The 51,342-nt window shown below is 39.9% G+C and overlaps 3 protein-coding genes across 3 annotated transcripts; all 3 read left to right on the forward strand.

The window, feature by feature from the left end:
- The first annotated feature begins 19,008 nt into the window (after positions 1-19,008).
- On the forward strand, positions 19,009-24,939 carry LOC121386262. Its single transcript, XM_041517105.1, has 2 exons — positions 19,009-19,143; positions 24,534-24,939. The coding sequence occupies exons 1-2, from the start codon at positions 19,085-19,087 to the stop codon at positions 24,799-24,801; spliced, it is 327 nt and encodes a 108-aa protein (XP_041373039.1). The 5' UTR covers positions 19,009-19,084; the 3' UTR covers positions 24,802-24,939.
- Positions 24,940-31,557: 6,618 nt separating this feature from the next.
- LOC121385881 (golgin subfamily A member 6-like protein 22) lies at positions 31,558-35,226 on the forward strand (the record flags this gene model as incomplete). The annotated part of the gene is given in 9 exon segments (XM_041516672.1): positions 31,558-31,608; positions 31,723-31,892; positions 32,142-32,244; positions 32,478-32,598; positions 33,919-34,037; positions 34,368-34,492; positions 34,686-34,776; positions 34,895-35,089; positions 35,122-35,226. Coding segments are annotated over 9 exon segments (1,080 nt in total), but the record flags the coding sequence as incomplete, so codon positions are not given.
- Positions 35,227-35,909: 683 nt separating this feature from the next.
- LOC121386827 lies at positions 35,910-42,497 on the forward strand. The gene is made up of 3 exons (XM_041517841.1): positions 35,910-36,036; positions 39,348-39,502; positions 42,225-42,497. The coding sequence occupies exons 1-3, from the start codon at positions 35,992-35,994 to the stop codon at positions 42,481-42,483; spliced, it is 459 nt and encodes a 152-aa protein (XP_041373775.1). The 5' UTR covers positions 35,910-35,991; the 3' UTR covers positions 42,484-42,497.
- Positions 42,498-51,342: the final 8,845 nt, after the last annotated feature.

Raw genomic sequence — 51,342 nt, forward strand, 5'->3', positions numbered from 1 at the left:
CCAAATCGACCGCGCATGAAGCGAGCGCTTTACCACTGGACTACGTCCCGCTCCGAACAGTTATGAGAGCGTTATCATATTTTTTTTAAAGTCAGATTAAATATCACAAGTATCGTACAACTGAACGGATCAGCAATATATTATCTGTCACTATAACGGAAACACAAACTGAAAACGGGGGAAGAAAAATAAAGATATATGTTAATGACGCACTTAACATATTTTTATTTACTGTTTTATTGCTCTAAGAAAGGGATCTTTTATATTCACCATCCCACATACAAGGTAGTACATACCACGACCTTTATTACACCAGTCGTGGACACTGACTGCAACGAGAAATAGCCTAATGTACCCACCAACAAGGATCGATCCTAGACCGACAGCGCATCAGGCGAGCGCGTTTTCACTGGGCTACGTCTCGCTCCCCGTATATAGTAATTAAATTCCCAGATAAAATCGTTATAATCAGATAAAATCGTTATAATCAGGCCAGTTTTTATTTCGGGACTTTAAAATGTCTTATAATGCTAATACGGAAACCTGACGATAGAACAATGAAAATCCGTCCTACGGGCCTGATAATACGGTAGTTTATAATATTACGACACTCCTTGTAGTAGTTGAGTTACTCGTGACTCACTGTAAAGTCACGTGACTATGTCCTGATTAAGTTTCATAGGTGTGTTTATTATAGACCAGTTTACACGACACGACAAAGAGCACGCGTCTTTAATTACAGTCAGTGACGTTTCTTTTCTTTTCTTTGTATCAAATATATCTACAGGCGTACAGGCTTCCGTGTGTGTGTGTGTGTGGGTTTGAATGAGGAGGGTGGGGTTGGATTTTACGCTGATTTTTGCCCACATCTGGATTAAAAAACCCAACAAAACAAAAACAAAACAAAACACGACTGGTATATTAAAGGATGTGGTATGTGTTATCCTGCCCAGTTTCGAATCTAAGGGAGCCTAAATTTTACGATAGTTATATTTTTATTTTTTATTTTTAACGTTGAAGAATCCGAGGAATACCTTCGGGAACATTTGTGGCCTTCAGCCACATGTCATTGCTGCCCCCTCCCCCCAGTGAATTTTATGGATCCGCCACTGCTGCCTATGGGATGGTACATATAAAAGATCCTTGCTACTAAAGGAAAAATGTTGTGGGTTACCGGCCTTGGTGGCGCAGTGGTTAGGCCATCGGACTATAGGCTGGTAGGTACAGGGTTCACAGCCCGGTACCGGCTCCAACCCAGAACGAGTTCTTAAGGGCTCATTAGGTAGGTGTAAGGACACTACACCCTCCACTACACCCTCCACTACACCCTCCACTACACCCTCTTCTCTCTCACCAACCACTAACCAAGTAACCCACTGTCCTGGACAGATAGCTGAAGTGTGTGTCCAGGACAGCGTGTTCGAACCTTAATTGGATATAAGCACGAAAATAAGTTGAAATGAATGTTCTGGGTTTCCTCTCTAAGACTATATGTCAAAATTACCACATGTTTCACCTCAAATAGCCGATGATTAATAAATCAACGTGCTTTAGTGATGTAACACAAAACAAACTTTAACTTTCCTATAGACATCCCTCGTTAACCGAGGTCACCATGTTTATGAGAAAGTTCAATAATACACGGTCGTTAGACAAAAGAAAGAAATGTTTTATTTAACGACGCACTCAACACACTTTATTTACGGTTATATGGCGTCAAACATATGGTTAAGGACCACACAGATTTTGAGAGGAAACCCGCTGTCGCCACTACATGGGCTACTCTTTCCGATTAGCAGCAAGGGATCTTTTATTTGCGCTTCCCACAGGCAGGGTAGCACAAACCATGGCCTTTGTTGAACCAGTTATGGATCACTGGTCGGTGTAAGTGGTTTACACCTACCCATTGAGCCTTGCGGAGCACTCACTCACGGTTTGGAGTAAAAATCCCATGTCTCGACTGGGATCCGAACCCAGTACCTACCAGCCTGTAGACCGATGGCCTACCACGACGCCACCGAGGCCGGTAGGTCGTTGGACAGGACCGCAGAGCATAGCGTTCCTTGCTAAGTGCACCCAGCACACAAACACACATCGGCTATTGGGTGTCACAAACACACATCGGCTATTGGGTGTCACAAACACACATCGGCTATTGGGTGTCACAAACACACATCGGCTATTGGGTGTCGAACAAAGGTAAGTATATGAACACGACTATTTATATAGTCTCCCCCTCAACAGCTGGAAGGGGAGGGTTGGGGAGGGGGTAATATTTAACTGGCCCCTTAAATTGGTGATATAATGACGCGAGGCGAGACGTATCCCAGTGGTAAAGCGCTGGTTCAATGCGCGGTCGGTTTGGGATCAATCCCCGTCGGTGGGCCGATGGAGCTAATTTTTGTTCCAGCCAGAACACCCAGACTAAATAGTATATCAAAGGCCGTGGTATGTGTTATTCTGTGGATGGTGCATAAAAAGACCCCTTTTTACTAAAACAAAAATGTAGCGTGTTTCGACTTTATGTAAAAATCAGGGCTCAAAACGGCCTGTGGCCAGGTCGCCAAATGCGACCAATGTCCTGTTTGGGCGACTTTAATATTTAAAAATAATGGCATTAGTCACCCAAATATTATTTGTCTGATCTTCTTTAGAGCGATAACATATGAGCCACTATTAATATTTGTATTGCATATATTTATTATTTTTTGGGCCACCATATGTTTTGGCGAGTTTCGAGCCCTGAAAAATATTATATATTTGACATCAAATAGCCCATGATTAATGAATCAATGTGCTCTAGTGGTGTCGGTAAACAAAGCCAATATTATTACTTACGACTCAGCCTTATAAAACGTTTGCAACACTGATTTAAGTAACACAAAAATGTGTCAAACTAAAACATTAGACGTACCAATCAAAACCAATTCCTAATATTAGAACTTGATAACGTGATCACGAAATCACATATAACAGACACATGCTAGGAGTGGTGCACAAGGACCTATACGCCCCTACATTGGGCTGTACCTATACGTAGGAGATATCGGATACAACCAATTTTAAATTTAAAAATGTATCTCACAGTTTGAAAATGGGCTATGGGCAATTTGGACTCCCATTATGTAACCCCATGGATCCTAAGAGCAAATTGATTATTCTCAGAAATAGGTAGTGCCAGTTAACTAACTAAATATACTACTCAAAAGAATTTAAGGGTCAAAAATTTATAACCAAATAAGTTTCAGAGTGTATTAGATTGATGATGTAAACTACACCAAAAATTTAATTTATTGTTCCATATTTACAAAACCCCACAAATAAACGTCACTGTATACAAGAAAGTCACATGACATGCTATCAAAGTTGAAGGTTGTCAAACATGGATTTTACACATTAGAACATTCGTTTAATAGTGTATGAATCCACCCCTGGTGCGAATACACTCGACACATCGTTGCCTCATGCTGTTGATCAGACGTCTGAAGAACTCTTGGGGAATGGCCTGCCACTCTGCCATAAGAAGTTGACCCAGATCATGAAGGTTGGCCGGAGGGGCATGGCTATCCCGAACTCTCCTGCCTAATTCGTCCCAGGCGGTCTTTATTGGGGCCAAGTCAGGCGAATATGCTGGCCAATCCATCCTGGCGATACCTTGTTGTCTGAGAAAGTCCGTTACCACCCTGGCGCGATGGGGTCTGGCATTGTCATCCTGCAGAACTGCCCCGCCGCCAATCTGCTGAAGGCCTGGGAGAACCAACGGCCAGATAATCTCATTCAGATAGCGGATTCCATTCAGATTGCCATCCACCACATAGAGGGGGGTCCTGTGGTGGATAGAGATGCCGCCCCACACCATGACGCTGCCACCACCGAACCGGTGACGTTGTCTAACGTTAACGTCAGCGAAGCGCTCCCCAGGACGTCTGTAGACACGAACCCGACCGTCGTTGAACTGGAGACTAAACCTGGACTCATCAGTGAACATCACTCGACCCCACTGAACACATTGCCACCGCAGATGAAGTGTGCACCAGTGACGTCTGGCCGTTCTGTGACGTGGTAGGAGTGGTGGTCGAACAGCCTGGCGACGGCAGCGTAGATTATTGGCTCTCAGACGATTGCGTATGGTTTGATCAGACACTCGAGTTCCAGTCGCAGTCCGCAGATTGTCACGTAATCGGCGTGCAGTGGTTGTGCGTTGACATAGAGCCATATTGGTGATGTAGCGGTCCTCTCTATTTGTTGTGCTTCGGGGTCTTCCCGAACGTGGACGATTTCGAACAGAATTCGTTGCTTGGTACCGTTGCCACAGTCGGCCAACGACACTCTGACTGACACCAAGTCTCAGAGCAACAGTTTTTTGCGTATTGCCATCCTGAAGCCAAGCAATAGCCCTTCCTCGATCTTCAATAGTCAGTTGACGTCGTACCATTGTCGAATTTGGAGTGTGCATCGTACACGAACGCAAGCTCCAATTATACGGAAATTCAGCATTGGGAACATGGAATACACATGCAAAGCGTGCAAATGAAGCGCTTTGTGAAAAAGCAAGTTATGGGCACTTAGCAGACCTTTCGCTTTCGCCCTAATTTACGAGCAAATGTAAGCATGTTTTCGCCATTAGAACTAGTCGACAGTGTCAATGACAGTGAATTTTAATTCATTTATGGGTTGCTTAGACCCACTTTCGTCAAAATGGAACAATACCATGCGTGACATTATGGTCTAGCTAATATAATTGACATTCAGAAAATAATGTCGAAAATATCGTCTGACCCTTAAATTCTTTTGAGTAGTATATATGTACTAGTACAACAGCGTTGACAACTGTCCAAATGTCCGTCTAACTCTCTTACTGTCAGAGTACGGTAGGTAGTAGGCCTACCATAGGCGGACGGGTTCCCATCTTCTTCTTTTTTCTCTCTTTTTTTTTGGGGGGGGGGGGGGGGGGGGGGGGGGGGGGGGGGGGCGGGTGGTTAGGCTGGGTTTTGCCCGAATTAAACGAAAATGCCCAAATCTGGAAAAAATAATTTAATCATATTAGCATTACTACCAAACAGCTATATACAGAGGCGGATCTAGTGGGAGGGGGCGGGGGCAGGGGCCTGCCCCCCAACATTTTGAAACAGTTATAAAAAAATGTTTACGATCCCCCTCCAAACCTCCCCCAAAGTTCCCTTGGCATTCCGCCTCATGTCATTAGCACCCCTAAGTGGATTTTTTGGATCCGCCACTGATAAAGGGTTGCAAACAAAGCACTACGCATTTTTACATGGATTGCAACTAATTTTGAAAGTAGAATGATAGAAAGACATGATTAAAAGGTCTCGAGTTGGCACATTTTGCTCGAATATCTCTATAATTTGTACCCAGATGTGAGGTTTTGCTCCCTGCCCCTGTCTCGTACGCTTATGGCTAGTACTAATATAGTGTACCAGTATCACACCAAAGTAATGAATGTTTAACAACGCCCCGGCACAGAACATTGTAGCTCGAGTACTCAGACTGTAAGAGAGCTAGACGGATATTTGGATGGTTGTTAGCCCTACCCGTCGAGCTCTTTTACAGTCAGAGTACTCGGGCTAAAAACATCACACCAAGTCAAATATGGCACATGACAGACAATTTGGACCCTCCTTTGACATCGTCGGCCCAATAAATAATCCCTGGGCCCCAAGAGCAAATTGGTTGTGCTCAAACATAGAGGGTGCCAGATAAAACAAGCTTTAAAGGACTAAGTACATCACACAGAGCAAGGCGGGACGTAGCCCAGTCGTAAAGCGCTCGCTTGATGCGCGATCAGTCTAGGATCGATCCCCGTCAGCGGGCTCATTAAGCTATTTCTAGTTCTAGCCATGGCTGGTATATCAAAGGACGTGGTATGTGCTATTCTGTTTGTGGAATTATGTATATAAAAGATGCCTTGCTACTGATAGAAAACTGTGGCCATCCGATGATTAATGTTCATTTCAACTAATTGTTGTGCTTATATCCAACTAAGGTTCAAGCATGACATCCTTGACACACACCTGAACTGTCTGGGCTGTCTGTCTTGGACAATGGGTTAGTTGTTAGTTGTTAGTGAGAAAGAAGAGGGTGTATGTAGTGGTCAATGAGTCATATAAACTCGTTCTGGGGGGGGGGGGGGGGACCGGTACCGGGCTGCGAACCCAGTATCCACCAGCCTTGTGTCCGATGGTTTAACCACGACACCACCGAAGCCGGTGATGATTAATAAATCAATGTGCACTAGTGGTGTCGTTAAACAAAACAAAGTTCTTCATAACACAGTCTGAACTGAACCATGACACAGTATGATTCCTGTGCTTGCTGTGTGCAACTCCTTCAGTGTGTACGGGTGGGAGGTAGCCTAGTAGTCTAACGCTCGGCTGATGCGCTGTCCGTTAGGATCGATCCCCGTCAGTGGGGTCAATGGGCTATTTCTCGTTCCAGTCAGTGTACCATGGTATGTGATATCTTGTCTGTGGTATGGTGCATATAAAAGATACATTTGCTTCTAATGGGAAAATTTAGCGGGTTTCCTCTCTAAACTTTATTTCTCACAAAACCACAAGCCCCAGAAAATGACACTTGTTTTATAGTTGCATCTACGAGCTGTCATCTCGAATGTAAATTTGTGTATTTTGTTTAGTGTATAATAATTTATATCTTATTTAAAGGGACATTCCCGAGTTTGCTGCATTGTAAGATGTTTCCGACTAATAAAATAGTTCTACGATTAAACTTACATATTAAATATATTTTCTTGTTTAAAATATCAGTGTCTGTATATTTAATGTGTTTCTGGTCGTCTTAATATTTGTAAGAAGCCCAAACTGGATTGACAAATTATATTAGGAAATAAAATGAAATTTAACCTAGTACAAATATTAAAACGATCAAAAACACGTTTAATATACAGCCACAAATATTTTATGCAGAAAAATATATTTGATATGTAATTACAATCGTTAAAAAGTCTCTGTTAGTCGATAACATCTTAAAAACTGCAGCGAACTCAGTAATGTCCCTTTAACAACGCAATTTTAATGGCTTACTACGAAAAATTAGTGGCTGAGTGTAAAATTAGGTTAGGGAACACACATATACTGCGACAGGAAACCCGCTGCCGCCACGCAATAAATGGGCTACTCCATCCGATTAGCAGCAACGGATCTTTATAAGCAGTCGACAGATAAATGGTACTTAGTTCGAGTCACCTCCAGCACTACCCCATATTAGTCCCCTACCGGTCTGTCCGTCCGTCTGTCTGTTCCTCTGTCCGTCCGTCCCACATATGTTTTCCGGATGTTTTTTGCAGAAGGCTTTGAGATACTGAGCTGAAAATGTGTATATAGCTTTACCATGTACTGTTACAGATCAAGTTTAACGTTTATGGCAATTCACCCATTTTTGACAGAGTTATGGCCCTTGAACTTAGGAGATATGAAAAAAATAAACAGACTTTTGTTTTGCAATACCTGAAAATATTAAGGTGAAATTTTGTATATAACTTTATCATGTACTGTTACGGATCAAGTTTAACTTTCATGGTGATTTACTAACTTTTCACAGAGGTTTGGCTCTTGAATTTAAGAGATACGAAAAATTGTTGGGTCAGGTAGGGGACGTGTATTGCTTCAGCAGTACTCTCAAAATGCTTGTTGATATTGATATCCCACATACCAATGTCAATAAGAGGGTTACCCCACATACCAATATTAATAAGGGTGTTACCCCACATATAAGTATCAATAAGGGGGTTACCCCACATATTAATAACAATAAGGGGTGGGGCTGAAGGTGACTCGAGCTAGATGGCACATATCACGGCATTTTGTTAAAGTCCTGGTGCACTGGCTGGAACTATAAAGGGGCCCACCAACGAGGTGGATCCTAGACCGACAGCGCATCAAGCGAACGCTTTACCACTGGGCTACGTTCTGCCCCATAACATCTCAAAAGCCTCGAATGCAGGGTGGTGGGGTGGGGTGGGGGGACTGCTCCCTGCAACTCGGAAACTGGAAAGATGTTAGCTCATAATTATTTTCCTAGTTTGTCGAGTTGAGTAAACACGTATACAAATTCTAAAGTCTGTGGGTTTGTGTGTGTGTGTGTGTGTGTGTGTGTGTGTGTGTGTGTGTGTGTGTGTTCGCGTGTGTGTGTGTGCACGCGCGTGCGTGCGACTATGAACGACAAAGAAAAAAAAAAGGTTTATGGTTGGCGAAATGTTTAATTCCCGTGAACTCACGTTAGGAAGGAATAACGTCGGTGGACCCATTTAAATACCATTGGGCTCTTTCCCGTTTCAGCCAGTGTACCACTACTGGTATAACAAAGGCCGTGGTATGTGCTATCCTGTCTGTTGGAATATGCTTGCAAAAGATCCCTTGCTACTAATGGAAAAATGTAGCAGGTTTCCTTTCTAGAACTACATTTCAGAATTTCCAAATGTATGACACCGAAGCGGATGATTAATAAATCAATGTGCCCTAGTGGTGTCAGTTAAACAAAACAATAAAACAGAATAAAACATTCTGAACCATATGTTACTAACAAGCGACACCGAAAAGTCACACTTTATCACATGTGACATTTTATCGATATTTAAAAAAAAAAAAGGCAAAGGAGAAAAAATCTTTACATGTGTTATTGCCCTTTTATCAAGGTTGGTGTCTGGCACATGTCAATATGTCGAGAATGTAAGTCTCATTTTAAAACAATAAAAGATGAAAGTTTTAGCTATATAGCCCCAATAGTCATGTACTGCTCCACTTTCGTCGTAATTCTGGTAGTCATCGCTGAAATGGTAAGACACAATATTATTAAAGATTCATTCATTCATTCGTTCGTTCGTTCGTTCGTTCGTTCATTCATTCACTCATTCCTCTTTTCTTCGCTCTATGTATTGTTTTTCTTCTTAGGTCCTTCACCATCACTGACGTAATCTTCAAGATCTTCCAATCCTTTTTTTATCATCTCATTTCACCCCGTCATCATTTTTCTTTGTCTTTCATCACCATCATCATCATCATCATCATCATAATCATCATCATCATCATCATCATCACCACCACCACCATCACCGCCACCATCAGCAGCAGCAGCACCATCATCATCATCATCATCATCATCACCATCATCACCACCATCATTACCATCATCACCACCACCATCATCATCATCATCATCATCACCGTCATCATCACCACCATCATCACCACCATCATCATCATCATCATTATCATCATCATCACCACCATCATCGCCACCATCATCATCATCATCACCACCGCCATCATCATCATAAACATCATCATCATCATTATCAGCATCATCAACATTCATTATCATCATCATCATCACAACAAAACCACCACCACCATCATCATCATCGTCATCATCTAACAAATATTTAAATATCTGGAGAATTGTTTCTAAAACCTGAAAAATGATCTATTGTTTTTGTTTATTAAGTGGCGGGCTTTAGCTCAGTGGGTTGAGTGCTCGTTTGAGGTGCTTGCATCGCAGAATAAAACCACCTCGGTGGATCCATTCAACTGAATGGGTGTTTTCACATTCCAACCAGTGCACTACAACTGGACAAAGGCCGTGGTATGTGTTTTCCTTTCTGCGGAAAAGTGCATATAAAAGATCCCTTACTGCATTATAAAAATGTAGCTGGTTTCCTCTGGTGACTGCGCGTCACAATTTCCAAATGTTTGACATCCAATAGCCAATGATTAATTAATCAATGTGCTCCAGTGGTGTCGTTAAACAAAACAAACTTTAACTTGAACTTTTGTTCATTAAATAATTTAAATATAGGCTATCTAGAAGATCACAAGAAAAATAAATATTATAGAGGCCATTTTCAGTTACGCTGATATTATTCAGCATAAGTGTACCCTTTGGTAGGCTGTCTCTTGAAACTATTCAATTAGATACCGTTCATGCAATTTGAGGTGATGTTCGGGAACATCTCATCATCTACTAATACAATGTACAAAAACTGGCTTCCTTCCTTTATCAGAAAGAAGAACTCGTCATAAACATTATTTTAGATACAAACTTTCCAATAGACATGTGGCATGTTACCTTACCTTCCCCACCAGTTGTCTTTCTTTCCAATAGACATGTAGCATATTACCTTCCCCGCCAGTTTTCTTTCTTTCCAATAGACATGTAGCATGTTACCTTCCCCGCCAATTGTCTTTCTTTCCAATATACATATAGCATGTTACCTTCCCCACCAGTTTTCTTTCTTTCCAATAGACATGTAGCATGTTACCTTCCCCGCCAGTTTTCTTTCTTTCCAATAGACATGTAGCATGTTACCTTCCCCGCCAGTTTTCTTTCTTTCCAATAGACATGTAGCATGTTACCTTCCCCGCCAGTTGTCTTTCTTTCCAATAGACATGTAGCATGTTACCTTCCCCGCCAGTTTTCTTTCTTTCCAATAGAAATGTAGCATGTTACCTTCCCCGCCAGTTTTCTTTCATTCCAATAGACATGTAGCATGTTACCTTCCCCGCCAGTTTTCTTTCTTTCCAATAGACATGTAGCATGTTACCTTCCCCGCCAGTTTTCTTTCTTTCCAATAGACATGTAGCATGTTACCTTCCCCGCCAGTTTTCTTTCTTTCCAATAGACATGTAGCATGTTACCTTCCCCGCCAGTTTTCTTTCTTTCCAATAGACATGTAGCATGTTACCTTCCCCGCCACTTTTCTTTCTTTCCAATAGACATGTAGCATGTTACCTTCCCCGCCACTTTTCTTTCTTTCCAATAGACATGTAGCATGTTACCTTCCCCGCCACTTTTCTTTCTTTCCAATAGACATGTAGCATGTTACCTTCCCCGCCAGTTTTCTATCTTTCCAATAGACATGTAGCATGTTACCTTCCCCGCCAGTTTTCTTTCTTTCCAATAGACATGTAGCATGTTACCTTCCCCGCCAGTTTTCTTTCTTTCCAATAGACATGTAGCATGTTACCTTCCCCGCCAGTTTTCTTTCTTTGCAATAGACATGTGACATGTAGCATGTTACCTTCCCCGCCACTTTTCTTTCTTTCCAATAGACATATAGCATGTTACCTTCCCCACCAGTTGTCTTTCTTTCCAATAGACATGTAGCATGTTACCTTCCCCACCAGTTGTCTTTCTTTCCAATAGACATGCAGCATGTTACCTTCCCCGCCAGTTGTATTTCTTTGCAATAGACATGTAGCATGTTACCTTCCCCACCAGTTTTCTATCTTTCCAATAGACATGTAGCATGTTACTTTCCCCGCCAGTTTTCTCTCTTTCCAATAGACATGTAGCATGCCAGTTTTCTTTCTTTCCAATAGACATGTAGCATGTTACCTTCCCCGCCAGTTGTGTTTCTTTCCAATAGACATGTAGCATGTTACCTTCCCCGCCAGTTGTGTTTCTTTCCAATAGACATGTAGCATGTTACCTTCCCCGCCAGTTGTGTTTCTTTCCAATAGACATGTAGCATGTTACCTTTCCCGCCAGTTGTGTTTCTTTCCAATAGACATGTAGCATGTTACCTTCCCCGCCAGTTTTCCTTCTTTCCAATAGACATGTAGCATGTTACCTTCCCCGCCATTTGTCTTTCTTTCCAATAGACATGTAGCATGTTACCTTTCCCGCCAGTTGTCTTTCTTTCCAATAGACTTGTAGCATGTTACCTTCCCCGCCAGTTGTCTTTCTTTCCAATAGACATGTAGCATGTTACCTTCCCCGCCAGTTGTCTTTCTTTCCAATAGACATGTAGCATGTTACCTTCCCCGCCAGTTTTCTTTCTTTCCAATAGACATGTAGCATGTTACCTTCCCCGCCAGTTTTCTTTCTTTCCAATAGACATGTAGCATGTTACCTTCCCCGCCAGTTTTCTTTCTTTCCAATAGACATGTAGCATGTTACCTTCCCCGCCAGTTGTCTTTCTTTCCAATAGACATGTAGCATGTTACCTTCCCCGCCAGTTTTCTTTCATTCCAATAGACATGTAGCATGTTACCTTCCCCGCCAGTTTTCTTTCTTTCCAATAGACATGTAGCATGTTACCTTCCCCGCCAGGTTTCTTTCTTTCCAATAGACATGTAGCATGTTACCTTCCCCGCCACTTTTCTTTCTTTCCAATAGACATGTAGCATGTTACCTTCCCCGCCACTTTTCTTTCTTTCCAATAGACATGTAGCATGTTACCTTCCCCGCCAGTTTTCTTTCTTTCCAATAGACATGTAGCATGTTACCTTCCCCGCCAGTTTTCTATCTTTCCAATAGACATGTAGCATGTTACCTTCCCCGCCAGTTTTCTTTCTTTCCAATAGACATGTAGCATGTTACCTTCCCCGCCAGTTTTCTTTCTTTCCAATAGACATGTAGCATGTTACCTTCCCCGCCAGTTGTCTTTCTTTCCAATAGACATGTAGCATGTTACCTTCCCCGCCAGTTGTCTTTCTTTCCAATAGACATGTAGCATGTTACCGTACCCACCAGTTTTCTTTCTTTCCAATAGACATGTAGCATGTTACCTTCCCCGCCACTTTTCTTTCTTTCCAATAGACATGTAGCATGTTACCTTCCCCGCCACTTTTCTTTCTTTCCAATAGACATGTAGCATGTTACCTTCCCCGTCAGTTTTCTTTCTTTCCAATAGACATGTAGCATGTTACCTTCCCCGCCAGTTGTCTTTCTTTCCAATATACATATAGCATGTTACCTTCCCCACCAGTTTTCTTTCTTTCCAATAGAAATGTAGGATGTTACCTTCCCCGCCAGTTTTCTTTCTTTCCAATAGACATGTAGCATGTTACCTTCCCCGCCAGGTTTCTTTCTTTCCAATAGACATGTAGCATGTTACCTTCCCCACCAGTTTTCTTTCTTTCCAATAGACATGTAGCATGTTACCTTCCCCGCCAGTTGTCTTTCTTTCCAATAGACATGTAGCATGTTACCTTCCCCACCAGTTGTCTTTCTTTCCAATAGACATGTAGCATGTTACCTTCCCCACCAGTTGTCTTTCTTTCCAATAGACATGCAGCATGTTACCTTCCCCGCCAGTTGTATTTCTTTGCAATAGACATGTAGCATGTTACCTTCCCCACCAGTTTTCTATCTTTCCAATAGACATGTAGCATGTTACTTTCCCCGCCAGTTTTCTCTCTTTCCAATAGACATGTAGCATGCCAGTTTTCTTTCTTTCCAATAGACATGTAGCATGTTACCTTCCCCGCCAGTTGTGTTTCTTTCCAATAGACATGTAGCATGTTACCTTCCCCGCCAGTTGTGTTTCTTTCCAATAGACATGTAGCATGTTACCTTCCCCGCCAGTTGTGTTTCTTTCCAATAGACATGTAGCATGTTACCTTTCCCGCCAGTTGTGTTTCTTTCCAATAGACATGTAGCATGTTACCTTCCCCGCCAGTTTTCCTTCTTTCCAATAGACATGTAGCATGTTACCTTCCCCGCCATTTGTCTTTCTTTCCAATAGACATGTAGCATGTTACCTTTCCCGCCAGTTGTCTTTCTTTCCAATAGACTTGTAGCATGTTACCTTCCCCGCCAGTTTTCTTTCTTTCCAATAGACATGTAGCATGTTACCTTCCCCGCCAGTTTTCTTTCTTTCCAATAGACATGTAGCATGTTACCTTCGCCGCCAGTTGTCTTTCTTTCCAATAGACATGTAGCATGTTACCTTCCCCGCCAGTTGTCTTTCTTTCCAATAGACATGTAGCATGTTACCTTCCCCGCCAGTTGTCTTTCTTTCCAATAGACATGTAGCATGTTACCTTCCCCGCCAGGTTTCTTTCTTTCCAATAGACATGTAGCATGTTACCTTCCCCACCAGTTGTGTTTCTTTCCAATAGACATGTAGCATGTTACCTTCCCCGCCAGTTGTGTTTCTTTCCAATAGACATGTAGCATGTTACCTTCCCCGCCAGTTTTCTTTCTTTCCAATAGACATGTAGCATGTTACCTTCCCCGCCAGTTGTCTTTCTTTCTTTCCTCTTTGTTTGTTTGTTAGTTTGGTTTTGAAGTTACAATGACCTCGTTTTATTGTTAAGATGGACCCATACCATACTCATAGTTAAGTTTGTTTGATTGACGACACCTTTGGTCTTTGTGTACTGCATTATTCATTACTTTGGCTGTTCTAACATTCTGTCTTCACCCATAGCCGATGTATTTTTCGTGCTGGGGTGTCGTTAAACATTCATTCATTCATTCATTCACTGTCCCCTGTGATAAAAGTGAGATTAATCTATATAATTTGATGGTAGTTTGTGAAGAAATATTGTTATTTACATATTTTAGTAAAACATGTTGTTTGAGTTGAGCCCAGTGGTAAAGCGCTCGCTTGATGCGCTGTCGGTCTAGAATCGATCCCCGTTGGTGGGCCCATTGGGCTATTTCTCGTTCCAGCTAGTGCACCACGACTGGTATATCTAAGACCGTATTATGTGCTACCCTGTCTGTGGGATGGTGCATACAAAAGATCCCTTGCTCCTAATCGAAAAGAGTAGCCTATGAAGTGGCGACAGTGGGTTTCCTCTCTCAATATTTGTGTAGTCCTTAACCATATGTCTGACGCCATATAACCGTAAATAAAATATGTTGAGTGCGTCGTTAAATAAAAGATTTCCTTCCTTCCAATTAATAAATCAGTGTGCTCTAGTGGTGTCGTTAAACCTTTAACATATTTTGTTTTAAATAAGCACTTTATTAACAGCAATATGGCGTACAATACATGTCTAACAGCAATATGGCGTACAATACACCTGTAACAGCAATATGGCGTACAATACACGTGTAACAGCAATATGGCGTACAATACACGTGTAACAGCAATATGGCGTACAATACACGTGTAACAGCAATATGGCGTACAATACACGTGTAACAGCAATATGGCGTACAATACACGTGTAACAGCAATATGGCGTACAATACACGTGTAACAGCAATATGGCGTACAATACACGTGTAACAGCAATATGGCGTACAATACACGTGTAACAGCAATATGGCGTACAATGCACGTGTAACAGCAATATGGCGTACAATGCACGTGTAACAACAATATGGCGTACAATACATGTATAACAGCAATATGGCGTACAATACATGTCTAACAGCAATATGGCGTACAATACACGTGTAACAGCAATATGGCGTACAATACACGTGTAACAGCAATATGGCGTACAATGCATGGTTAACAGCAATATGGCGTACAATGCATGTCTAACAGCAATATGGCGTACAATGCACGTGTAACAGCAATATGGCGTACAATGCACGTGTAACAGCAATATGGCGTACAATGCACGTGTAACAGCAATATGGCGTACAATGCACGTGTAACAGCAATATGGCGTACAATGCACGTGTAACAGCAATATGGCGTACAATGCACGTGTAACAGCAATATGGCGTACAATGCACGTGTAACAGCAATATGGCGTACAATACACGTGTAACAGCAATATGGCGTACAATACACGTGTAACAGCAATATGGCGTACAATGCACGTGTAACAGCAATATGGCGTACAATGCACGTGTAACAGCAATATGGCGTACAATACATGTGTAACAGCAATATGGCGTACAATGCATGGTTAACAGCAATATGGCGTACAATGCATGTCTAACAGCAATATGGCGTACAATGCACGTGTAACAGCAATATGGCGTACAATGCACGTGTAACAGCAATATGGCGTACAATGCAAGTGTAACAGCAATATGGCGTACAATGCACGTGTAACAGCAATATGGCGTACAATGCACGTGTAACAGCAATATGGCGTACAATGCACGTGTAACAGCAATATGGCGTACAATGCAAGTATAACAGCAATATGGCGTACAATGCACGTGTAACAGCAATATGGCGTACAATGCACGTGTAACAGCAATATGGCGTACAATGCACGTGTAACAGCAATATGGCGTACAATACATGTGTAACATTTTCAAACTTCTAGTGAGATTCCCACACATTCGCTTTTAGGGGCCGGATTTCGCTCAGTCGGATGAGTGCTCGCTTAAAATGCTTGCGTCGCAGGATCGAACCACCTTGGTGGATTCATTTAACTGATTTGGGTTTTTCTTGTTCCATCCAGTGCATCACAACTGGTCAAATACCGTGGTATGTGCTTTCTTGTCTGTGGGAAAGTGCATATAAAAGATCACTTGCTGCATTATGAAAAATGTAACGGGTTTCCTCTGATGACTATGTGTCAGAATTACCAAATGTTTGACATTCAATAACCGATGATTAATTAATCAATGTGCTCTAGTGGTGTCGTTAAACAAAACAAACTTTAACATTGACCATTCGCTTTTAAAGGAACAGACCCCAGGTTTTTAAACACAATGACGTGTTTTTCACTATTAAAGCCGTTTTTAATCATTTAAATTAGGAGTTCTTACAATTTATTATTAGAATATTAATTTTCGTACACCTGAAGTGGCTATGGTCATGCACGTTTTTGTAATGACCCAAAATGAATGTTTGAAGTACAGGTTATTGAGGCAGGCTCCAGTCTATTTGTTACCCATGTGTTGTATGAAGGGAAAACACGAACAAACAAAGACCCGACTGTGGGTCGGGTCTTTACAGAAGCATAATGCTGGTTGTCACCTACATGATTGTGGCACCTTTAAAATTCTCTGTCAATGTTAGTTGTGCAGTTGCTGTGAACAAAAGCTTGTTTTCTCATAAAAGTGGTCTGTTCTCCTTGAATGTCATAAAGCTTCTGACCAGGAGAACACAGAAACAATGACACTGGGCTTGCAAGAACTGAGTTGTCAGTGAGCACAACCCCAAGCCCAGAAAACCAGAGAAAGTAGTAAAACAAAGAAAGCCTGCACAAGTATAACCTGACAGAATAAAACTATGTGAACAGTGTTTTAAAATAGTATGTGTAACACCCGGTTACATATTTTTAGACGATATTTGCAGGTTTAAACATCACAAACTTCAGCTTTTCTCTGTTATAACCGTATCCAAATGTTTTAAGGTTTCTAGATTAATTAAACTTAGTGTCCATTTTCACAGGCTGAAACTAGGATCTGCGCCTTTAAGTGGGACAGTGTATTGGACATATCCTGTTCACATTAAGAGTACAAATGGCCACATTATTAATACAATTTAGGACATACAAGTACACACCTAAGTATTTAAGTAGATAATGTTCTCAACTGCATTGTACACAAAGTTAAAGTTTAATTTTGTTTTCTTTAATGACACCACTTGAGCACATTGATTTATAAATCATCGGCTGTTGAATGCCAAACATTTGGTAACTGTGACATGTAATCTTAGAGAGGAAACCCGCTACATTTTTCAATTAATTAGTAGCAAGGGATCTTTCATATGCTCTATCCCACACACAGGATAGCACATACCACGGCCTTTGATATACCAGTCGTGGTGCACTGGCATAGCCGTACGGGCTTCCATTTTTGTACGATGGGCAGGCTGGCTTATGCTCGAATTAAACGAAAATGCCCGAATCTGAATAACAAAATCTTTTCATATTAGCAGTACTACCAAACAGCTATATAGGGTTACAAACGAATCACAATGCATTTTTACATGGGATACTAATTTTGAGAGTAATATGATGGAAATATATGGTAAAAAGGTCTCAGGTTAGCATATTTTCCCCGAATATTTGTATCATGTTTTCCCGAATATTTGTATCATGTTTGCCCGAATTTGATGTTCTGCTCCAGCACTAGAGAGAGGAGGGGAGGAGGGCAGTTGCCCCCCTGCCCCTGTCTCGTACGGCTATTTGCACTGGCTAGAACGAGAAATAGCCGCTGTAGACAAAGGTGCTCCATTTCGTTGGTTTGGTGGTGTTTGTTAGGAGTTTACCTGATCAGACACTGGCGTTATAATCAAAAGATAAATTAGAATGGACAGACTCAATAAAATAGTTAAGATCAATAACGTGTCTTAAAGTAGAATGGAAAGACTCAATAAAATAGTTAAGATCAATAACGTGTCTTAAATTTGAATGGACAGACTCAATGTAATAGTTAAGATCAATAACGTGTCTTAAATTTAAATCAAAAACAAATGAGCTCAATATATAGTTAGATACAAATATCTTTGTAACAAAACCCCTGTTCATCCAGAATATCTATTTAGTGTTGTTACATATGTTCCTTTTAGGACAATGAACTAATTTCCTGATTATGATCGGTGAAAGAGAGACAAAACTTTAAAAGTGTATCTTATCTCGTATTCCAAACGCCTGCTGCGGTGGCTTCCTTCTCGTGATAAATGTAAACAAAGTGTATCGTATGTCGTATTCCAAACGCCTGCTGTGGTGGCTTCCTTCTCGTGATAAATGTAAACAAAGTGTATCTTATCTCGTATTCCAAACGCCTGCTGTGGTGGCTTCCTTCTCGTGATAAATGTAAAAAAAGAAAAAGAAAAAAAGAGAAGTTTTGTTTTTGTTTACCGACACCACAGACGCACATTGATTTATTAATAATCGGCTAATGAGTGGCAAACATATTGTAATTTTGACATATAGTCTTAGAGAGGAAACCCGCTGCATTTTTCGTTTAGTAGAAAGGGATCTTTTATAAGCACCATCCCACAGATAGGATAGCGCATACCACAGCCTTTGATATACCAGTCATGGCTTCAAAGTTGTTCGACTCACGATCGTGTCCGATTGTCGATCGCTGTATGCTAGGACAATACTATCAACTGTCACGACGAAGTTGGTCAACTAGACGGTTGCGTTGTAATTTATCCCATTCCTAACTTTCGACGGTTGCACTGATATTAATTTAACTAATCGGTCGTAAGAGTTGTATACGACGCGAATCGAGCTGTACGATCGCTCAGACTAGTCATCGGACAGTCGTAGAAGTCGAGAGATCGGAGAGTTGGCTAACTCCGTCGTGACAGTTGGTAGTCTGAGCCTAGCATATCCCTATATAATTATATTTTATGTTTCAGACCGGAAGCAACGCGCATCATGAACGTAACGGTCATATTATTGCCCAAAGAGCCAGAACGTATCTCGGGTCAACATTGTTCATGAAGAGTGAACAGTTCGTGCACAAAGTCTTGACGGACGTTGGTGTAGTGAAAGACATGTTCGTACTTCTAAAATCCTTTGTATATCTAGAATCCTCTGTACTTCAAAATCCTTTGTATATCTAGAATCCTCTGTACTTCTAAAGTCCTTTGTTTATCTAGAATCCTCTGTACTTCAAAATTGTTTGTATATCTAGAATCCTCTGTATTTCTAAATTCCTCTGTACTTCCAGAATCATATGAATATTTAGAATCCTCTGAGCTTCTAAAATCTCGTGTGTACTTGTGACGGAACATGCGCTTAAATTTGTTTCGCCTGTGGCGATTTTAATTGTGTTAGAGGGCCGTGTGCAGTTCATTGCACTTAAGCCCAGATGGGCAACTTGTTACGTAATACTTCTGCGCGACGGTCTTCGATCGGTACGCCTAATACACACCCAGCCAGGTGCGGAGGCCATGTGGCTAGTAGTTACGTAATATCTCCGGTAGTGCTGTTTATGGCCAGGAGATTGCTCGCGGTTGGCGACAGCCAGACTGACGATCAGAGAGAAATATACCGACTCTAGTAGAGGTAGAATATGAGATGATACGTGAGGTACCGCCTTGTACCCCCAGGCAAAATCCTGATTTATAATAAATAGCTAGTGTTTTAGAGATATCGAGGAGAAACATTTGGAAGGCGTCCAGGGGGAACGTTGTCCGTTTGGACTGGTAAATATATTATTTCTGCTCTGTGTATAACCTTGATGTGATTGATGTGACTTTAAATATTTTGATACTGTATTATACCAATATTCTTTAGACAGTGTCTTCGGTCATCTGACGAAGTAAATCGTAGACTTTTTGTTCTAACATTATACGAGTATTTGGTAATATAAAGCTTAGCCAGTCATCCTAGCGGACCTAGGTACACTGTAGGTTATTGTCTTTATTGTGATCGGTACCAGTATTAATTCTGTGTTACAAGGTTACTGAATGAGTAGTTAGGGGTAATTAAAAATTAACCCGTTAGGAATAGAGCTGTAATTCCTTTATTAATTAAGTTTCCCTGGAAGCGTTCCTAAATTATCACACGTTACTGAACGAGTAGTAAGGGTTAATTAAAAATTAACCAGTTAGGAATGGTGTTGTAATTCCTTTATTAATTAACTTCTCCTGGAAGCGTTTCTCAATTATCACACGTGTGGGTGTGGTGTAACGGTGAAGTGATTCGCATATTGTGTAACTAGACACCTAGAGATTAACTAATTAAGTGATCAGTTCTGGGTTGTTATTATTGCTGTTATTAATTAACTACTACGGCTGTACGTTTGTCAGCGTAGGTTAATACAGATTCCAAAGTGTATTGTGTTTTGTTGTGTTTCTAGTGAGCTAAACGTGCTATAATAATATATACTTTATATAAGATCGTATCTCTGAACATACCTAGAGACGAGCCATACTAGGGTTTAACCACCTGTTACAGAGAGATCTAATAGATATACAGTTAGGAGAGATATTTTGATAATCGTGTTTTATTCAGTTACGGGAATTATAGAATCCCCGTGACAGTACTTCTAGAATCCTTTGTATCTCTAGAATTCTCTATTATTAAAATTACATGTGTGTGCTTCTAGAATCATATGTTTGTTTCTGTATAATTCTCTGTACTTCTAAAAGCTAGTCTGTGCGTCTACAATAAATTGTTTGTATTTCTAGAATTCTCTGTGTTTCAAGAATTCTTTGTATCTCTAGAGTCTGTGTACTTAAAACAATTCGTATGCGTGCTTCTAGAATTCTTTGTTTGTACTTGTAGAATCTTTTGTCTGTACTTCCATAATCCTTTGATTATAATTCTAGAATCCCATGTTTTACTTCTAAAACCCTTTGTATGTACTTCTAGAATAATTTGTACTTCTGGAATACCATGCTTGTACTTGCAGAATCCTATATTTGTATTGATGGAATACAATTTTTGTACCTCTGCAATACCCTGTGTGTACTTCTAAAATCCTTTATTTGTAAATCCTTTACTTTGTAATTCTAGAATCCCATATTTGTACTCCTAGACTCGTGTTTACGATTTAAATCCCATGTTTGGACGTCTATGAACTTTTGTTTGTACTTCTAGAATATTTCGTACTTCTAAAATCCTCTTCTTTTTTTAGAATCTGTTCTACTTCTGGAATCTTAAACTTAATATGTATATACTTGTACTTTTAAAACCATTTGTGTTACTTCTAGAATCCTTTATACTTTTAAAATCTCATATTTGTATACTTCTAGAATTCAATGTTTGTAGTTAGAATCCTTTGTTGTATTAGAATACCGTATTCGCTGTCCTAGAATCACTTGTACTGGCGACAAGGCCTATTTCATACGTTACCACATTCAAAATGACATCTCTGTACAAGACAGAATGTAAAGGACGATTTGACACGGTCGTAAGAAACAATAGATGCCAGCTTGAATAGAACGTCAGCTTAAAATGTATAATCCTATAGTCCTTCCCACGGGGAAGGTCTTTTTTCATACTATGGAATTTACTACAAATTATTTATTTTTGAGCCCATTTTTTTTCTAAATTGTACACAAAAATGGTAATTTTGTTTTTGTTTTGTTATTTCCAAAAACACTTTTACTTTTCTTCTTATGTCAAACCAAACTAAAATTAACTACATAAAAATTGTTTATAGGTGGATTGGACGTACTTATAGCCTCTATTAGAAATTAGCGAGAAAAATTAGGCAGAGTTACGTCCCCTAACAGCTTTTCAGTTCCGGCGCGTTCCGGTAACAGCAAGAATGGTCGATGAACACAGTTGTTTGTGAATCTTCAGCTGAGATTTATGCATGTCAGGCCCTAGCATCATAAATGTCCCCACCTGTGCTTTAAAAATAAAGAATGATACAGGTAAAAATTAAGTTGATGAAATTGTGTTTTGTTATAACTGACCATGTGTTAAATATGGGAGATGAATCTAGCGAGCTGTCACCCACCCTTATTGTTTTGGTTTTCTTGCATGGAAACTTTTGATTTTTTTTTCAAAGCTGCAATCTCGCCTATCATAATTTCATTTAAACATACAAACACACCTACAGTTTTAATGAATTGTGTGTGAGAATAACACAGTTGTAGTAGTTACATGTAGAAAATAGAAACATGTTTATAGTGCGTCCCACGGGGAACGCATTTTGTCATATTATGAAATTTACTACAAGTTATTTATTTCTGAGCGGCTTGTTTTCTAAACTACACAAACAAATAGTATAGTTTTGTTATTTCTAAAACACTTTTATTTTTACTTTTACGTCAAACCAAACTGACGGACTATATGTAATATTCCAATCAGAACAGTCCCTTTCCCCACGTGCTATATTATGTTTGTTGTTGTTTTTTCAATGTATTTCCGGGGACGCATGACCCGACCCCTCCCCTAAAAACACCACTAGCCAGTCTAGACTTCCTCTACACAATTTCCTACACACGCGCCTGTTTGACTAAATATTTCGTTTGCTGCAAGGGCGAGGTATTTAACATTTCCGTCATGCATTCAAGGATGCAGATGGCTGTTCATAAACACTTTTATCATCCATTAAAGGCTTTTGTAGGCGATATCGCTAGCACTATAATTTGCGGTATCTCCGCAGGAGATATCACTTCTTATAATCTTGATTGGTCAAATTTTAATGACAAGACAATGTCACTGTGTTTGTTTCGGCGCTAAACCTACCATTAGTGACGTCACGCCACTGCCGTTCTGCTAGTTAACGAGTCTACCGCTGACATTCAACCCATATTACTGACATTGTTTACAACTGTCGCAATTGAAAAGAATGATAATGGATGATAAAAAGAATACCCCCCCCCCCCCCCCCCCCCCCCCCGTGTCTTGTGACATCATAATTTATCAGCACGAGTTGATAAAAGTATGAAATCCGAGGCTTTCCTCTGATTTCATACTTTAATCAACTCGTGCTGATAAATTATGATGTCACAAGACACTCGGGGAGTATCCTCTATTTATAACCCATATAGTTAAAAATATCTTGGTACATATCACAATGATACATCTTACTAGAACGCCAAGTTAGACACTACACGATGACGTCATCGATTGGCGCACTACAACCTTACATGAACGTCAACCAAACAAGTTGAGTGATATAAATTAAAATTTATTATGGATAATAAATAGGATATTAAACTCGCTACCATTTCGTATCATGTTTATATCCCTCGTGAAATAATTTTCATTGTTACTCGCTTTAAGCTCGTAACAACTGACATTATTTCACTTGATACATAAACATGATAACAAATCGAAGCTAGTTTAATATTCTATAATTATTACCCATATGATTAAACGTAGTTTTCAAAGTGTTACATCCCACTAGAACGTCAAATGAGACGTCACACTTCGATGTCAAACGATGACATCATTACCGGAACGTCAGCTAAACAAGATCACAGATATAAGTTAAAATCGATTATGGGTGATAAATATGATATTAAACTCGCTACCAGTTTGTATCATGTTTATGTCCCTCGTGAAATCATTTTCGATGTCACTCGCTAAAGTTCGTGACAATTTAAAATTATTTAACTAGGGACATAAACATGGCACGGGACGTAATCTCGTTTAATATCCTATAATTATTACCCATATGATTAAACGTAGTTTGGTCTCACTACACAGATCACTTCCGGGTGAGAGTTCATTGATCACGGTCCGCTATAGTTCCTAATTGTGACACAAGTTATGGTTCACATATTCACTTCTAGGAAATGGTGAAGAATTAAAACAATATGTATGTGTAATGGTAAGCCTTCTGGCTGTATTTTGCACATGTTATTTTGTAATATTGTGCATCGACCTTTTGGGACATGAGTGTATAGCGTAAGAGACAGCCGGAGTGAATCGGTTAATGAACCACCTGTTCGGACCGGTATTACAGCCAGATGCGGTCATATAGCAAACAACTGAGACGGAAATGTTCTCAATTTTGGAGTGAAAATAAATGCTTATATAATATATGTTCGCAATGATGTATGTTGTTAGTGCCAACGAGAACCTGTTCTATTGGCAATCTTCATTTGAAGTTGGGCAATTTAACATGGGTTTCAATGGCAGATGATATCTGTGTAGTGAGACCTTTGGTTCATATCAAAGTGTCACTAGAACATCATGTGAGAAGTAACACTTCGACGTCAAACGATGACATCATTGGGTACTACATCCTTACCGGAACGCAGCTAAACAAGATCAGTGATATAAGTTAAAATCGATTATGGGTGATAAATATGATATTAAACTCGTTACCATTTCGTATGATGTTTATGTCCCTCGTGAAATGAATTTCAATGTCACTCGCTAAAGCTCGTGACAGTTGAAAATTATTTATCTTAGGACATAAACATGACACGGAATGTAAGCTCGTAATACCCTATATTTATCTTATTATTTCAGCCCATCTTCATTAAAAGAGTGGCTTGACGTGAACACTGTGTCAGATAACTCTTGTTGGCAAGCTAAAGGTAATAACAGTGACGTCACGAAGAACGTCCATATCGGTGACGTAATCGTAACCGGTGCTGACGTCGGCATCGTTGTTGGTTTAAACCCGAAGTACGTGACGTTAGTGGTGGGTCAGATGGTGATGAATTCTGCACTGAGCGGTGACGCCAAGAGAAACATCATTGCCTGGTGTTACCTGTGTCAGCTGAACACAAAATAAACAGTAAACAGCATAGATACATCATTGTCTGGTGTTAACTGTGTCAGCTGAACACAAAATAAACAGAAAAACAGCACAGAAACATCATTGTCTGGTGTTACCTGTGTCAGCTGAACACAAAATAAACAGTAAACAGCCCAGAAACATCATTGTCTGGTGTTACCGTAGCCCGAGTACTCTGACTGTAAGAGAGCTAGACGGACATTTGGACATAAATACACTCTCATTACAGCCAGAGACCAAGCTATGTATTTTTTTTGGCAATTGCCGACAACCAAAAAGGTGTCAAAGATTTCCGCTCTAATACCACAACAATCCTATGTTTGACGTCGAAAACATTTACATCGACCATTTTCGAGTTACTTGATTAAAAAAAAATCAGATATTAATCACTAATACACACACTACAGAAAGAAACCCGACAGCACCCACATTCAGCTAAGCTTCGGCAAACTCCGGACAGCAGAATTCTAAGTTCGCCGACCTATATCGTGACGTTGCGTCACATAATCGCCCACTCAGCCATTCCGTCTCCCAGGGGCCGTCTCAAAACGACTAGTGCCCGACAATCACACAAAAAGTTTGTTTTGTGTAACGACACCACTAGAGCACATTAATTCATTAATCATCGGCTATTGGATGTCAAATATTTGGTAATTTTTATCATAGTGTTAGAGAGGAAACCCGCTACATTTTATCATTAGTAGCAGGTGATGTTTATAGGCCTATGCACTATCCCACAGACAGGATAGCACATACCACGGCCTTTGCATACGACTCGTAGATGAAATACTTTTTTGACCTTGAGAAAATGTGAATGTAATATTGTTTGTGTGTGTGTGTGTGTGTGTGTGTGTGTGTGTACCACTCTCTGTCGCTTTGGTGATTGTCCACAGCCCAGTGGTAAAGCGCTCAATGGATGCGTTGTCGGTCTGTGATCGATCCCCATCGGTGGGTCCATTGCGCTATTTCTCGCTTCACCCAGTGCACCACGACTGGTATATCAAAGGCCGTGGTATGTGCTTGCTAGATCACTTGCTACTAATTATAAAATGTAGCGGATTTCCTCGTCAAACATAGAATTGTTGTGGTATTAGAGCGGAAATCTTTGACAACTTTTTGGTTGTCGGCAATTGCCAAAAAAATACATAGCTTGGTCTCTGACTGTAACGGGAGCGTGTTTATGTCCAAATGTCCGTCTAGCTCTCTTACAGTCAGAGTACTCGGGCTAGTGTTACCTGTGTCAGCTGAACACAAAATAACAGTAAACAGCCCAGAAACATCATTGCCTGGTGTTACCTGTGTCAGCTGAACACAAAATAAACAGTAAACAGCCCAGAGACATCATTGTCTGGTGTTACCTGTGTCAGCTGAACACAAAATAAACAGTAAACAGCCCAGAGACATCATTGTCTGGTATTACCTGTGTCAGCTGAACACAAAATAAACAGTAAACAGCCCAGAGACATCATTGTCTGGTGTTACCTGTGTCAGCTGAACACAAATTAACAGTAAACAGCCCAGAACATCAGTCTGGTGTTACCTGTGTCAGCTGAACACAAAATAACAGTAAACAGCCCAGAACATCATTGTCTGGTATTACCTGTGTCAGCTGAACACAAAATAACAGTAAACAGCCCAGAGACATCATTGTCTGGTGTTATCTGTGTCAGCTGAACACAAAATAACAGTAAACAGCCCAGAACATCATTGTCTGGTGTTACCTGTGTCAGCTGAACACAAAATAACAGTAAACAGCACAGAAACATCATTGTCTGTTATTACCTGTGTCAGCTGAACACAAAATAACAGTAAACAGCCCAGAACATCATTGTCTGGTGTTACCTGTGTCAGCTGAACACAAAATAAACAGTAAACAGCCCAGAGACATTGGTTTCTGCAGGGGCGGAATTTGGCTCAGCCGGTTGAGCGCTCGCCTGTGGTGCTTGCGTCGCAAGATCGAACCACCTCGGTGGATCCGTTCAACTGATTGGGTCTTTTCTCCTTCCTGTCAGTGCACCACAACTAATCAAAGGCCGTGGTATGTGCTTTCCTGTCTATGTGATGGTGCATATAAATGATTCCTTGCTACTAATGAATTTTTTTTAACGGGTTTCCTCTCTAAGACTATGTGTCAAAATGACCAAAAATTTTTGATATTAATAAATCAATGTGGTCTAGTGGTGTCGTTAAAGAAAACAAACTTTAGTTTTACAATTATTATTTTTTAAATGTGACGTCATGCAAGTAACATTACATAGCCACCACATTATAGTCGCAGTTTAAATATTAATTTTAAATGTGACGTCATGCAACTAACATCACATAGCCACCACATTATAGTCGCAGTTTAAATATTAATTTTAAATGTGACGTCATGCAACTAACATCACATAGCCACCACATTATAGTCGCAGTTTAAATATTAATTTTAAAGGCGCAGACCCTAGTTTTAACCCGTAAAAAATGGACACTAAGTTTAGTTAAAGGGACAGAAGTAGTAAGGAGGCCTGTCTGGGGTCATGACCTACTTTCCCGTGATCACGTGACCTTGAGACAATGGGCTTGGTGTAGACAATGGGGCTTGGTGTAGACAATGGGCTTGGTATAGACAATGAACTTTGTGTAGGAAACAATGGCCTTTGTCTAGTAGTGTGCAGGTGTCTGGCCTGGGTAGGAAACAATGGCCTTTGTGTAGGAGACAATGGGCTTGGTATAGACAATGGCCTTTGTGGAGGAAACAATGGCCTTTGTATAGGACGGTGCACGTGTGCCATCCTGGTAAGAAACAATGGCCATGGAGGGAGGAAACAAAGGCGTTGGTGTATACAATGGGTTTGGCATTCGACAATGTGCTAAAGAAATACAAATGAATGAAAATCATCACACACGCATTTTGTCTGGCGACATGAAAGCCTCACTTTAGACCAAACAGTCAGCAAACAGTTACAGTCCTTCCCCACGAGACATATTTTAACGGCTATTATTTTGGGTGCCTAGAATAAAACACTGTGAAAAAACATCCACGTGTATGTCCACTGTGAATACAAAAAAAACAACACAATAGACGTTATACAATGAAGCCAAATCCAACGTCACTTACACCTGGCCTGTACATAGTGTTATTATTAATTGTTGTTGTTAATGGTGCTGTATGTTTTTCTTTTGCTTTTATTTGTTTGCTGACACCAGTTTGTTTGGTAATATGCAATACATTGAATTGAATACACCATGATCGCACACCTGCACCCAGACCATTGTTTCCTACACAAAGGCCATTGTTTTCCTACCGAGACCATACACCTATACCTCCCTATACAAAGGCCTTTGTTCTGAAAGTAGGGGGTGTCCATGCACCTGTTCACCACAGATACCAACATCGCCATTGTCTACACCAAGGCCTTTGTTTTTTTCTATAACCATTGTTTCTTACCGTAATCGCACACCTGCACCTAGCCCATTGTTTACACCAATCCTATTGTTCATACCAAGCCTATTGTCTATGCCAAACCCATTGTATACACCAACGCCTTTGTTTCCTCCATGGCCATTGTTTCTTACCAGGATGGCACACGTGCACCGTCCTATACAAAGGCCATTGTTTCCTCCACAAAGGCCATTGTCTATACCAAGCCCATTGTCTCCTACACAAAGGCCATTGTTTCCTACCCAGGCCAGACACCTGCACACTACTAGACAAAGGCCATTGTTTCCTACACAAAGTTCATTGTCTATACCAAGCCCATTGTCTACACCAAGCCCCATTGTCTACACCAAGCCCATTGTCTCAAGGTCACGTGATCACGGGAAAGTAGGTCATGACCCCAGACAGGCCTCCTTACTACTGACAGACCCTATTAGAGCCGTTTATGATCAATGAAATCAAACTTTACTTATATTTTATTCTTTAGATTATCCATTTCCGTAGAACGGAAGTGCTTCTGGTCATCCTGGTGTTTCTAATACAAAAAAAAAAATACAAAAAAAAAATAATAATAAAAAATTGCATTGATAATATTTTTAAAACCCCACGTTCGTCTGAGAAGTAACGGTTTAATGATTCGAGTTCTAGTCTATTTTTAAGGATATTTCCCGGTTTAACGTCACATACTCTTCTTTCACTCTATTGTAACTTTATCCAAATGAGTTACAGGTTTGTAAATTAACTAAACTTAGTGTCCATTTTATACGCCTTTACTTTACAAACTTGGAATCATTTGGCATGTAACACCCCCCCCCCCCCCCCCCCCCCCCCCCCCCCCCCCCCCCCCCCCCCCCCCCCCCCCCTTTGAATATGATAAAGGCAAACAAACTGGGCTACCAAAGGGAACAAGATCGTGTGGGGAATCGGTGGCATGCTCGCCGGAAAATTGGAAAATAAGATGCATGCATTTTAAAAGAGTACATCAAATGGGCATTTGTACTAGGACATAGTGAAAAGAAATATGTAGATTAAATCCTACGTCGTATGAAATATCAGGGGCGGCACAATATTTTAAAAAGTGGTACGGCTCGAGGTTGTCAGACACTTCTTTGAAATTCAGCTGCGAAGGACATTTACACAGATACAAGGAACATATTCCACAAAAAAGAGGTACAGCCATGGCGTACCTCTTTGAAAAATGGTACAGCTATGGCCGTACTGGCCGTGCCGTCTGCGCCGCCCCTAAATATAGATTAAATTCTAACATCAAACAACAGACTGGAACCGTCAATCACTCGCAACATGCAAAATAATTTCCGGTCCGACGGGACGGTAGACAAAAATATATTCAGGTCCCTGGTGATGTTGACCGCAAATACAGCTCGTTTACAGGCGATATACTGAAGGCGTTTCAGTTTGAACCTGTAGTCACAGCTGCTGAAATAACTGTCCAGGAAGAACCCTCCAGATCCGTTGGCCAGACACCATCAGCAACATCGACTTGTGAGAGAGAACACACCAACTGGCTGCCGGAGTTGAGGTTAGAAGGAGACGATGGGGATAGATTGGTCATACGCTCCGAAAACCAGCATCGAATATCGCCAGGAATGCTCTGACATGGAACCCACAAGGTAGAAGAAAAAGAGGCCGCCCAAAGAACACATGGCGAAGGCACCTCCAGGTGGACACCAAGAAGACGGGATACACCTGGAGGCAGCTTGAAACCAGAGCCCAAGACAGACAACTCTGGGAAACTGTAGTCAACGGCCTATGCTACAGAACGAACGACGGGCATAAGTAAGTGAAAAACAGAAGCAAGAAAAAATATAACGGGAAATGATGAGGTTATAATGAATGAATGAATGAATGAATGAATGAATGTTTAACGACACCCCAGCACGAAAAATACATCGGCTATTGGGTGTCAAACTATGGTAATGCAAATAAATAAAGTGATGATCAACATCAATATAAAAATTCAAGACTTAAACAAAAACAGTGTAAAGAACTGTACAAAAACACAAATATCACAGAATTTTACGGATACTGAATTTTACTCAAAACTTCAATTTTGTGCTGTATTGGCCATTCTCAAAGAGAATGTTACACCCCTGCACCACGGTGAGGTTACAGCACGCGCAGGGGTGATGAGGTTATAAATGCCAGTTCGTCTGAAGAAAACGTGTGTTGAAGATAATGGAAGTGTGCGTTTGTTATCAGAAAATCTAGTGATACCAAACCATATTGACCAAAGTCTTTGACTGGCTGTGACCGAATCTGACATCACAGAACTAAAGCGCCGCTAACTCGCTAGGCTAACCACGACACCACCGAGGCCGGTTATAAGACTATCATACCTATAACGCGAAGGGGCGGGATTTAGCTCAGTCGGTTGAGTGCTCGCTTGAGGTGCTTGCATCGCAGGATCGAACCACAACGGTGGATCCATTCAGCTGATTGATTTTTTCTTGTTCCAACCAGTGCACCACAACTGGTATATCAAAGGCTGTGGTATGTGCTATCCTGTCTGTGGGATAGTACATATAAAAGATCCCTTGCTGCATTAGGAAAATGTAGCGGTTTTCTCAGATGACTACGTGTCAGAATTACCAAATGTTTGACATTCAATAGCCGATGATTAATTAATCAATGTGCTCCAGTGGTGTCGTTAAACAAAACAAACTTTACCACAACGCGAAACAAACATATATACCAACCTATCGTTGGTAATTGCATTTGAAAATGGCAACAGCTACTTCATATTGATGTTTAGTTGCAAAAACAGGAAGGGGCCGATATTATTAAATACATTTTAGTAAACAGAGGTGAATATAATACATTCAGCTGGTATGGACCACACAAACGTACTCTGGGGCGGATCTACAATTATTTGAGGGTGGGGGTGGGGTAACATCCATGTAGTATATAGTTTGATATCGTTGATAAAGAAGATCCTTTACTTTATACAGAAGCGACATTAATTATTTTATTTTAAAAAAAAACAAAAACCCGGTGTTTTCTGTTAAAAAAAAAAAAAGTATGAATATTCATGTCCATGGCTGAAATGTATGTTTTTGCGATTTATATTTTATTTGTATATACACTGTATGTTTTCAAATGCTAATATAAACCCATAGATATACGCGTTGTTTGTTTGTTTTTTGTTGTTGTTGTTTTTTGTTGTTTTTTGACACATTTTAATATGTTGTCATTATTTATTTATATATTTTGTGTTTAAAATATACCTTCTATGCCGCTGAATTACGACTAAGAGTAAATAAAGTAAAGTAAGAAGGGATACAATGTAATGGGATAAGAAGGAAAACAAGGAGATGGAGGAGAAGAAGAAGAAGAAGAAGCAGGAGGTGGAGGATGAGAAGGCTGTGGAGGAGGAGAGAAAGAAGAAGAAGAAGAATTTTTTTGTTTTTTGACATGAGGAGAAAAAAGAAGACGGCTGAGAATGAGGAGGAGGAGAAGAAAATGAAAAAGGGGAGGAAAAAGAAGAAGGAAAAGGAAAAAAGAAGGAGAACGAGAAGAAGAAGGAACAGAAGGAGGAGAAGAAGAAAAAGAAGAAGGAACAGAAGGAGAAAATAAGAAGAAAAAGGAGGAGAAGGAGGAGAAAGAGGAGAAACGAAGAAGGAGAAGGAACAGAAGGAGAAAAGAAGAAGAAAAAGGAGGAGAAGAAGGAGGAGAAAGAGGAGAAACGAAGAAGGAGAAAGAACAGAAGGAGAAGGAACAGGAGAAGGAGAAGGAAGGAGAAGGAATAGAAGGAGAAGTAAGGAGAAGGAGAAGGAACAGAAGTAGAAAGAACAGAAGGAGAAGGAGAAGGAACAGAAGGAGAAGGAACAGAAGGAGAAGGAGAAGGAAGGAGACGGAACAGAAGTAGAAGGAACAGAAGTAGAAGGAACAGAAGTAGAAGGAACAGAAGGAGAAGGAGAAGGAAGGAGACGGAACAGAAGTAGAAGGAACAGAAGGAGAAGGAACAGAAGAAGAAGGAGAAGGAAGGAGAAGGAACCCAAGTAGAAGGAACAGAAGGAGAAGGAACAGAAGGAGAAGGAAAAGGAAGGAGAAGGAACAGAAGGAGAAGAAGGAACAGAAGGAGAAGGAAGGAGAAGGAGAAGAAAGGAGAAGGAGAAGGAACAGAAGGAGAAGGAGACGGAAGGAGAAGGAACAGAAGTAGAAGGAACAGAAGGAGAAGGAAGGAGAAGGAGAAGGAGAAGGAACAGAAGGAGTAGGAACAGAAATAGAAGGAACAGAAGTAGAAGGAGAAGGAAGGAGAAGGAACAGAAGGAGAAGGAAAAGGAAGGAGAAGGAACAGAAGGAGAAGAAGGAACAGAAGGAGAAGGAATGAGAAGGAGAAGAAAAGAGAAGGAGAAGGAACAGAAGGAGAAGGAGAAGGAAGGAGAAGGAACAGAAGTAGAAGGAACAGAAGGAGAAGGAAGGAGAAGGAGAAGGAACAGAAGGAGAAGGAACAGAAGGAGAAGGAGAAGGAAGGAGAAGGAGAAGGGACAGAAGTAGAAGGAACAGAAGGAGAAGGAGAAGGAAGTAGAAGGAACAGAAGTAGAAGGAACAGAAGGAAGGAAGGAGAAGGAAGGAGAAGGAACAGAAGGAAGGAAGAAGGAGAAGGAGAAGGAACAGAAGGAGAAGGAACAGAAGTAGAAGGAGAAGGAAGAAGAAGGAACAGAAGTAGAAGGAACAGAAGGAGAAGGAAGGAGAAGGAGAAGGAACAGAAGGAGAAGGAGAAGGAGAAGGAACAGAAGGAGAAGGAAGGAGAAGGAGAAGAAAGGAGAAGGAGAAGGAACAGAAGGAGAAGGAGACGGAAGGAGAAGGAACAGAAGTAGAAGGAACAGAAGGAGAAGGAACAGAAGGAGAAGGAAGGAGAAGGAGAAGGAACAGAAGGAGAAGGAACAGAAGGAAAAAGAGAAGAGAGGAAAAGGAAGGAGAAGGAGAAGGAACAGAAGTAGAAGGAACAGAAGGAGAAGGAGAAGGAAGTAGAAGGAACAAAAGTAGAAGGAACAGAAGGAGAAGGAAGGAGAAGGAGAAGGAACAGAAGGAGAAGAAGGAACAGAAGGAGAAGGAAGGAGAAGGAGAAGAAAGGAGAAGGAGAAGGAACAGAAGGAGAAGGAGACGGAAGGAGAAGGAACAGAAGTAGAAGGAACAGAAGGAGAAGGAAGGAGAAGGAGAAGGAGAAGGAACAGAAGGAGTAGGAACAGAAATAGAAGGAACAGAAGTAGAAGGAGAAGGAAGGAGAAGGAAGAGAAGGAGAAGGAGAAGGAGAAGGAACAGAAGGAGAAGGAAGGAGAAGGAGAAGAAAGGAGAAGGAGAAGGAACAGAAGGAGAAGGAGACGGAAGGAGAAGGAACAGAAGTAGAAGGAACAGAAGGAGAAGGAACAGAAGGAGAAGGAAGGAGAAGGAGAAGGAACAGAAGGAGAAGGAACAGAAGTAGAAGGAACAGAAGTAGAAGGAGAAGGAAGGAGAAGGAGAAGGAACAGAAGTAGAAGGAACAGAAGGAGAAGGAGAAGGAAGTAGAAGGAACAAAAGTAGAAGGAACAGAAGGAGAAGGAAGGAGAAGGAGAAGGAACAGAAGGAGAAGGAGAAGGAGAAGGAACAGAAGGAGAAGGAACAGAAGGAGAAGGAAGGAGAAGGAGAAGGAGAAGGAACAGAAGGAGTAGGAACAGAAATAGAAGGAACAGAAGTAGAAGGAGAAGGAAGGAGAAGGAACAGAAGGAGAAGGAAAAGGAAGGAGAAGGAACAGAAGGAGAAGAAGGAACAGAAGGAGAAGGAATGAGAAGGAGAAGAAAAGAGAAGGAGAAGGAACAGAAGGAGAAGGAGAAGGAAGGAGAAGGAACAGAAGTAGAAGGAACAGAAGGAGAAGGAAGGAGAAGGAGAAGGAACAGAAGGAGAAGGAACAGAAGGAGAAGGAGAAGGAAGGAGAAGGAGAAGGGACAGAAGTAGAAGGAACAGAAGGAGAAGGAGAAGGAAGTAGAAGGAACAGAAGTAGAAGGAACAGCAGGAGAAGGAAGGAGACGGAGAAGGAACAGAAGGAGAAGGAGAAGGAGAAGGAACAGAAGGAGAAGGAACAGAAGGAGAAGGAGAAGGAAGGAGAAGGAACAGAAGTAGAAGGAACAGAAGGAGAAGGAAGGAGAAGGAGAAGGAACAGAAGGAGAAGGAGAAGGAGAAGGAACAGAAGGAGAAGGAAGGAGAAGGAGAAGAAAGGAGAAGGAGAAGGAACAGAAGGAGAAGGAGACGGAAGGAGAAGGAACAGAAGTAGAAGGAACAGAAGGAGAAGGAACAGAAGGAGAAGGAAGGAGAAGGAGAAGGAACAGAAGGAGAAGGAACAGAAGTAGAAGGAACAGAAGTAGAAGGAGAAGGAAGGAGAAGGAGAAGGAACAGAAGTAGAAGGAACAGAAGGAGAAGGAGAAGGAAGTAGAAGGAACAAAAGTAGAAGGAACAGAAGGAGAAGGAAGGAGAAGGAGAAGGAACAGAAGGAGAAGGAGAAGGAGAAGGAACAGAAGGAGAAGGAACAGAAGGAGAAGGAAGGAGAAGGAGAAGAAAAGAGAAGGAGAAGGAACAGAAGGAGAAGGAAGGAGAAGGAACAGAAGTAGAAGGAACAGAAGGAGAAGGAAGGAGAAGGAGAAGGAACAGAAGGAGAAGGAACAGAAGGAGAAGGAGAAGGAAGGAGAAGGAGAAGGGACAGAAGTAGAAGGAACAGAAGGAGAAGGAGAAGGAAGTAGAAGGAACAGAAGTAGAAGGAACAGCAGGAGAAGGAAGGAGACGGAGAAGGAACAGAAGGAGAAGGAGAAGGAGAAGGAACAGAAGGAGAAGGAACAGAAGGAGAAGGAGAAGGAAGGAGAAGGAACAGAAGTAGAAGGAACAGAAGGAGAAGGAAGGAGAAGGAGAAGGAACAGAAGGAGAAGGAGAAGGAGAAGGAACAGAAGGAGAAGGAAGGAGAAGGAGAAGAAAGGAGAAGGAGAAGGAACAGAAGGAGAAGGAGACGGAAGGAGAAGGAACAGAAGTAGAAGGAACAGAAGGAGAAGGAACAGAAGGAGAAGGAAGGAGAAGGAGAAGGAACAGAAGGAGAAGGAACAGAAGTAGAAGGAACAGAAGTAGAAGGAGAAGGAAGGAGAAGGAGAAGGAACAGAAGTAGAAGGAACAGAAGGAGAAGGAGAAGGAAGTAGAAGGAACAAAAGTAGAAGGAACAGCAGGAGAAGGAAGGAGAAGGAGAAGGAACAGAAGGAGAAGGAGAAGGAAGTAGAAGGAACAAAAGTAGAAGGAACAGAAGGAGAAGGAAGGAGAAGGAGAAGGAACAGAAGGAGAAGGAGAAGGAGAAGGAACAGAAGGAGAAGGAAGGAGAAGGAGAAGGAACAGAAGGAAAAAATAGGAAGAAAAAGGAGAAGAACAAGCAGAAGGAGATGTAGGAGAATGTAAAAGGAGAATAAAAAAACACAATAAAAAGAACTAGTAGAAGAAACAGACGGAGAAGATATAAATGGGGGCGGGGGGGGGGGGGGTGTTAGGAGAGACTGGTACTTTGTTCCCCGCCAAGCTCCGCGCCTGGTGGTATTAACCACTGTGACCCTGCTTGTGTTTTAAATTAATGGCATAATCGAAAGTCAGTGAAGTCGATATGACGCGTTCAGTACACTGCACAACAACACATGACGCCGTTGCCAGGCTGTCGATACCCCGTCAAGGCCGCTGCGTGGTTTGAGCAATCACGCGCTATTTAAACTTGTCACTTAATCCTTCGATCTTAAACAGACAACATGTCAGCCGCAGTCGCCTTTTTCTTTGGGTACCTATTCACACAGGTATGTAAAACAACTTATACAACTGATTTATATTATATTATATTATATTATATTACACATGTATATAACACATGCATATTATATTATATTACACATGTATATTATATTATATTATAATTTTGTTCTGTTCTATTATTTTCTATTAGTACATCACATTACACACTATATGTTCTATTATATTACGAATGAACGAACGAACGAACGGACGAACGAATGAATGTTTAACAATATCACAGCACAAAAATACACATCGACTGTTGGGTAAGTATATGAAAATAGTATTTATATAATTATGTAAAACCACAGTGTAAGGAGTTGTGGAGAAACGTATAATACAATACATAAATCAAGGTAAGTATATTTTAAAATTTGGTATAGAAATAAAAGTGTTTGAAAAACTTTTAAATTAATTATGCGTGGAATTTAAAAGATTCAAAAAAAATGTTGTTGCCAAATCTACAAGTTCTCGTCGACAGATGATTACACTCCACCAAACTATGGTGCACAGTCAGAGTACACTGACAATATTCACACTGAGGAAGAGAGTCCTTTAAAATAAATGAATGCGTCAAATATGTATGGCCGATGCGGGCACTGCACAAGACTAATAGAATCTATCACCGTTGTGAGGTTTTGTCCCGAGGGTTGGAATTGCCTTATCTCTACCTCACAACGGTGATTGATTCCTTTTCTTGCCCATTTAATTACAGTAACAAAACGTTAATTTTGTAAGCTACGTACGGTACGGTTTGTTTATTGTAGAACGATTCGTAAACATTTCACCTACAAACAATGAAACTCATTTAATCATACGCTGAAAAAACATAGTCCAACTTAAGCAACGACATAAACATGCAACAACTTAACATGTATACGAATCGTTCTACAATAAACAGACCGTAGCTTACAAAATATTTTGTCCCTCGGGATGGAATAGCCTTATCTATACCTCACAACGGTGATAGATTCTATTAATCTAGCACTAGGGTCAGACCGATTTTTCTAGCACCGTGCAAAAGCTGGATAGCCCTGTCCATTGGGCAAGAATACTTCATCCTTCCTGCACTGCCTGTAGGAGGTCTGCCACTCTCTCAGGACTAGCTTCACAGAATGAAGCTTGTTAGTGACCGCAACGTCCCAATCATCTTGCCAAGTCGAAAAGATATATTGATTAATATGGCAAATTCAAAGCAACATCTGCCGTTTTATTGCCTTTAATGCCAACATGGCTGGGTACCCAACAAACTATATCATCTTTATTGGCAATGGATTAAAAGACACTCTTTCGTATCACCATCCCAGTTAAGGGATGCTCCAATTTCATGTGCTGTAAAGCTTGGAGATACGAAATCGAGTCTGTTAAAATAATATTATATTATTACATTACATTACATATCATTACATTTTTTTATAGAGATTATATTATTGATTGAGCGCACTTTTGTGAATTATGTTATACCCGTAGTGAGAGCAAGGGATATAAGACAATTTAATATAAAAAACGAGTGTCATATTTGTTTGTAATATCCTTGCGCAAGTGTGATAAGTTCTTTATTATTTACACGTTAAAATCAGTTAGTTTTAAAAGAAACACATTAAACTTCCAGAGCCACTGTTGTAATGTTGCACCCTAAGGAAATAGTTCCATAAATTAACATAAATTAATACGCCAGTCTAAATCAACAAAAAAGACATGATACTTTACAAAGAAATTTATTAACTAAATCGATAATAAGATTTTTAAAAATGAATTGCTTTCAAATATTTACATTGTCATGTATCATCCGCAAACCATCGAAATGCACGCAGAATAGTTAGGACCTATGTGGATTATAGCCCTAGTACTCTGACTGTAAGAGAGCTAGGCAGACATTTGGACAGTTGTTCCTACATATCACATGTATGTGTATATCATATTTATTTTCTTTCATATCATATAATATATCACATATATAATATATTGTATCGTATCGTATCGTATCCTACATTGTATCACGTCATATAATATCACATCATGTAGTACATTTTATTATTTAACACATTGTTTTATTCTTAAGAACGTTCAACTAAACGTCACCGTATTGAACTATCACTCGATAATAAATTAAAAATCATTAAAAGTTTTTTAATTCCGGTATATAAGCAAACGTTAAAATATCTTAAGTGAAAGATTCTGTATTGGATTATTTTGTTGGGTACATCTTCAATAAGGCCGAATAACAATATGGCACCAGCGGGGAAAACCCGATAGAGTTCAACAAAAGCTTTTGTATCAGGAAGGAAGGAAATGTTTTATATAACGACGTACTCAACACACTTTATTTACCGTTATATGGCGTCGGACATATGGTTGAGGACCACACAGATATTGAGAGAGAAAACCCGCTGTCGCCACTTCATGGGCTACTCTTTAGGGATCTTTTATATGCACCATCCCACAAACAGGGTAGTACATACCACGGCCTTTGATATGCCAGTCGTGGTGCACTGGCTGGAACGACGGGGATCGATCCAAGACCGACCGCGCATCGAGCGGGCGCTTTACCACTGAGCTACGTCTCGCCCCCTCTTTTGTATCAATGCAAACCCCCAGAAAACCGGACACTTCTGAAATGGATGTCCGGTTTAGAGGGATTATGTAATCATCATATTTTATTAAAAATACTAAAATTGATACTATATTTTAATCTTACCTTTATAATGTTTGAAAATAACTATAGATATTTGACACTGATCTTTATACTCATCTTTGTTCAACATCCATACGGTCAATAATTAATTAATTAAAATTAATTAATTAATTAATTAATTCATTCATTCATTCATTCATTCATTCATTCAAATATCACTATCATATATTAGGTTACTAACGTTATTATTATTATTATTATTATGATAATAATAATAATAATTATTATTATTATTATTAGTAGTAGTAGTAGTAGTAGTAGTAGTAGTAGTAATGTCGTCACTGCCATTGTCCTTATCATCATCATCATCATCATCATCATTATTATTGTCATTATCATCATCATCATCATTATTATTATTATTATTATTATTATTATTATTGTTATCGTTATTGTCATCGTTATTGTCATCGTCATATTTATTATCATCATCATCATCATTATTATTAATAATATTATTATTATTATCATCATAATCATCATCATTAATATTATTATTATTAATGTTATTGTTATTGTCATCGTCATCATTATCATCATCTTTATTATCACCATTCATCATAATCATCATCATTATTATTATTATTATTATTATTATTATTATTATCATTGCACGTGCAGTGTGTGTGTGGTGCACACGACGAGTCGCACGAGCACGGGGAGAACACGGAGAAGATTGCCGAGGTCGCTAAGAAGTATTTGGGTTTGAAGAAATTCGCCAGCTGCGAGGAGTTCGTCTTCAACATCCTCAAAATGGCCGGAGCCAAGGTCAAAATGTTCGTAAATATATATATATAGTCAAACAGCAAAAAAAAGTATGCAACAGAGAGCATTGAAAATTTGCATAAAACCATATTGTGATTATGTTTATTGGTTAGCCGACTACTCTGCCGTTCGAGGGAAAGACGTTTGTTTTGTTTGTTTGTTTTGTTTAACGACACCACTAGAGCACATTGATTTATTATTTATTAATTATTAAATACCTCTACACATTGTGTTAATGACAACCTACTAGCATATTGTTTTATTGATACCTCAACACATTGTTTTAATGACAACCTATTAGCGCATTGTTTTATTGATACCTCAACACATTGTTTTAATGACAACCTATTAGCACATTGTTTTATTAATATCTCAACACATTATTTTATTGATACCTTAGCACAGTGTTGTAATAACAACCTATTAGCACATTGTTTTATTGATACCTCAACACATTGTTTTAATGACAACCTATTAGCACATTGTTTTATTGATATCTCAACACATTGTTTTAATGACAACCTATTAGCGCATTGTTTTATTGATATATCAACACATTGTTTTAATGACAACCTATTAGCGCATTGTTTTATTGATACCTCAACACATTGTTTTAATGACAACCTATTAGCACATTGTTTTATTGATATCTCAACACATTGTTTTATTGATACCTTAGCACAGTGTTGTAATAACAACCTACTAGCACATTGTTTTATTGATACCTCAACACATTGTTTTAATGACAACCTATTAGCACATTGTTTTATTGATATCTCAACACATTGTTTTATTGATACCTTAACACATTGTTGTAATAACAACCTACTAGCACATTGTTTTATTGATATCTTAACACATTGTTTTAATGACAACCTACTAGCACATTGTTTTATTGATATCTTAACACATTGTTTTATTGATATCTCAACACATTGTTTTATTGATACCTTAACACATTGTTGTAATAACAACCTACTAGCACATTGTTTTATTGATATCTTAGCACATTGTTGTAATAACAACCTACTAGCACATTGTTTTATTGATATCTTAACACATTGTTTTAATGACAACCTACTAGCACATTGCTTTATTAAATACCTCAGCACATTGTTGTAATGACACCTCAGCACATTGTTTTAATGACAACCTATTAGCACATTGTTTTATTGATACCTCAGCACATTGTTTTATTGATATCTCAACACATTGTTTTATTGATACCTTAGCACATTGTTGTAATAACAACCTATTAGCACATTGTTTTATTGATATCTTAACACATTGTTTTAATGACAACCTACTAGCACATTGCTTTATTAAATACCTCAGCACATTGTTGTAATGACACCTCAGCACATTGTTTTATTGATATCTTAACACATTGTTTTATTGATATCTCAACACATTGTTTTATTGATACCTTAGCACATTGTTGTAATAACAACCTATTAGCACATTGTTTTATTGATATCTTAACACATTGTTGTAATGACACCTCAGCACATTGTTTTATTGACACCCCAGCACACTGGCACATTGTTTTAATGACACCTCAGCACATTGTTTTAATGACACCTCAGCACATTGTTTTATCGACACCCCAGCACACTGGCACATTCTTTTAATGACACCTCAGCACACTGTTTTAATGACACCCCAGCACATTGTTTTATTGACACCCTAGCACACTGGCACATTGTTTTAATGTCACCTCAGCACATTGTTTTAATGACACCTCAGCACATTGTTTTATCGACACCCCAGCACACTGGCACATTCTTTTAATGACACCCCAGCACATTGTTTTAATGACACCCCAGCACATTGTTTTAATGACACCCCAGCACATTGTTTTATTGATATCTTAACACATTGTTTTAATGACAACCTACTAGCACATTGCTTTATTAAATACCTCAGCACATTGTTGTAATGACACCTCAGCACATTGTTGTAATGACACCTCAGCACATTGTTTTATTGATATCTTAACACATTGTTTTATTGATATCTCAACACATTGTTTTATTGATACCTTAGCACATTGTTGTAATAACAACCTATTAGCACATTGTTTTATTGATATCTTAACACATTGTTTTATTGATATCTCAACACATTGTTTTATTGATATCTCAACACATTGTTTTATTGATATCTCAACACATTGTTTTATTGATATCTTAACACATTGTTTTAATGACACCTCAGCACATTGTTTTATCGACACCCCAGCACACTGGCACATTCTTTTAATGACACCTCAGCACATTGTTTTAATGACACCCCAGCACATTGTTTTATCGACACCCCAGCACACTGGCACATTCTTTTAATGACACCTCAGCACATTGTTTTAATGACACCCCAGCACATTGTTTTATTGACACCCCAGCACACTGGCACATTGTTTTAATATCACCCTAGCACATTGTTTTAATGTCACCCTAGCACATTGTTTTAATGTCACCCTAGCACATTGTTTTAATGACACCTCAGCACATTGTTTTATCGACACCCCAGCACACTGGCACATTCTTTTAATGACACCTCAGCACATTGTTTTAATGACACCCCAGCACATTGTTTTAATGATACCTCAGCACAAAAGTAATTGCTGTAAGTCATTATTGTTATCATCATCATCATTATCATCATCATCATCATCTTCATCATCACCATTATGATCATTATTATTATGATAATTTTATTAACATCTTATTATAGGCCATTCTCTGCTAAAAGCTGGGGGACCCTCGACCAGTGGGGGGAGGACCTGTGCTGGAAAAACAGACAAGGTGGAGACGACGTCGCGATCCATGTTGGTGACGTCGTCAGTAACAAACACCGAGTGGGAATCGTCACGAGTCTCAATCCCGGCCGAACAGCCACGGTCGTCCTCGACCAAGTTATGGAAACTTCGCTAGGCTTCCGAAAAAACGAAGAGTTCGTCGTGTGGTGTTACATCTGCGATCTGCACGAATAAAAGTCTCCATCTCATTGATTGGCTGATTCAAGATCTGTTGGGTGGGTGGGAGAGAATGAGAAAGGGGGTGGAGGTAAGGTAAATATCCCCAAAAATTATTTTTTGAGTAATTTGAGAGGTGAATAATTATATCTGAACCAAAATTGTTTTAGATATATAGAGGCGTTGTCTGGATTTACAATATTTCTGAAATAACATTTTGAACATTTTGTGGTCCATCGGGAAAATGCAATACAATTTTTTGTTGTCAGTTAAATGCGTGTTTTTGATGTTATTCAAAAGATTAAATGATATGATTTAGCAACTAGATGTTTTTAATACTTTACAGACAGGATAACACATACCACGACCTTTGATATACCAGTCGTTGTGCACAAGCTGGAACGAGAAATAGCCCAATAGGCCAACCGACGGGGATTGATCCCAAACTACCCGCTCATTAGGCGAGCGCTTTACCACTGGAATACGTTCCGTGGGACCCCCCCCCCCCCCCCCCCCACACACACAACACAACACAACAAACCTCCACAACAAACAAACAAAACAAGACGAAAACAACAAATTGAAAATTAAAAAAAAAAAACTGAATGCAAAACAAAACTAATAATAATGAAACATCTTTCCAAACAAAACATCAACCACAAAAAAACAAAACAAAACAAAAACAACCACAAAAAACACTAACAATAAAACCACAAAAAACTCAGCAACAACAACAGCTGCAGCAAACAACAACGACGGTAACAAAGACACCACCAACAACAACAACAATAACATCAGCAAAAGCAGGCACATATTGTGACTGGTGTCATGTGGACTTGGAGCGGTTGGGAGAGAGGTGTGGATCAGAAAAATCTAATTCAAAAACTGTAAAAAAAACAAAAACCTCTAAACCGGACCTCCTTGGGACCAAGCAAAATGTCCGGTATTAAAAAGGTATCATGTTTGAAAAGGTTTAAATTCTGTACAGATGTTCAAAAAGGAACACTGTAAAACGTGCGGTTTTGGGGGAATTCCTGTTTCCAGAGGGTCCTGTTTTGAGATAATTCACCACTGTATAACGAACTTGAACAGGCGCGGGTGCAGGAGTTTTAGCGGGGGTGGGTGTGTCTAGTTTGTGGCACGTGACTTTTATAAGGGGGAGGCGTCGAGTCGTGCTCCTCCGGAAAATATATAGAAAAACAGATGAACATTTTCTCCAGTAGGGGAATTCGATCCCCAAAACCCACGTCCTGCACACGCGCCTGTTGAAGCAGCTGAGGAAATTAGTTTTCTACATCCCAAAATCCAGTTAAAATATAAACGGAATACCACTATGTAGGGAACTGCAAGCTTGTACCTAGTGGGCCAGCCGATAGATAGTCCGTCACGCCTTTTTTCATACTATGGAATTTACTACAAGTTATTTATTTCTGAACCGATTGTTTTATAAATTATACACAAAAATTGTAAATTTTGTTTGTTATTTCTAAAACACTTTTACATTTCTTCTTACGTCAAACCATACTGAAAGTATTAAAAAAAACAAAAACACCCAACATTTTTGTAGGAGGATGGGACGGACTATATACACGATTGCTCCCCGTATCCCACTTTCCGAAAAACACAAGGGCAATGTATTTTTAGTTGAGGGCTATCCTGTTTGTCAAGCAAGGGCCAAATTCACAAAGGCGGCGGAGAATCGTTTTACATGGGTACGGCATCCGCCTCTGAAAGTGCAGAGGTTGCTTGAGGGAGGAGTGTGTGTGTGTGTTTGTTTGTGGGGGAGGGGGGCGGTTATCTGGAAACAAAATATTCACCAAGTTGTATGGAGCTAGGCGTAGATCCAGCAGGAGGGTGCTTTGGATGTGCAACACCCCCCCCCCCCCCCCCCAACGACTTGGGAGGTGTTAGTTTGTTTGTGTTTATCGACACCACTAAAACACATGATTCGCTATTGGAAGGAAAGGAAGGACTCAACACATTTTATTTACTGTTATATGACGTCAGACATATGGTTAAGGACCGCACAGATATTGAGAGAGGAAACCCGCTGTCGCCACTTCATAGGCTACTATTTTCGATTAACAGCAAAGAATCGTTTATATGCACCATCCCTCAGACAGGATAATACATACCACGACCTTTGTTCCACAGTTGTGCAGCACTTTCTGGAACGAAACATAGCCCAATCGATTCCAGACCGACCGCCCATCAAACGAGCGCTTTACCACTGGGCTGTCTTTTGTGTACTTTTGAGTTCTGTCGATTACAACTAATTTTGAGGGTACAATGATGGAAATACATGGTAAAAAGGCCTAAGGTTAGCACATTTTCCCCGAATAACTCTATTTGAGGTTTTGCTTCAGCACTTGGAGGGCATTTGCCACCCCACCACCCCTTCCCACCATGTCTCATACGCTTATGTCCCTCATTTGTGGCCAATGTTTAGTTTTTGTGCTGGGGTATCGTCACACATTTATTCCCTTCTACATGAGATCGATAAAGAGTTTTCCAAGAGGGGATAACTCGTGCTGGCATGTAGATAACAACTTGTAAACGGTTACTAGTATTTGTCAGTCCCTTACGAAGGGCATTTGATGTGGAAAACCAGCCTCGGTGGTGTCGTCGTTAAGCCATCGGACATAAGTCTGATAGGTACAGGGTTCGCAGCCTGGTACCGGCTCCCACCCAGAGCGAGTTTTATCGATTCAATAGGTAGGTGTAAGGTCACTATGTCATCCCCTTCTCTCTCGCTAACCACTAACAACTAACCACTAACCCACTGTCTTGGACAGACAGCTGAGATGTGTGCCCAGGATAGCGTGCTTGAACCTTAATTGGATATAAGCACGAAAATAAGTGGAAATAAAATGAAAATATAAACGGATACTAGTATTTGTCTGTCCCCTACGAAAGACATTTGATGTGGAAAATGGGGTCAGATATTGAGGGGACAGCGAAGTGTTACACACCAAATGGCCATAGTTTAAAATATGCTTCAGGTATCGTTAGTGAAACATATGATTTAACGACATTGCAGGTAAAAATACTATAGGAAGAAGAAGAAGTTTTTAAACGACACCACTGGAGCACATTTGTTAATTAATCATCGGCTACTGGATGTCAAACAGTTGGTAATTCTGACTCGTAGTCATCAGAGGAAACCCGCTACATTTTCCCTAATGCAGAAAGGGATCTTTTATATGCACTTTCCCACAGACAAGAAAGCACATAACACGGCCTTTGACCAATTGTGGTGCACTGGTTTGAACGAGAAAACCCCCAATCATTTGAATGGATCCACTGAGGTGGTTCGATCCTGCGACGCAAGCACCTCAGGCGAGCACTCAACCGACTGAACTAGATCCCGCCCCTTCCTATAGGAAACACCAGATCAAAGTTTGAAGGAAGGAAGAAATGTTTTATTTAACGAGGCACTCAACACATTTTAAATCACGGTAATATGACGTCAGACATGTGGTTAAGGGACATACATATAATCAGATAGGAAACCCGTTGCCGCATGCAATGGGCTACTCTTTCCGATCTTTTATATGTAGCATCCTACAGACAGAATAGTACGTACCACTAGTACTGTTTTTGTTACACCAGTTGTGGGGCACTGGTTGGAATGAGAAATGACCCATCGACCGGGGATCGATCCTAGACCGACCGCGCATCAGGAGAACGCTTTACAACTGGGTACTTGACAGAACAGATGATTGTATACATATAACATATATATACACACACACACACGCACACGCACACACTCGCATACGTCAAGATTGCAAGAGTCATATCTCTATAGTGTCGTATATGAACATAAACAGATACAAATTTTAAAAATCAATAACAGAAAATTAATAACAGAAAAGCAAGCAAAATTAAATAGGTTGTCAGGAGGAAAAGTTAGTATATATATACTACTCAAAAGAGGTTAAGGGTCAAAGGAACTTTTTGATCATTTTTGGAAGTATGTTTTTGTAGGCCAGATAGGGTTAGAATATTAACCTTTGTGTTGTCATTTGGACTAAAGACACCACATTATTAAGGGGCATGCAATCATTGCCCTTATCTTTAGAAACTTTTTAAGTTAACCCAGATTTCCTTTTCATGGATTTGAAGCAAAAACATAGTCAGACTAAACTGACAACCTGCTTCGATACACCCACTGTGACACCTCGTGCACTATTTGCACATGCTTAGCATGAGTGTAATTCAATGCTTGCCAATTTTAGCAATAAAAGGGATGAGCATTTTCCTTTTATCATCACTTCAAATTTGAAGATGGTTCGACGACAACTCAGTTTGAATGACAGGGGAAGGGCCATTGGCTGGCTACAAGATGGACACACTCAAAATCTGTGGCTCACCGTCTAAATGTAAGCCAAAGTGTTATCGGTAGACTCTGGCAGAGGTTCAGGACGACTAATTCTATTCAGAATCGCCCCCGTTCTGGAAGACCACGATCAACAACAGCACGAGAAGACCGTTTCCTGATGATAACGGCGTTGCGACAGCGTTTTGTGACCCCACGGCGTCTTCGTGATCAACCCAGAGCTGCTACAGGCAACAATGTGTCTGACCAGACCATTAGGAATCGTCTGCGAGACCAAGGTTTGCGATGTCGGCGTCCTGTAGTCCGACTACAGCTACTTGCCCGTCACAGAAGGGCTCGCCTTGATTGGTGCAGACGTCATATCCGGTGGAACCGTGGGCAATGGGCAGAGACATTATTCACAGATGAGTCACGGTACTTGCTCCAGTTCAATAATGGCCGGGCTCATGTTTACCGTCGTCAAGGAGAAAGATTTGCTGATGTTAACGTTGTTTAACATCTACCATTTGGAGGAGGAAGTGTAATGGTGTGGGCGGGCATATCCATGAATCACAGAACCCCTCTGTACATCATTAATGGAAATTTGACTGGTCAGCGTTATCTCAACGAGATTGTTCAACCTTTTGTAATTCCACTTCTGCAGCGGATTGGACCAGGAGCTTGGTTCCAGGACGACAACGCAAGACCTCATCGTGCCAGGGTGGTGTCCGACTTCCTGCAGCAGCAGAACGTTCAGCACATGGATGGCCTGCATATTCACCAGACTTGTCACCCATTGAGCATGCGTGGGATGAACTAGGGCGGCGAGTTCGATCACATCACGTCCCTGCCGTCAACCTCCAGCAACTGGCTCAGCAATTAGTTGCAGAATGGCAAGCGATTCCTCAACGTTATTTCCAACGCCTGGTTAACAGCATGCGCCAACGTTGTCAAGAATGTGTGAATGCTAATGGTGGCTACACCAGTTACTGACGCTTCTACTATATGTGTGAACATCATTTTTGGGGGTGCATGACTTTCTCCATCTGGGTAGTAAACTAGTTTCCAAGCAAAGGTTTTTTGTTTTGTGCTTTCTGTTCTTGAGACATCAAATAAATAATTTGTCATTAGTCGTCACAATTTTAGCATATTAGCTTATTTTTATTTGCACAAATATTTTTGACCCTTAACTTCTTTTGAGTAGTATATATATATATATTTATAATATTAATAAATTCACAGTTTTTGGCACGTTTGCAGTTGGAGAGTTCTTTCATTTTAATCACATTAAGTGTCACAAAATAATATTTGTTTAGCAGTCTCATTCGCGCATCTTTGAGTTTATTGCACATAAATAGATAATGAAACTCATCTCCGATACCGTCTATATTACATAATGTACATGTCCTTTGTTCTCTCAGAACACTTGGCCATCTACCTTTCTCAGTTGGTAACAAATAACTAGATAGACGAAATCGGAGTAAAGTAATATAATTTGTCTTATTTAAGATGTTAAAATATATTTTCATTTTAAAGAGTATATATGTGGAACACTTTCCTGATTCGATAATGCTACTATGCCAGTATTGAGTAAACTGGTCTTCTAGTCGTAATTTTACAGATCTTTTTAAATGTGACTCAAAACACTGTGCATCCCATACATTGTTATAACCAAGTCTGTAAAGTATGTCTAATATGAACAATCCATTTATATTCTGTGCCATATTGAACAAAGTCATAAAACATTAGCTTATAAATACACAGGGAAAATTTTGTACTTTTACCTGTTAGAAGTCGAGCCAAAAAAAAAACTTTCTACGGTATACAATCCAGTAAAGGGGTTTTCTTCTAAATTCACCATATAACATAAAAGAAGGAGCTAAAAAAAAAAAAAAAAATTGTATATGCAGTTTTTCTATTACATTGAGGTTTTTAAAACCCCATATCTCACATCTGTACAGTAATATTGAGGTTTTTAAAACCCCATATCTCACATCTGTACAGTAATAATGAGTTTTTTAAAACCCCATATCTCACATCTGTACAGTAATATTGAGGTTTTTAAAACCCCATATCTCACATCTGTACAGTAATATTGAGGTTTTTAAAACCACATATCTCACATCTGTACAGTAATATTGGTACTACTACAGAATCGAATAATTTGATTAATATTCCAAAGACAAGCAGAGTTCGTTGCATTTTCTTAAAATATAAAACATAGTTTTCTGAGCTTGTTGGAATAAGATTTTTTTGCATATGTTAAATTTATGAAGCCAAACACCAATATATTTTGTCTACATTTTCTAGCTCAACATTGTCTAAAAAACATTTACTTTTATAGTTTTTTTGTTTCCACCGAATATTACTACTTTAGTTTTTGAGGTGTTGATGTCCAGTGTCCAAGTGATGCAGTAGACCCGTACGCGTTTAACTGTTGTTGAAGATCTTCGGCTTGTGTCGCCAGTAGGGCAGTGTCGTCAGCATACAGTGTGTGACAGATAATAACGGGTCAAAATCACAAAGATTCACGTTTTAACTGAATGCATAATTCAACTGGACAGTGTGTGACAGATAATAACGGGTCAAAATCACAAAGCTTCACGTTTTAACTGAATGCATAATTCAACTGGACAGTGTGTGACAGATAATAACGGTTCAAAATCACAAAGATTCACGTTTTAACTGAATGCATATTTCAACTGGACAGTGTGTGACAAATAATAACGGGTCAAAATCACAAAGCTTCACGTTTTAACTGAATGCATAATTCAACTGGACAGTGTATGACCGATAATAACGGGAACGGGTCAAAATCACAAACATTAACATTATATACAATATTAAAAACATCACAACTGGCAATTGCATTGTCTACCGTGTTAACACCCTTGTATATAACATCTAGTTATAAAACCCCCAGTTAAATGTACTAATATTTCTTGACTTATCATTTTCTCAACAACATGACTGGTGCGTTTTCGCTGAGGTACTTTGTACATATATTATATTTTATCCGTGTACAATTAGACAATGGAATCCTCGTGTGTGTATTATATGTTATATATTGTATTACGTATTATATATTATAATATTATATATTACGTATTATATATTACAGGTGAATATCTCTTGTGCTGATAAGCTGGTAGCTTAAAGCAATAAAAGAATTTTAAAAATGTAACCTTACCAATATATTTGTCATCACCTAATCTCCCATTCATAATAAAAATGGTATTAATTTTGCACATTTCAACCAGTGTGTATCCATTACTGTTAGGTGCTGCTATGTTCTGATAATATATCTATTTAAGACTGCACAAGCTGTTTCCATAGCACATTGTTTAGTGACGTCATCATGCGGTAAATATTTAGAATGATCAGAGTTTGATACACAGTGAGAACTTGTTAGTGGAGTCAAGCAATAACCTGGTACGTGCGTTAAAATATGCAACAAAAAGCAATGGGATGTTTTGTCGGAAGGAAGGAAGGAAGGAAGGGAACGTTTCATTTAACGACGCATTCAACACATTTCATTTACGGCAGTTTACAGTTAAGGACCACACAGATATTGAGGGAGGAAACCCGCTGTCGTCACTTAATGGGCTACTCTTTTCGATTAGCAGCAAGGGATCTTTTATATGCACCATCCCATAGACAGGATAGCACATACCACGGCCTTTGATGTAACAGTCGTGATGCACTGGCTGGAGAGAGAAATAGCCCAATGGACCCACCGACGGGGATCGATCGAGCACTTTACCACTGGGCTATGTCTCGCCCCCTGTTTTGTCGGAGTTTGTCACCAACTTCAAATTGAATGTAAGTATAAGTGTTGTCAGTGTTGTAGGGAGAACCTTCTGGCTGAATATACACAATACCAACAATTAGATCTCATTCACTAAACCTCTTTGACATAATTCTAAACAGGGCGGGATTTAGCTCAGTCAGTTGAGTGCTCGCTTGAGGTGCTTGCGTCGCAGGATCGAGCCACGTCGGTGGATCCAACCAGTGCACCACAACTGGACAAATGCCGTGGTATGTGCTTTCCTGTCTGGGGGGAAGTACATATAAAAGATCCCTTGCTGCATTAGGAACAATGTAACGGTTTCCTCAGATGACTACGAGTCAGAATTGCCAAATGTTTGACATCCAATAGCCGATGATTAATGAATTAATCAATGTGCTCCAGTGGTGTCGTTAAACAAAACAAAACAAACTTAAATTGAGACTTGCTATGAATTGTTATGAATAATTTTCTTTTACCGCAACACCACTGCCACCTGACCTAACCGCTGACCTGTATATTCTGTTTTACATAATACATCTATATCATGGAATGTGTACACAACCCAGGCCATTTGTTTCACTTTCACAAAAACAACGCATATCATATTTGTTAATAAAGGTGTGTAACTCCGGAACGTTTAACTTTGATTTAATACAACACACATTTAAAAGGACCAGGGCTGCGTTCAGCCAGACCGAGCAGAAAAACTTCTTATAGAAATATAAAAAAACGCATTTCATGGTATTAGAAACAGCAGGATGACCAC

This window comes from Gigantopelta aegis, chromosome 12 (assembly GCF_016097555.1).
Source record: "Gigantopelta aegis isolate Gae_Host chromosome 12, Gae_host_genome, whole genome shotgun sequence".
NCBI classification, from domain to species: Eukaryota; Metazoa; Mollusca; class Gastropoda; order Neomphalida; family Peltospiridae; genus Gigantopelta; species Gigantopelta aegis.

What these genes read in the sequence shown, in the direction of transcription:
- LOC121386262 (XM_041517105.1), top strand. Translation starts at nt 19,085, where the DNA reads ATGAAGAGTGAACAGTTCGTGCACAAAGTCTTGACGGACGTTGGTGTA. An exon ending in GTTGGTGTAGTGAAAGACAT is followed by an intron (nt 19,144 to 24,533) that starts GTTCGTACTTCT and finishes TTATTATTTCAG; the next exon opens with CCCATCTTCATTAAAAGAGT.
- LOC121386827 (XM_041517841.1), top strand. Translation starts at nt 35,992, where the DNA reads ATGTCAGCCGCAGTCGCCTTTTTCTTTGGGTACCTATTCACACAG. An exon ending in TTGGGTACCTATTCACACAG is followed by an intron (nt 36,037 to 39,347) that starts GTATGTAAAACA and finishes TTGCACGTGCAG; the next exon opens with TGTGTGTGTGGTGCACACGA. An exon ending in GCCGGAGCCAAGGTCAAAAT is followed by an intron (nt 39,503 to 42,224) that starts GTTCGTAAATAT and finishes ATCTTATTATAG; the next exon opens with GCCATTCTCTGCTAAAAGCT.